General features: G+C 41.9%; 4 protein-coding genes across 7 annotated transcripts; 2 read left to right on the forward strand and 2 right to left on the reverse strand.

The window, feature by feature from the left end:
* The first annotated feature begins 9,867 nt into the window (after nucleotides 1-9,867).
* LOC311356993 (uncharacterized protein) lies at nucleotides 9,868-23,788 on the forward strand. The gene is made up of 4 exons (XM_084476866.1): nucleotides 9,868-10,028; nucleotides 18,771-22,817; nucleotides 22,969-23,028; nucleotides 23,422-23,788. Exons 2-4 carry the CDS (start codon nucleotides 18,824-18,826, stop codon nucleotides 23,553-23,555), a joined length of 4,188 nt encoding a protein of 1,395 aa, XP_084332992.1. The 5' UTR covers nucleotides 9,868-10,028; nucleotides 18,771-18,823; the 3' UTR covers nucleotides 23,556-23,788.
* Nucleotides 23,789-27,607: 3,819 nt separating this feature from the next.
* On the forward strand, nucleotides 27,608-34,099 carry LOC311356956 (protein AMN1 homolog). 4 transcript variants are annotated; one of them, XM_084476822.1, is made up of 7 exons: nucleotides 27,608-27,687; nucleotides 28,534-28,666; nucleotides 29,885-30,014; nucleotides 31,769-31,986; nucleotides 32,653-32,709; nucleotides 32,786-32,897; nucleotides 33,966-34,099. In XM_084476822.1, the coding sequence occupies exons 1-7, from the start codon at nucleotides 27,662-27,664 to the stop codon at nucleotides 34,034-34,036; spliced, it is 747 nt and encodes a 248-aa protein (XP_084332948.1). In that variant the 5' UTR covers nucleotides 27,608-27,661; the 3' UTR covers nucleotides 34,037-34,099. The 4 variants fall into 4 exon arrangements, with proteins under 4 accessions (XP_084332948.1, XP_084332949.1, XP_084332950.1 ...); XM_084476823.1 differs by lacking the exon at nucleotides 33,966-34,099 and adding an exon at nucleotides 33,019-33,133; XM_084476824.1 differs by lacking the exon at nucleotides 32,653-32,709 and having other exon boundaries at nucleotides 32,795-32,897.
* A 341-nt stretch (nucleotides 34,100-34,440) lies between these two features.
* On the reverse strand, nucleotides 34,441-35,681 carry etfbkmt (electron transfer flavoprotein subunit beta lysine methyltransferase; the record flags this gene model as incomplete). Its single annotated transcript, XM_084476820.1, has 3 exons — nucleotides 35,293-35,681; nucleotides 35,031-35,161; nucleotides 34,441-34,799 (listed from the first exon to the last, which is right to left on the reverse strand). Exons 1-3 carry the CDS (start codon nucleotides 35,583-35,585, stop codon nucleotides 34,441-34,443), a joined length of 783 nt encoding a protein of 260 aa, XP_084332946.1. The 5' UTR covers nucleotides 35,586-35,681.
* A 14,960-nt stretch (nucleotides 35,682-50,641) lies between these two features.
* LOC311357178 (carbohydrate sulfotransferase 1) lies at nucleotides 50,642-57,920 on the reverse strand. The gene is made up of 3 exons (XM_084477074.1): nucleotides 57,819-57,920; nucleotides 54,878-55,048; nucleotides 50,642-52,305 (listed from the first exon to the last, which is right to left on the reverse strand). Exons 2-3 carry the CDS (start codon nucleotides 55,014-55,016, stop codon nucleotides 51,179-51,181), a joined length of 1,266 nt encoding a protein of 421 aa, XP_084333200.1. The 5' UTR covers nucleotides 55,017-55,048; nucleotides 57,819-57,920; the 3' UTR covers nucleotides 50,642-51,178.
* Nucleotides 57,921-60,948: the final 3,028 nt, after the last annotated feature.

Below are 60,948 nucleotides of genomic sequence, written 5' to 3' on the forward strand. Positions count from 1 at the left end.
GGATTCAGATAAAAACAGACCTATGCGGTTTCGTGGTTTTCGTTAGGATTCGTGTGGACACCTGAAACGCGAACTATGACGTCATCGCCCCCCCCACCAGCTGAGGACGTTAGAGTTACGTTGATTTTTTAATTTACTTATTTGAGTTGTATTATTTTTGTAGCCTTACATACATGGGTTTATATTCAAACAAGAGAAACAAGTTCCAGAGCCAGAGGAGGAGCCAGATGCAGACACGCCCGGAGCCGATCAACTACCCCAGGACAGACCTGGAACAGCCAGGAATCAGGTACTAGAGAAAGCGTGAAAGAGTTACAGGAAAGGCTAGCCCTGAGACATTTGGGACTAGTTAGCAAGTAATGGGAAAAATCAGCTTTCACATTCTGTGTCTGTGTCTGCTGGAATGTGCCTGTTTTCATGACACCTTTCGGGGGATGGGTTCAAAGGCTGTATTTCACCCCCTAGGGGGAGGGAGACATCTGATAAAGCACGGTCGCGAACCACATTTTTTACACTTAGAGGAGCTTCAATGGATAGACTATCATCTGGTTAACAAAGGCTTTGTTTTATTGCGGGACTCCAGGAGGGTCGGCAATCCACTCTCATTTTCATGGGAATCTAAGGCCCTGTCCACACGAATACGCGGCTTCACCGAATCCGATCTTTTTCTTAATCGTTTTCAAAAAAATCTCCGTAAACACGGCATCGTTTTCAGAAATATCTGCGTCCACACGCACCCAGTGAAAACGAACCAAAACGCTTCTGGTTACTCTGCGAGGTGGATCCAAGAGCGTGTGGCGTATGTTGTTCTCCATGGCCTTTTGTTGCTCGTCGCAGTAATATAGAAGCTGAAGGTTTTGCTGTAACAGCCCTAATAGACTGAGTAGTTTCTGTAGTACGAGCACAAGCATGTAGTCCGCCATTGCTGTTGTTGTTGTTATGATGCGTCTCGTTGCGGCGGCTGAGGTTAAAGGTTAGAGAGGCGGGGCTATGACGTCATCGTTTCAGAAAAAACCCGTTTTGGCCGTCCAGACGGATGCGCTGGGGCGGTGTTTTCAAATTTTCCCACTCTGGGACCCGTTTTCAAAAAATACAGTTTTCACCCCCTGAAAACGCCGGATCCGTGTGGACGCGAGGCCAATCCGATAAAGTATTTATCCGGATTCGAAAAAAACGGCTTCGTGTGGACAGGGCCTAAGGCCCCGTCCACACGGGCGAAAACAATCCGTTTTCCTTTGATGCGTTTCAGGGATATCTCCGTAAAGACTGACTATTTGCCATCGAGCTGTAGAAACGCTCTAGTACATATTCAAGGCGACTGTGTGGCTCTGGTTCTCCACAAAAAAAAGTGGAGCACATCAAACCTGTGCGCATCAAGCCTGCGCTCGCTGTATACAAACATACAGTCGAGGAGGAGAAAGCAGTTGTTAAACCTTTTAGATTGAGCAGAAATACTTTTTAATCTACAGTTAGTAATTAAATTTACCAAGGGCCTGAAAAATAACTCCCGGGATCTCTCTTCTTCCTCTATTACTAAGTAAGTTGACCTATTCCTTGAGCGCTATTCTATCTTCCATTGAAGGAACTCACTAAATTATGAAAAAATTGGGTTGATTATAATTTTATTTCAGGACTAATATTTGGAACATTGCATTAAGCGGAAATCCATCGAAAAAGATTGATAACACACAGGCTATAATGATTAATAGTATACCGTCTATGATATTTCTAAGAAAAACCACCATTGTGGTTAGGCCTTATGCTGATGCATACATTTATTCTCCTACACACTTTTATACTATCACAACCCATGTATGCTTTAGGAATCACTTTTGAAAGAGTAACTGCAAGGACAGAACAACAGGATCTTTGGAAAGTACAGAAAGTATGAATCCTCTTGGAAACTACAGAAAGTACAAATCTTCTTAAATGATTACTAAGTGTTAGTCCATTATAATAACATGTAAGTGCTGTTAGTTGTATTATAATAACAGTCATGTGCTATAAGTGCTGTTAGTTGCTAGTTATTTGATTATATGGAAAGTACAAAAGATTGCAAGATTTGCCTTCGTCGGCAAATCTTCTTTCCACCCTCATGTTTATCCCTTACTTTACTTTGTCTTAATCGGCCCATGTATGTGTATATGTATATATGTATGTGTGTGTGTATGTGTGCGGGTGCGTGTGTGTGTGTGTGTGTGTGTGTGTGTGTGTGTGTGTGCAGGGGCGTAGCACCAAATTCTAGCCTAATAATGGCTTAGTATTAATTTTATATTAGGTTGCTTTAAATCAGTAGCCTGCTGTTGCAATATTAGCCTACGGTACACTTTATTTATCCTTTACCTTAATAACCAAGCCCTCATCATTTGAAAGTGTAGCCGATTGTATGCTTTTTGTGCTCACCTTTCTTAGAAAATAAGTTAGTCAGAACCTGACTTCCTCAATTTTGTCTTCCTTCCCTGTCTTTCTTCACCTTTCTCTTCTGAGAGCCAGACTTCATTTAACTGTGGCTGTGACATATTGCCGCATGACATTTAGTTAGTAGTATAGTATAATAGTATTTATGTTATTAAACTATTTGAGCAACAATCAAAAAATACCCTACCCCCCCCCGCCCCCCAGCCTGTCCCACTTACACCCAGTCCCTCGGCCCTGTGTGTGTGTGTGTGTATGTGTGTGTGTGAATACAATGTTTTAGGGCTACAACTGCTAAGGGGAGCTTAAGTGTGAGTATGGAAGAAAATTTACCCCTACATTTCATGGTAACATATACTTTTTTATCAGGCCTATATGCTATACAAATATAACAATGGTGGAGAAAAGCTTAAGAAGACAAGATAGAAGACAAGATAGATAAAACTATTAGAATAAGATTAACATACTATATACATGTAACTGTCCGTTTGTAGGTGACTTGTGCATTCAAAAATAAATATGACTATAAATGTGCCAATGTGCAGGGTTCCTGAGGTAATGAAAAATGAAATAAATAACAAGGTTTAAACAACAATCAGTCCTGAGGTGTGGGGTTTAGTCCTTAATCAAGTCGAGAAAAAAGAGGTGTCGGGAGCGGGGGGTTGAGGTGTTGTAAAGTCTGATAGCTGATGGGATGAAAGAGCCCCCCAAGCGCTTTGAGGCACGTGGCTGAATGAGTCTGTGGCTGAATGTGCTCCTGAGTTGCCTCAGCTCGCGTAGAGAGGGTGAGAGGGATTGTCCATGATCGCCTGCAGCCTTCCTCTCATCCTCCTCTCTGTCACAGCCTCCACACAGTCCAGCTTCATCCCCACCACAGAGCGCGCTTTCCTCACCAGCTTATTCAGCTTGCTGGCACCTCCGCTCCCGATGCCTCCTCCCCAGCACACTGCAGCAAAGAAAGTGGCACTGGCTACCACAGACTGGTAGAACATCCGTAGCAGCCTAGTGCACACATTGAAAGACCTGAGAAAGAACTTCCTCAACCTCAATGAGAGCAAGACTGAGACCATTGTTTTTGGCAAAACCTCTCCAGCCTTCTCCACCGATGCCCTGGGCCCTCTCGTCTCTAACATCAGGCCTTCTGTCAGAAATCTGGGCGTGATTTTTGACAGTGCCTTCAAGTTTGAGCAGCAGGTCAGCCCTGTAGTTAGAAAAAGCTTTTTCCACCTGAGAACCCTAGCCAAGACCAGTGACGGACTGGACGGTCTGGCATTTGGGCAGATGCCAGAAGGGCCGCGGCCTCTCGTGGGCCGTTTGGGCCGGCCAATCACGGAGCGGCATGCTTGTTGGGATCACGCGGCCCTTCCGTCACGACGGCGGCCCCACATTATCTATTCACCTCCCCCCCCCCCCGTCATCAACCCTGTACCCCCCCCCCCCCCCCCCCCCCCCCGTCAACAATCCTTTTTTTTTTTTTTTGTACTTTATTTTTAAAGTCACCACGTGTCTGTACATTTACATGTACACATAAAAGAAGGTCACGAGACATAGACAACATAACAGTCACGTCATACACATGGAAAAAGAAGAAGAAACAGAAAAAAAAAAAAATAAGAGAAAAAAAAAACAACAACATATAACATCAACAATCACATAGACAGGCACTCAGAAAATAAATAATAAATAAACATTAAAAGAAAAAAAAGAAAAAAAATATATATATTACAACGAGCAGGATAATCACAGTTACAACAACAAAATTATGATGATTAAATCAATTGTAGTAGGTTGACCACTTGGCCCATCTTGTCTCATATAGTCTGAGGTTACCCCTCATTCTATATGTTACATACTCCATTTGATGTACCTGTTGAATGGTGTCCCTCCATTTTTCTATTGTTGGCTGGGTTTTCTGAAGCCAGTTTCTGGTGATTTGTTTTAGAGCAGTTATACGCAGCACCCTGAGCAAATAGTCGTCATTTTCCTCATGGGGTGTATCTATGGTCCTTCCCAATAGCATATACTCCATATTTAATTGTACCGCACATCTTAAAATATGACTGATTTCTTTCTGTACCTTTTCCCAGAATATTTGCAAAATGGGACATGACCAGAATATATGTTGAACATTAGCGTATGGTTCGCCACATTCCCTCCAGCAGCTTGCTGATATTTTATTATTATATTTAGCTTGCTGCACTGGTGTTATGAAATATCGTGATTGTATTTTCCATGCATATTCCCTCCAATACGGCGATACAGTTGTTGTGTGAACATTCTGATTCATTTCCTTCCAACTCTCCTCTGATAGGTCTATATTCAATTCTTCTTCCCATTTCAGTTTTGCCTTTGTATCTTGATATTTACAGTTATTTTCAAAAATAGTATATACAGCCGAGATTTGATGTGGGACTTTAATTTTATCATAATTCTTTATCAAAAATTGTACCAGTGGATGTAAGTCTCTACTGGTCTTATTTTTTATTTCACTATTTTGGATATAACTTCTTATTTGTAAATATCGGAAGAAGTGGGAATGCGGCAAACGATACGCTTTACTTAAAGATTCAAATTGTATTATTCCCTTCTCATTTAAACACTGCCCAAAAATGGTCAGTCCCTTTTGTGCCCAGATGTCGAAGGCATCATCCGTTTTGTTAGGCATGAATTCAGGGTCTTCTTTTATCTCTCTCAGAGCCAGTAAGTCTTTCTTTACTTCAACAACATTTTTAATTCTAGCCCAAATTTCTAGAGTGTTTCTAATTGATATATTATCTTTTACTGGTACTTTTCGTTGGTATTCTGTACAGAAAAGAATCGTTTTTATTGAACCATGACACATAAACATCTCTATTGATCTCCACTTTGCCTCTGAGTTGTCATTTAACCAGGTACGTATGTGCTTCATTTGCGCTGCCATATAGTAATGCTTCAAGTTTGGGAGGGCAAGTCCCCCCCTCTCTTTGGGCATTTTCAAAGTCTTCATCTTAACTCTAGGTTTCTTATCATCCCATATAAATTTACCAATCATTGTATCCCAGATTTTGAAAGTGTTCACACATATATATAGTGGTATTGTTTGAAATAAAAATAAGAAACGAGGGAGTACATTCATTCTGATTGCATCTATTCTTCTACCCAAAGACCATATAGCTAATTTCCACCTATGCAGATCCTGTCTAACATGTGCTTCCAAGTCTTTGTAATTCAGCTGATACAGTAATTTATTATTCTCTGGTAGCACAGTTCCTAGGTACTTTATTCTATCCCTGTCCCACTGCCATGGGTAGTTACTCTTCACCTCTCTACTTACTGGGGCTCCCGTCAACAATCCTGCCCGCGACCAACACCCCCCCGTCAACAATCCTGTCCGCGACCAACCCCCCCCCCTCAAAATCCTGTCCGTGAACAACCCCCCCCCCCCCCCTTCAACAATTACACCCGCGGCCTGTTATAATGTGCAAATGCCAGGGCCGTTTTTTGATCCCAGTCCGTCACTGGCCAAGACCAAAGCCTACCTGCCCCAGAGAGACCTAGAGAGAGTCATCCATGCCTTCATAACATCACAACTGGACTACTGCAATGCTCTATACACCGGCATTGATCATTCACAACTCTGCCGCCTGCAGTTAGTTCAAAACTCAGCCGCCCGACTCCTCACCTGTACAAAGAAGCGCGATCACATCACCCCGGTCCTCGCATTGCTCCACTGGCTCCCCATCCGCTACCGCATTGATTTCAAACTTCTTCTGACTGTCTACAAATCCCTCCATGGTCTGGCCCCCACCTACCCCTCTGATATTCTCCACCACCACATCCCATCTAGAGCACTACGGTCAGCTGACCAACTATTGTTGGAAGTGCCCAGGACCAGGCTAAAAACCAGGGGGGACAGAGCCTTTGCAGTAGCAGCTCCCAGACTCTGGAACTGCCTCCCCCTACACAGCCCAGCAGCCCAGTCTCTTAATATTTTAAAATCCCAGTTAAAGACCCACCATTTTTCACTGGCCTACGATTAGTGTTTCCTTTTTTCAAGTGCCAGCCAATAGTGTCCCCTAATTACCTTTAAAAAAAAAATATTTTTGCTTTATTGTAACTCCTAAAGTCATTGTCTTTTAACCCTTCCTTTTCTTTTCTTTCTTTTTTTTGCCTTAGGTCATTTTCTATGTGTATTTGCACTTAAGCACTTTCTGTGAAGCACTTTGGTTGCAGCTCAGCCGTATGTAAATGTGCTATATAAATAAAATTTTACTTGACTTGACTTGACTGAGCCTCCTCAGGAAGAACAGCCTGCTCTGTCCCTTCCTGTAGAGGGCCTCCGTGTTGTCTGACCAGTCCAGTTTATTGTTTAGATGCCCCCCAAGGAACTTGTAGGTGTCCACCATCTCCACCTGTCCGTGAGGTAGTTAGTAATCCATGCCACCATGTCAGGATCCACCTGCATCGCTTGGAGCTTCTCAGCCAGCCGGACTGGCTGGACGGTGTCGAAAGCACTGGAGAAGTCGAAGAACATGATCCTCACCATGCTTTGCGGCCTCTCCAGGTGTGTGTAAGCTCTGTGAAGCAGGCAGATGATGGCATCCTCTACGCCGATGTCAGTCTGGTACGCAAACTGCAGTGGGTCCAGGCAGTCCCGCACCAAGAGGTGAAGTCACCACTCCTCTCTAACTGTGGCCTGGAGTGGTACCAGAAAGTCTGGTGATTAACTTAATTGTGACAAAGAGGTCAAGAATCAGGGTGAACTGAGGTTAGCCTGTGGTAGATAAACCGCATTAAACACTATAACTTAAAGACCGGGTAAACCAAATTCAGTATTTTTCTTCTTATCATATTAATTAGGCCTTAAATGTGTCCCTCAAAACATGTAAAAAATATTTTTCCCATTCATCATTTCCTTGAGGAGCTAGGCCTCAGAGAATGTTCTGTGTGCAGGTTTAAAATGGGCGGGTCTACATCGAGGACCGCGTTACGTAAAGCGGTCTTACTCACATAAACCCGCCCCCTGCTGCCCTCTAGGTATAAATACATTAACCGCGCACTAGCATTCTGTGGTTTCACCCGTCTATGGTTTTACCGCTCACGAGTCTGATTTGAATTGTCAGTTTGCAGCTAGCTTGCCCGTTGGACCTCTCCGGTGATGGGCGTGGTTTCCTGGCCTGCAGCGCACACGCCCCCACCGTCCTGAGCCAGGGATTACTGCTCATTTTTCATCAACTTTGAAGCATAATTTTATATACTTCGCGATTTTTTTAGTCCTTCAAATTTGGCAGGGTGGTTAATAATATATTTTCCTGTGGTATTATAAACTCAAAACCCATAATTATTTTTGGTTTACCCGGTCTTTAAATAAGAGAGTTAGAGGAGACCGGAGCAAGAATGACAAAAGACTTTATTTTTACTCGCGAACAAGTAAGAGCAAAGCCGAGTTGGTTTGACAAAGAACTGGAGAGCTAGTCACGGGCCCCTCCTTATATCTCCCTTTCTGTCCATCGAGGATGTTGTTCTTTACGATATCGATATCTCCCACACACACCATGTTTAACTAGTCTCACGATCAGTTGTTTTTCTAGTTTCCCTCCTGGCCCGCATCCTGTCTCCCAGGAATTCTTGTGAATGATCCATCAACAGTTTTTCGACACAGGAATGGGGTGTCCGGTTTGTCTTTTCCCCTAGACTAGCATCTGGTCACCTGATCCTTGACCTCTATGTCAGTGGGTAAACACAGATAAGTTAATCGACAGACCTTATGGCACCCCTTCAGGCCCTCTGTTAGGGAGGAGTGGGGACTTGTCTTCTTAAGCTTTTCTTCACCATTATTATATTTATATAGCATATAGGCCAGATGAAAAATATATGTTAGCATAATAATGTACGGTAAATTTTCTTCCATAAGCCTAGGGGCAAAGACGAGCTGGACATTCCATTTGGTGCCGTAAAACTGTTGCTGACTCATTCCCAAAAATTCCAGGAGTGGAACTAGAAAGATAACAGATTGTGAACTAGTTAGACATTGTGTGTGCAGGGGATCCATAAATAACAACATTCTTGATGGACAGAAAGGGAGATATAAGGAGGGGCCCGTGACCAGCTCTCCAGTTCTTTGTCAAACCAACTCTGCTTTGTTCTTACTTGTTCACGAGTAAAAATAAAGTATTTTATCACTCTTGCTCCGGTCTCCTCGAACTTTTTTTGTGTTAAATGTGGTTTATCCACCACATGAGTTTCTGTGTTGTTTGCTGGTACCGTTTGGTGTAGACCAATAAATGAGAATGGAAATGTGTTCTCTCTCTGTCCTCCCCCCTTTCTCACTCTCCTGTATGTCCGGCTGCAAATGGGGCCATAAACTTAAGATGAGGATGTGACTTTCCCCCACATGTGCTCAGTCCTGCTCCCTCGTGGCTATGTGCGGGTAGGCCTATTCCTAGCTATTATATGTGCTCGGTCCTGCTCCCTTGTGGCTATGTGAGGATATTGCAGCTTAGTTATTATATGTGCTGAATGCGTCACAATATATGATATAGTGACATTAAGGCGAAAGTGGTTGGTAACATGCATCACAATCTTTTTACATCGAAATTATATACAGGAAATGGATCACGTTTCGCAGACCGCGTCCACCGCACCAGACAGACCACCAGGCGCCACGCACGCAAAACTACATCGTCGATGAACAGCAGATGAGAGCTTGTTTTACATCTCTGTGGCTTCTGTACTTATAATTATGCAGTGGCACAAATTGTTGCGTGAGCTTTACATAAAAGGCACGTCTTGCGTTAAGTAGCGTGGCAAAGGATTTGCATAGAGTTAAAGCAAAAAGCAAATGAATACGGAAAATAACGAAGGAAAGGGATTAAATCGTTTTTTAAAAGCCACTATTGGATCATTCAACCAGCTTTAAATGCATTGTGTTATAAACGGCGTCTAAAATGGCCCTTTAAAAGTAGTAAAACATGTTTTTGTAAATCCAACTATAAATGTTCTCCTTTAGCTATTATCTATTTAATTCTTCCCCATCCCTCATCTGTTTCAATTGATTGCTCCTTAAAAAACACATTTGTTTAAGTATAATTGTTTAATGCTTTCTTTATTAATACATTCTTTAAATTGGTTAATTTATTAAGGGTTAGGATTTAATTGTTTCCGTTGCCCAATTTGTCTTACAATACATAGGCTACGTAAGACTTATCTATTTAATAATTTTAACCCTCATCTGTTTAACAAAAAAATATATAAATTGTCATTAGTTCTTACCGTTGCAGAAGTGTCAGAAAATGATTCAGACACACGACGCACCTACAGTAATGTGGAGGATCCAGCCATGGTCGAAGTAACTCATCTTTCTAATGATAGGAGGAGTCAAGGTGGGGAGGGGAAGGAGGGGCAAAACTTAAAACTTTCTAAAACTCCAATGTGTAGCGTATTTCATTGTTTGCTTGAGACTGACGACTGACGCCATATTAAAAGAGTGTTGAACTTAGCAATGCTTTCCTCTGCAATCACAGCCCATTGAAGAGGGGAGTAACGGAATGAGAACGACTGGGAATGGAACAGATTGCACGCTTTTCCTCTTCCAGTTCCAGCGACCAAACCGACGGGACATTCTACAAGGGCATGTAAGTGTAGTGTACCATTTTTTTGTGTTCGGCTGGCATGTTTGTATTGTAGTTTTTCATATGTTGTAACCTCGCCGGAATGTGTGACTGGACATATTGTTTACTCGAGCGTGACAAAGTTTTGCAGCTGCGCAAGCGACCATGCGAAGTGCAAAGAAACAAGGATCCCTTCGTTCGAGAGGCAACTGATTCACACATGTCCTCTTTTCTCAGCAAAACAAGTCCGTCGCGGATTTAGTTCCGTCAAGCCGTCCCTCAAAATGCTATTTACGTAATATAAACTAGGAATATTATTAATAATGGGTTCGCGTTGCATCTAGGCTTTTATGTCTTCGTTTAGATATGCCTTATCAAGTATGTTGCATTTTCTAGCCTAATATATCGATACCCCACCCCTCTGTGATCCGGAGGTAGGTCCAGGCTGTTGTCTTATAACTCACTGGAACTCACTGGAAGCTTATCGGGCTCTTCTAGGGATTGATTGCCCTTTTTAGGCCACCTTAACTATTGGTGCTATTGCTTGGGTACAGGTTCTGGTATGATTCTGTCTTGGCTAATTATCCCTGCACAGATAGAGTCGTTTCTCCAGAGGTTGTCGAGACAGTTCTTGAAGGCGTTCTGCTAGAGACTACTTCTTCAGTGAGGGAGTTCCATGGGTCTACCGCTCGGTTAGCGAAGCTGTGGGCCCGTTGTGCTGTTCTGCAGTATCGTTTCTCCATTTTCCGTTTATGTCCGCGGGTTCTTCCTGGTTCAGCTAGTCTTAAAGGGTTCATGGTTTTAGATTTTCCACTTTGCCGGCAGGATCTTGAACTCAATCATGTCCCCACGGCTACGCCTGTAGAATATGGACGGCAGCTTCAGCGATCTGATCCTCTCCCCATAGGGTTGGTTCCTCCGTTGCTAGTTCTTCGCTGTACTCTCTCCAGCATGTCCATATCTTCAGCCTTGCTAGGAGACCAGACCTACACCGCATACTCGAGATGAACAGCTGGGTCAGCATCGGCTTGTCCACGTATCGGAATTACCTTCGGATTCTGTTCGCTGTGCTTGCTGTTGTCTTATGCCAGGCTCATGCATTTAGCAGTACACAGTTCCTGTTATTTTAGACTCAACAACAATGACACTCTTAAGTTAACACAAGTAAGGGTATTCAACATCGTTCATGGTTAGGTTATTGAGTCATTATCATAGTTATTGACGTTGAGTCTGCCGTGTATGAAAAGGGCTAGGCTATATAAATAAAGTTGTCTTGGCTAGGTTGAGTGTGGTTATTGTTATTACGGCGTAGTAAAGTTGGTTTTATATTGGACGTTGGATATTCGACACAAAATCTATTTAGGCTTCGATGGACGAATTTGTGTCAAACCAACTTTGATGTGTTTATACAATACAATAATAAAATGCTTTAAATCTATTATGCGGCTTCACTTTTTGACTTACCCATGTCAAAACACGGCTAACTGCCCTTCACATAACACAAAGCTTATTTTCTCCTCCAAAAAACCACCCTTTGATTTTATACTTTTTTTTATATTTTATATTTTATATTTAAATGTTAAAGGCTATAAATCTATTATGCGGCTTGACCTATTCACCTACCCATGTCAAAACACATCTGGTGAACTCAGCTAACTGTCCCACACATAACACAAAGCTTCTTTTCTCAAAAAACCCACCCTTTGATTTTATGAATATTTTTTACTCTCAAAAACTGCTATAAATCTATTATGAGGCTTGACCTTTTCACCTACCCATATCAAAACACATCTGGTGAACTCAGCTAACTGTCCTACACATAACACAAAACTTATTTTTTCCAAAAACACTTTTGATTTTATAATTTTTTTTCAATGTTAGATTTTTTGAGAAAATAAGCTTTGTGTTATGTGTGGGGCAGTTAGGTGAGTTCACCAGATGTGTTTTGATATGGGTAGGTGAAAAGGTCAAGCTGCATAATAGATTTATATCATTTAACATAAAAAAAATGGTATAAAATCAAAATATTTTTTTATTTTAACAAAATAAGCTTTGTTATGTAGGCAGGCCTTGTATTAACACATTGAAGTTGGTTTGACACAAATTTGTCCCTCATAGCCAGTGCTAAATAGATTTTTTGAATGTGTCGAATATCCAACGTCCAATATAAAACCAACTTTACCACACTGGGGCTTTCTCGTGATGGTCATTTGAGGTTGGATAGCTTTTTAGAACCAACTATCATAGTTTGTGTGTGTGTGTGTGTGTGTGTGTGTGTGTGTGTGTGTGTGTGTGTGTGTGTGTGTGTGTGTGTGTGTGTGTGTGTGTGTGTGTGTGTGTGTGTGTGTGTGTGTGTGTGTGTGTGTGTGCCCTTTGTTCAGACCCTTGGTGACAGGGTTTTTCCACACTTATTTGCATTCATATAGCATATAGGGAAGGCTAGATGATGATTATGCTTTCTTAATAATTATATTTATTTGATTACTCATTGAAATGAAGCCAATGGCAACATTTTAAACATGGACATCCTCTTGACGGCCAAATGTAACTATACTGAACCATACATGATTTCTGCTAGTCCTTCGCATTGTCTTAATTTATCAACATGGCAAAATATACTGATCCATGATTCACTTAAGTTCTATATGGGAAACCAATGTGTACCAAGGAAATTATTGACATCTCCCAAACTGACATATTGCATACATAAATATAAACAGGTATATGATTATGTAAATAGGCTAAATAAAACCATTGTTGATGATTTCGTCAAATCAACAGAAAACAACCCTTTTGTTTTCAGCCTATTATTCTAAGATTTCATCTAAAGGCATGCACAACAATTTGTATGTGAGTATTGTTATAAGTAAGTAGAATATATTTGACTATAGTTATACAGTTTTTTGAATGTGTCGAATATCCAATGTCCAATATAAAACCAACTTTACCATGCTGGGGCTTTCTCGTGATGGTCATTTGAGGTTGGATAGCTTTTTAGAACCAACTATCCAAGTTTATGTGTGTGTGTGTGTGTGTGTGTGTGTGTGTGTGTGTGTGTGTGTGTGTGTGTGTGTGTGTGTGTGTGTGTGTGTGTGTGTGTGTGTGTGTGTGTGTGTGTGTGTGTGCTCTCTTATATGAATCGGGGCATTTGGTTCTGCTGAAATAAAATATAAAGCGCTGGAGAGCTAGTGCTACAGGAAAGGCTTGCACATCAAATGCTCCATTGAACACATTCAAAATGCAATCTGTTTCTAGAAATTAATCATTAAATAATTAATGTAACCATAGGCTAACGCCAACTTGTTTGACTACTTAAAATCATGACACACTAGACCTGTATCCTAAACCTTTAAACTAAAGCGATAGCCTATGTGCTACATGGTTGTATATCTTCTTGCTCAACATCACAGGAGGCGAAAAGTAGACGACAAATATCTGTGACGTAAGCCTACAACCAAACGTGGCCGAGCTGTATAAACTTCCAGACACTTGCAGTAAAATCAGTCTGACAATTTATTCTATATATACATACAATACAATAATATGACCAAACTGTCAAAATCATTCGTTATGCAAAGCATTATCCATACAGTCGGTATGGATAATGCTTTGGTTTGCTAAAGAGGCTAATGTAGCTAACAATAACAATGATCATTTGTTATGCAAAGCATTATCCATACAGTCCATGGTATTCTCGTTTCATTTTTAGCGGCTCTGCCAACCGGGATTGGCCTTAAAAAAAAATTTGACATTTTGAGCAAGTGGATGGATTCGACTTTGCTATATATCTTCATTGATCATTTATATTAAAGCACTAGCGTATTCACTTTGGTAATAATTCATCATATTCTGATGGTCAAACAATGAATTAAATTAATTTACAATAAAATGACTATTTACTTAATATTAACTTAATAAAGTGCCTTTCAATAATCCCAAAGTGAAGCCTCGGATATTTAATTGTATGAAGCGATGAAGGAATGCACTTCTTCTCTTAATTACTATCAGATTCTCTTTGCACTGAGATAAAGCTCAGAGTAAATATCTTATCATCAAGGCTGTCTCGCATCAGCAAGTCTTGGAACAACAAGTCACTCACATGTGTAACTCATGCTGCTATTCATTTTCCCGTTTCTCATTGGCTAGTCATGTTAGCTACATTAGCCGCTTTAGCAAACCAGCTCGAAAACAAACAACACAACTTTACGGATAGCAGCATCATTTACATCTTCTGCCTCCACTGAGATTACTTCATTTACTTAGCAAACTCAAAGTAGAACCCTAATGATGTGAACCTTTCCATCTGGCTCACCTCATCCTGACCGGAATAGAAGGGGAGGTCTATATGACGAAGAAGAAAGGAGCCCACTTCATTCTAATGCTTGTTATACTTGCGTGCATGTTATGGTTAATTAGTTAATGTTAGTCAAAGTTAAACATTGCCTGCTTTATGAATATTTTCCACAATGCCCTTTTCAAAAATTGTCTAAATTCTAAATTGTTGCATACAGAGGCAGCCACAGGCGATTCGAAACAGCGCATTTCACTCAATAATAGTTGACGGCTGGCTTTGCCATTTCTAAATAATTACACTAGAATAATAGTTATTATATCTTACCTAAAACCAAAGTCTTGTCTCAATTTGCAGGCTGGAAACTGTAAAGAACCAAAATTATCCTGCCATGATCTGTAAATTGACAAACCTTCATGACCCAATTCTCAGTAGGCCTTATCTATATATCCTGAGAACAAATGCATGTGTGCATAAATGCATTTCCATTTCAGCATCACCTTCATGATCTTAAACCAGCCATTTCGAGGTGATTAAATATCAACTGCCAATGTTATTGAAAATCTAAACACTTATACTTTATATATGGACAACATAAATGCATTGCTTGCATTTTGGCAATGATAACAGGCTCATATCTCATGTTTATGTTTCCTATCATCAGTAAAATGAACACAATCTTCACTAGCCCAATTCAATGTTATAAGTACAATTATTAGAACAATAGAAACATTCAGTTCTATCAAAAGCATGCTTCTTGTTGGAAGTTTTTTTTTTACTGTTTTTTTAATAGTGCTGGGCGGTATACCGGTTCACACCGAATACCGGTGTGTATTTTTGTTATATGAATTTTTTATATACCACCATACCGGTATTTGATTGATTTGTTTGGAACGCTGTGCCGCGTGACTGATTCAGACAGGACCCATTTCAATGTTGCGTGTCTAAACACGCATGGTACGACTGCGTGCTGCATCACTTACTTGATGTTGTTTTGATTGAAGATTGGCAGGTTGTAGTGTGTGTGTGTGTGTGTGTGTGTGTGTGTGTGTGTGTGTGTGTGTGTGTGTGTGTGTGTGTGTGTGTGTGTGTGTGTGTGTGTGTGTGTGTGTGTGTGTGTGTGTGTGTGTGTGTGTGTGTGTGTGTGTGTGGTGGCGGGTTTAGGCGGGGCGAAGCGAGCAGCCACCCAGGGCGGCATTATTTCATGTCACATTGGGGGCGGCACAAGCACACAAGCAAAAAAAAAATCATATGCGACGCAAAGCGGATTTTCTATGATCTATCATGTCACTGTGTGGGGAATTTGCATATTAGCACCCCCTCCGGCTGCCCCTGCTTGCTGAGGAGGTGCCGTGCACAGAAGCTGTGTGAGAAGGGGAAAGGAGATGGGAAGAAGGGTATTGAAATCCTTATTGAAGCCTGCAGGGTTATATAATAAACATACAGAGGAACACGATCGCTGAGTTGCCCTGCCCCAACATTGCATGAGATGTTAAACTCAGCTAGAATCGCCGCCCACCACCCTCATCCAAAATTTTATGTCAACAGACTAAAAATAGTCGGAAAGCCTACAGAAACTACAATAAAACCACAATTTTTTTGGGAGCATGCTTTTGCAAGTAGTTCGCCGCCCCACCTGCCCATATGGACAATATGCGCCTGGTATAGAGCAATACTCTAATGGAATTAGTGAGCTAAAGTCAGTCACACCTTGAATTTCTTGCAATTGAGAAATATAAGTTTATCTTTCACTCATATTGTTATGATAAAACATGGCCAAATATTTTTGTTTATTGGGGGGGGGGGGGGGGGGTAATTCAATGTAGAACCGCCTGTGTGTGTGAGGTGTGTGTGATTTCAAAGTAACAAACCAACTCAAAGCCGATGCAACTATTTGTTCAAAACCAAATAAACATCAAAAACAGCGCTTCTCGCTTCAAATTCTTTATTTTCTTTTCAAAACATGGGAATTAATACGGCGCGGTACAGAGCGGTTGAAAACAATGTTGGTGTCTCCTGTGGCTGCCTTGCACACCTGCGTTATATTACTTAATTTTATGTTGGAAGTTATGTTTTAAACCCTGGCATGCATGCAAGTGTAAATGCGAGCAGCATTTCAGTGTGTATTTTTTTTTTTTACATTTTTTTAAAACTTTCTTTTTATTTAATCGTTTAGATTAGTCTACTAATAAATAGAAATAAAATGAGTCCTTAGTGGCAGAACTAGTGAACACCTGATTATGCATGGAAAAAAAATACAGTGAAACCATGAAAAATACTGTGATATAAATTTTTGGTCATACCGCCCAGCACTATTGTACAGTCAGGCTTGTGTTCAAGTGCTGATTTGATCAAACAGTGAATCAATTTGAACAGTAAACCACATAAGATAATAATTCAGCAGGAAGCAAGTTGCAGTCAAAATGAATATAGATACAAAATAGTGCCTAAGTAAGGATGATCGGTATATAAAAACGGTAAACATATAGCAAGTAAACGTACAATGTAATTACAAAAAAATTTAAGTAAATGTAGTAGGCCTATACACAGTATAAACATCAGGTCTATTCCATGTCAACTCATCAGGCACATTATGTATTTGCCTGGCTAATGTGATAGGTGGGCCTGCTTGCTTTTTAGTATTGCATTTCAGTTCGGTGTACAAGAAAGGTGTGCATATATCGGGTACAGCGTAGAACAAAAAATCTCACTGCACACTTGTGTGTATGTGGTTGTGAAAGCGATGAGTAGCAAAATTATTTAATTATTTAGGACCGGATATTAAGATGAGGTGCAAGATTTTCAGCAAGCGATTGCTGCTCAGCTGTAACAGCTGTTTCTTCAGCAGGAGGCAGTCCCAGCTCCAGCAATGACTCTGAGCTCTCAAATTCAAAGGGATTTTGAACCCACCTTCTGTCACTCAAAAGGTCAAAACTGATCAAAGTTATCAATGAGAACAACCAGGTGTGTCTGAATGGAGTCCAGTCAGATGTTTCACATCTGTCAGTGACATAATTTTCTTCCATTGTGGTGGAACATATTGGAGGCTTCTCAGCCAAATTGTTGGAATATTGGTAGCGAGAAACGCGTCAGCAGGGGGAGAGGGGCATGCTCCAGGCCCTGTCCCTTTGTCATTCATTACACCTCAGAGGGTCCTGGGCTGACCGGCGACCACCAGACACATTCCTCTGTAGTCAATGACATCAGCCTATTTCTCAGTTCACTTCGTTTTATAAGTATAAGTAAGGTTAACTTTAAGTATAAAGCATACAATAATATAAGATAAGTATTGTTACAATGAAGCCAAATGTTAAACACTTGATATGACCATTCTCTCCTTGGTCAACGAGTGTCTGCACTCTGAGGGACATTTAGGCCCCTTCCTGACGGAGACGATTTTTTTTGGTGAAACCGCATAAGTCTTTTGCGTTTGAGCTGACTGTCCAGACGGATACTTTTCTGAAACCACCTCCGAAGGTGGATTCAGATAAAAACAGACCTATGCGGTTTTGTGTTAGGATTCGAGTGAACGCCTGAAACGCAAACAATGACGTCATCGCCCCCCCACCAGCTGGGGACGTTAGAGTTGCGTTGATCATTTAATTTATTTGATTTGTATTATTTTTGTAGCTTTAAATACACCCCCTTGGTAAATTGAATTACTAACTGTACATTAAAAAGTATTTCTGCTCAATCTAAACAACTGCTTTCTCCTCCTCGACTGTATCTTTATATACAGCACGCATGTGCTTGATGCGCTCCACTTTTTTTTGTGGAGAACCAGGGTTAGCGTTTTTGCGGGCGGGCGGGATTGTTGTGTTGGATTGTGGGCGGACGGGATAGTTGACGTGACATTTGTTGCGTGTGCGTGAGAGTGGGAGATATTTATACTTAAAAATCGCGTTAAAATAAAAATACATTTAAAAAGTGGAATCAATTTGTGGCGATCGTTGTTGAATCTGTGGCGCAGCGCCACACATTGGTCTATGTATTGGAAACACTGCACAAAATATTTGTTCACCTGTCGTTCCAGTAGGAACAGTCGAGCATAACAAGTCTTTCATACATGTATACATTTTCATACATTTTCCCACACGTACCCTAATGTAAACCAACAAAGTTGAGCAATCTGAGAAATCTGTGCTCTCATCGAGCTGGATTGAGAAATCAGGCAGGATACAGTTTTGTGTGTGTGTGTGTGTGTGTGTGTGTGTGTGTGTGTGTGTGTGTGTGTGTGTGTGTGTGTGTGTGTGTGTGTGTGTGTGTGTGTGTGTGTGTGTGTGTGTGTGTGTGTGTGTGTGTGTGTGTGTGTGTGTGTGTCAGTGGACTGTTCTCAAGCTCACTGAGCACATTTCCAGTTAATTTTCCTGATTTCACACCGACATATCCTACATGAAATCATGCCAAGGACAACTGATCTTCAAGTATCAATGTTAACGCACTAATTAAATGTCCTTGCGTTCTATTTCTTCCAGAAGGATTTCGACATTCCTGGACACATGATCAATACAAGAAGCTGCAAGCCAAAATGGATACCACTCTTATGATAAATGGACAGCGAAATTATCAACTCCAGCAAAATTCACAACAGCATCAACAATTCTTGAGACAGGAAGGCTACTCAAATACTTACCCACAATATCCAGAGGTCAATGACCCACAAAGGGCTCAGTTCAATCCTGGCTATGGCCAGCAAACCTCAACAACTTATCAGCAGTTGACAACAAACCCAGGGTATAGACCCATTCAGAATAATTATGTAAATGTAAACGTAAACCAACAGACCGAATATAATTATGCACAGACAAACGTTCTCCATCAATGGCAAGTAAGCGCATGTCAAATGACCACTCAGCAAGATCCTACCTTTCCTGGGAACTGGTCAAACCAGAGACCACCAAAGATGACAGCACAGACTGAAACATTCCCATACCAAAACATGCAAAACCGTGTTTGTAATCCCAATTTAATGCCAATGAAATTGAATTACCTTCCAGAAAATGTTAAGACAACAGTGCATCATAATGGAGGAGGATACAAGGAGGCAAATACTGACTCTACATTCCGATGGCAACACACTGCCACACATGGCAAGCAAGTGGAAGCAACAAGAAAGACAGATGCAAGAAAGAACGAAAAGCAAACCCCCTATACAGCATCAACACGACTGGCTCCACCAAGTTTTATTCCGCCAAGAAAACCAATGCCTCCCCTTGAGGCAACATTCACCTCAAGTGGACAACTTCCTGTGTCGCAAACACATCTGCAACTTAAGAGTGCTGCAGGGGCGGCCCCTGTTTTCAGTAACTCTCCTGTATTCAGGGCCCCACCTCAGTATAGCAGCCACCTTTCTAGTGTAAACAATGGTCAACTACCTCTAACCTCCCATCTGGTGAATCCAAACCACCCGGGCAGAAAACAACCCCCTAGCTATGCCTGCAAAAAGGCTGTGGCTGTTGTTCAACCACTGTCTCAAAAAAACACCCAAGTAACCGCCAGAAAGAGCTGCCCTGAGAGGATTGGTCAACAGAAAGATACCCTAATAGCTGGTTGTGTTGACAACATGGAAATACACGGCAACACATTACCAAATCGATTCCAACCTTTGCCTGAAGGTGACGGTTCAGAAAAAAAGAAACTTATTTCTTCAGGTGCTGACCAAAAACACCAATCAAATGCAAACGTAGAGCCTACCTATGATGGGACAGTGACCCTGCTATCACTGCTATTAAATGGAAATGGAAAGGAGTCTGAAGCCCATAAATCAGTGACCCTGGATTCAAGCCAAGGTAAAGAAATCCAAAAAAGTGGGGTTCAGGAGTCTGAGACGGATGATGTTGGGCTGTTGAGCGTAGTTCCTGTAAAAACATGGACACATAAACAATTGACTACTTTAATTGAAATTACTCCCCAAGTTAAAATCCAACCTGATCATTCAAAAGCGGTTGTAGAGCGGTTAACAAAACACTTATGGGATAATGACATTAGAAAATTATTGAGTCTGCTCAAAACAAACTATTACAATGAGGTAATGGCTGGCGTTATCGATTATTGCAAGGTCACACAAGACCCCCCTATACTGTCACAAGTAGATAAAAAAAGCTGGCGTAGACTTAAAGAAAAGTGCACTGTACTTGAACACGGTAGTGTCCATTTTGAGTCTCCTTATGTGTCCCCGTGGTTGAATGTTAACGTACAGCTGGATGACATTGATAACGAGTTTGGCTTCCCCTCAACATTGAACTGTGAAAGCAAATGTAACGCTGAGACGAAACCAATGGAGACAAAATGTGTCATTCCTGTTGATTTTGTGAAGGAAATGGCAATTGAAAATGTGCCTCAAATGGCACCTGCTCTTGACGTTGTAGAGAAAGCTAGGTCAATTCTCCAAACCAAATGTACCCGATCCATAGTTCCTGATGACGCATTAACAGCAGACCTGAGTGATCCATTGGACCTCTTGGAAATAGAAATGATGCAGCCTGATCAGGCCAGGATTGTCTTTGAGCAACTGAAAAATGGGTCTAGTTTGATTGAGTTCCAATCCAATGAGGTTTCAACAACTGAGAAAACAAGAAGTATGGAGGAGTTCTGCTGCATCAATAGGTGGATAGAGATGATTTTAGGGACAGAACCTTCACTCGAGTGCTCCTGCAAGTCACAGTCAGAATCCAACAAGCCCTGTGAAATTTCGATGGATCCCAGTGAGGAGGAGAATATTGTTGAAGTGTCTTTGAATCCTATGAGTTCAAATTCATCTAAGGTGAGCAAAATCATTGACTGTACCAAACAATTTGAGGTGCCACAAAAAGGGAATGACAATACTCCTATTACTCCTCCTTTGACCATGGACTCTAATGAAGAAGAAATGATAAATGATATCCTGAGTAGCATTAATGGATCCATCTCAAAAACAGCTCTTGAAAAGAATTGCAATAAAGAGTTGAAACCTGCACGCACAGGAGAGACACTGAATATTGAACCAAAACAACCAAAAAATCATGATGACGATCATGCAGCTGTGTGTGATAAGCATCCCATCACAGAATCAAGTGATGACCACATGTCTACACCAAAGGCTGTACTGACTATGGAACAGAAACAATCAAACAGCGACGCACATGAATTGAAGTCTATTGGTTCACGTCTCACAACTGGTCCAACCAGGCTCTCTCCTACAGTTGAGCCAAAGGGTGATTGCTCTCCAAACCTTAAAATGAGACTCGGGCTCAGTAGAAAACGCAAAAGGACAATAGGAAAGGTAATTTCGATGGATGCCTTGGATCCCAGTGAGGAGGAGAATATTATTGAAGTGTCTTTGAATCCTATGCATTCAAATTCATCTAAGGTGAGCAAAATCATTGACTGTACCAAACAATTTGAGGTGCCACAAAAAGGGAATGACAATACTCCTATTACTCCTCCTTCAACCATGGACTCTAATGAAGAAGAAGAAATTATAAATGAAATCCTGAATAGCATTTATGGAACAATAGCTCTTGAAAATAATTGCAATAAAGAGTTGAAACCTGCACGCACAGGAGAGACACTGAATATTGAACCAAAACAACCAAAAGATCATGATGACGATCATGCAGCTGTGTGCGATAAGCATCCCATCACAGAATCAAGTGATGACCACATGTCTACACCAAAGGCTGTACTGACTATGGAACAGAAACAATCAAACAGCGACGCACATGATTTGAAGTCTATTGGTTCAAGTCTCACAACTGGTCCAACCAGGCTCTCTACTACAGTGAAGCCAAAGGGTGATTGCTCTCCAAACCTTAAAATGAGACTCGGGCTCAGTAGAAAACGCAAAAGGACAATAGGAAAGGTAATGCAACCATTTGAAGATCCAGTCAAATCTGTCCATCAGCCTGCTCTTAAAAATACCTCAAAAGATTTAATCAAGGAAAAGGTTGTTGCTGATGACTCAACCACTGCTGCAAAAAAGACTGTGAAACTTGCCTTATTTGGCACCATGGCACATAAGAGCGGTGTTTCAGGACCCCGCGGTAAGAGTCACTCTTCAAGTCAGTATTTTTCAGGGCTACCGCATCCACCTCCATCGTTCCTTACGGTGACAAGTTGTTCCGTCAGAAACAAAATTTGTGAGGAATGGAGAAACAGTTATCTACCTATAACAAGAAAAAATGAAAAACGCAAGACCGTTAAGGATATCAATCGGAATGCTACCTCGACCACCATTGCTCCTGTAGTGGCTGAACTAGACATGGAGCGGCTTCCCGCTTCTCTTGAGCAAACATTTCCCCTAGGATCTGGCAAGAAACGTGGAAGGAGGAAGTCCAATGCAAATGTCCTCACACTTGAAACAACACAAATGCCAAACAAGAGTGTGACAAAGAAACAGTTAGTTAATAGTAAAAGTAAATCTAAAAAACCAAAAGGTCCTGACATGCGGAAGAAGGAGAACAGAGGATTGAGGTTGCTTCGCCACCACTTGGGCATCAAAGCTGGACCCAGACGCCGAACGGACAAGAGAGCTTCTGTATTGGGTAAGTCACCACATGGTTATTCTACCCCTTTGGTGAATCAATGTTGATGGGGCAGTAAGGCCATCGTTTTCTTGTAAATACAAATCTATGTTGCAAAAAATAACTTATTAATTTATATACTTTCCTCTAAACAACCAATGTCTTATTTTAGAGACCTCAGACGGTGCTGCTATGGGCAATGGTTTGAAGACCACCATCCAAAAATCAATAGGTAAAGTCATTCCTATAATTTCTTATTTCTTCTCTCTGTTTGCTCAATTCAAAACATGTGGCAGTTGTAATTCTTCTGAACCCTCCTTGTCTTATTGCCGGTCACCAGTGAAACAAAAAGCTGCAATTATCTGACTTATTGTCTACTCTTGTAAATGGCAAGTGTCTGTAGTTCCAAAGCACATTGGAACTACAAAACAAGTACCAGAGATTTGACTACAATTTAGATTTCATGTATTTGGGTCTCTGGTGTTTAAGATGCAACTTTTATCGATCCCAGATGGGAAATTAAGAACAAAGAACTAAATACAGTATCAGTTTCTTTCTTTATGCATTATTTGCCTGGCTATTCCATGTACTGACCAACCCTTAATGCTGACGAATTCTCCTTCAGCTGGATGGGCTCGTATTCCAGATAAGAAGCACGGTCTTCTCACGTCCTCTAATGTCTCCCTGCAGAACAAGGCCACCTTCCAAGAGTTTCAGAAGACAAATGCCAAAAGGAGACATCTGGGATATTGTGACTGATTTGGCGTGAATAAAAGTATTTAAAAAAAAATGTGTTTGTTTCCCATGGAAATGTTAGGTATTTGTTGCTTTGAAGGACACACATTTTTTTCTGACATTGTGGACATTTCAAATTTGTATTTTTCCCATTGTTTTTTTCATCTTTTTTTGTATGCAAAATATGCAAAATTTATACATTGCATATTAATATTAAATGTATGTTCAGCACAACTGCAATAAATCCTTATTTTCTATTGTCCTATAATTTTTCTAAATATATTTATTTTATCTTATTAACCAAACCAGCTCAGAGTAATATCTGCAATCTGGAGGGACAACTTCATACAAGGAACTATATGAGGATGTATTTTATCAGTGGATCGCCCTGGAAGCACCACTGTAGGTCAGTGTCTTCAGTCATAAACAGGTCTATGGCATTTTGTATATGGTCAGGAAGAGTAAGTCATAACAAGGGAAGGTATGTGAGAATTTGACCATACTTTTATAGTAAATATAATTAGAACATACGTAACATATAGATCGATAATAATTGTATTAATCCCATGGAGGGGAAATAGATGCTAAAGTAAGGACTAACGGAACAAACCGTATACATGATAAAGTGGCCCAGTGTATAAATGCAATGTAAAAAACAAGTGGCCCAGTGATCATGTACATACACATGCATGCATACACAAAGCCGGCACAAAGGAGCGCTTGAAGAGCTCCGTCTTACACCTGGGGGAAATGAATCTGTGGCTGAAGGTGCTCCCCATCTGTCAAACTTCCTCATAGAGGGGATGGGAGGGGTTACCCAGGATGGACATGAGTTTGTCCCTCCTCTCCACCACTGCCTCCAGACTGTCCAGCTGTAGCCCAACAACAGAGATGGCCTCCCTCGTCAGCTTTTTAGTCTGTTGGTCTCTCTAGCCTTGTTGCCACCTCCGCAGCATACCCCAGCAAAGAACCAGTCTCCTGAAGATCTTCATGACATGTTTGGGAAGAATGTATTTTTATGTACTTTTATAAGTAAAATCAATCCGGTAGTAAAAGTAATGCTGTAGCAATATCTATGTATGTAAGTCATGATAGTAATAATATTTATAGGTGATTTTAATTTTTGCAATGCTGTAAGGTTAATATAGATTGATAAGATTGATTGATTGAGCTCTAAACTCATAGAACAGCCAGGCCTTAGAAGGCCCATTTGCTCTAGCAATGTGTGAAAGGCTACTTCAAGAGGACAAGGTTGTGAGTGTGGGAACTGATGGTATACAAGGTCGAATAACAACTTTGTATATGGGAGTGTTCCTGTCCAGGAATTTCCCTCTTGATAAGGAACCAGCTGCGTCTGAGGCCCGGTTCATGGACAGGTGAGAAGAACAGTAGGAGGAGACGGATTGATTGAGGTCCCGAGGAAGGAGTAACCAGCAGTATATTGTGTTTGTGATCATGCGTGGAGCCCAGACTTGGGGCCACTAACTCTCAACTAACTCTCATGGACGGACAGACTGTCGGCGCAAAACATTTTAGGCTCTGTTCTGGAGAACATTTTGATGCATTGTGTACGTTTTTCAATGGCAAAGAATAAATTCTCTTTTATCTTAGTTCACAATGTGTGCAGGACTTGCATTCTCAGGCATGAACACATGTGAGATCAGTATCACTGGCCTGTAGTTATTGAGAGTACTGGGACGTCCAATCTTAGGCATCGGAACAATGCAGGAAGTCTTCCACAGCTGGGGCACCTTCTTAAGCCTCAGAGAGAGGTTGAAGAGGTGTTGGAACACTTCTGCACACTGTCCGGCACACGCTTTAATCACCCTGGGGTTGATGTTGATGTTGTCTAGACGTGGATGGATGTGATGACCACCTAAGTGTGACCCTTCCCTAGAAGTCTTGTCGTGTCATTATTATGGTTAAACGTATGATTCTCATGAGACTCTCAGACTAGAAGCCATGAACATAACTTTCTGATCATTTAAGCAAAAATAAACCATTCCATAAAATGTTCTGGCCTCAGAGAGCAGCATGGTTCCAAATAATGAAAGTGATGGGCAAAATAGCCTAACGAGCACATCACATGACATGTACATTACGAATATAGCTAACTTTTGTTCTAACCTAACGAACACATCACATGTACATTACGAATATAGTCAGCTATTTTTTCAGGTCAAGGTCTGAGCCGAAGGCCGCATATCCCAACTATGGGAGATGTTGAAGACTCATACAATGCACCACACATTCGCAAGAACAGGAGTCAGTCTGCTGATAACATTCGGCCACAGCTCAGGGTCAAGATACCCCTCGAGAAGCCCTCACAGCTCGTTAGGAGAAAAACAGAAGACACTCATAAAGACATCAGAGCCCGGAGGCTCAAGGTCAAGCTAAACATCCAGAAACACACACACCTTGAAACGCACACACCTCGTTGGGAGGGAAAATACAGCATAAGACTGCATCACACAGGAACACCTCATGCTCTTCTGAAGCAGAACTTCCACGGAGGCGAAGCTCCAGATGACCTCAGCGCTGTTAGGGACTTAGAAATATTCAATCTCTCACGCTTTATGAATCAGTATTACCTTTGCTACTTTACTCAATAAATCCGAGGCCCTCGTGCTGACAGACTTTATTACCTCTCCGTCTCATTTTATCTGGTCAAGTAACTAGACAGACTGTTTTTCCCAACAAAAGGAATGCATGGGATGAGGTAACAACGTATGGGTGATGTATGATGATGTACAGAATGGAGCATATAGGTTGTAGTCAGAGGAAGCTATAGCTATTCTAAAAAGTTCTTTGCAAACTAACTCAGGCTTTGGTATGACTTGTTTGCAAGTCACACCAAAGCCTGCGGGCCAGGATGAGAACTAGGGAAAACTGAATAAGAATGAGTTAGCAGAAAAGAGCCATTGTGTCTGCAGAGGATCCATACTGGGAACGGATGTAAGGGTAATGACATATGGATGGACAGAATGGATAAATATATATACGGAGGAGCCCGGGAGCGGCTCTCCAGGTCTTTGTCAAACCAACTTGGCTTTCTTCTTACTTGTTCGCGAGTAATAATAAAGTCTTTGTCTTTCATGCTCCGGACTCCTCAAAATTTCTTATTTAGTTAAAGTGTTAAATGCGGTTTATCTACCACACTGCGTGGCCACCATTGATGAGGTGTGCATCCCAGGCGGGGACCGGACATGCCACTCTATTGCCACCTGTCAATAATGTATTGATTGATGAGGGTGCTTAGTGCAAATTATCAAGGCAACCTGATGCAACCAGATTTTTTAGTTTTTTCAACTTTTGACTACTATATATATACATCAGCATATATGCTGATGCATGTCATGGATAAAGGTCTTACCATTGATCCTGCTGGCACCAGAGCCGGGCCCAGAGCAAAGATATGTAAGTCTATGTAATGGGAAAGTTCTATTTTCCCATTCTGTTTCTCATTCTGTTGTGCCTTTTCCTGACCCCTTGGGGTGTGGTCAAGGGTCAAAGGCTCCAACTGAAAGGCACCACTACGTTTCCCCCTTTATGACATCTGTTGTTGTGGCAATTTTTTTAATAGATAATGTGTCTAGGATAGATGAGACTTCTTAATGCAATTTTAAATGATCAAATAATCTGAAATCTGCCATAAAATCTGCCATAAGCCATTTCCAATATAATCAAAATGCAAATAATACCACGAGTCCACCGCGAGTTATAGCGCCCCTGTGGTCACAGTGCAACAAATATTTTTGGAGACCTTCTTACTTTCGGTCTACATATGCCTATTTAATTTGACAATTCTCAGGGGTTCAGGTTTGGTATGGTTGATTTTAGAGTTTTTCCCCATAGACTTTCAATAAGACGAGACCAGACACATGATAACAATAGTGTGACTTGCTTTGCTACAACACTAATAATGACCATAATTACTTGGATGACAATACATCCAAGTATCCAGTTTTCTATATTGAAAATCATTCTTTCTCTGTTGAAAATAAATCCTTATTACCCCCAGTAGTAGGAGACAAAGCACAATCATTTAAAACAATTCAGAGACAGAAATAAAGAAGAAGAGAACCACCACTGAAGCATTTCTCTGAAATGAAAACGTTAATTTTGACGAAATGGCAGTGAATTCGCTCTTAAACATGTAAGTTGGCTACTTAAGTATTAGATCAACTATTGCAGTATATTGTATGCAAATGTCCTAATGAGAGCATTTACTTTAGCAAGACACGTCCTCTGGTCATTTGGCCAGCCCGAATCCGCAACAATGCAATGCATACCTTTCTAAATGATGCCGCCTCTTCTTATGTAGGCCTATGTATATAACGTAAACATAATTACTTAGTTGGACGATGGTTATGAATAGTCTAAATCAACACACTGATATAACAATTGCATTTAATCATTGGAACGACCGAAGTAACATAGCAAAGCAGAATGTAGAAGTGTGACATGTTCAGTGTTATTTTTCAACATCCATGGGCCGTCTGAATTTGAGTCGATAACAATTCAACATTGATTCATTGATAGGTCTAAGTTTTGTACTGTTATTTATAAAGTTGGATTTATCAGAAACTGTCAAGCCACTGATGTGTAGCCTACCGGTACTCTGTTACTACAATCGGATGCTGCCCATTTCTGTCATAACTACTCATTGCGACTCCCTGCAGCTTTCACTGATTGCTTTACGGCTATAACATTTGTTGTTATATATTGTTATATATTTGTTATAACATATCTTGTTTACGTGTGTTTATTCTGCCCAGAGGTTGTTTGTCACTGTGTGTGTAACTCTGATTTCTTCCTATGGCCATGTATTAAACAGCCTTCTGATGAGTGCTACCATTGAACTCAACACTATATTGTAGTCTATTTTTTATATTCCATCTGACCTCAATTGAACTTGAGCAATGCAAGCCAAGTGTGTGTAAACAATATGCTGCAAAGCTTTTAGTTAATGTGAATATCTTGTTCTCATCTCATTGTGTAGCTGTGCAGATTGCGTGGCAAACTCAGCCGTCCTCTACCTGAGGGAGATCCAGCCCTTGCCCTCGGGCATCAAGGACAAGCTGGTACAGATAATGTCTTTAAGAGGGAACATCAGCGATGGCAACATCAGTGAGGTTGGTCCTTCAGCTGGGCATGGAGGCAGTGTAATGGGAAAATTCCATTTTCACATTCCGTTTCTCTAAATGCCGTTTGTTGCCGCCCCCCCCCCCCCCCCCCCTGTTGATGTGTTTAGCTGTAACTGAGGCCTGTTTTCTTGACCCCCTGGGGAGGGTCGAGAAGCCAACTGCTTCGGAACGGCTATGTACCCCTTTATGACATCCTGAGGAGGTTCATCGATAGTTTTATTGGGGGGCACAGCTGCCCTTAGAATCCTGTCTGCCACTCTACAAGAAGTCCTTGCTTTTGTCAATGCATTGGACTTCTCCTTGCGAAGCTAATAGAGAAACGCAGGGCGAACTCCCATCTGAGATCTTGGATTATTGTATTGTGTATGTTTCTTTTATGATTTATTATTTAAATAAATTAGCCTAATTGTTATAAGTTCAGATGACTCTTTATTCTCTAACAGTTTAGACAGGAACGATTGACGTGGCTCAAAATTCCCACCACAGCAGTCAAACGAAAAAAAAGGCTAGCTAGAATATTATAAGTCAACCCACTCCAACCCCTGAGCTTAGCCGACCCACGTCATTAGTGTAATGGAAAATTATATGTGTACGCCATTCTCATCTTCACCATCCTGAGAGTGTGTGCTTGATAGTTTTCTGCTCCTGAAGAATGCAGAGATCCCCTCCCCTTTCACTCTTATCACCTTGAACTTTACACAATGTCATGAATTGTGGGCTGAGCTGGCAACATACTGGCGTGTAGCTCTCTAACGTGTACTCGCAGGATGGTGGAGATTACTCCTAACAACCCCTATATAATTATGCCCCAGAGAGTGAATGGGAATTATTTTGTGTGTCTTACAAATGTTTTTGTTTACCTGTTCTGCATTGGTTCAATTACACTTATTAGACTGTATTGGTGTTTAAATTTCACAACAATCACCTGTTGTGTCTGCAGTTGAATTTCTATAGCTACTCTATCAATCCAAAGAATGAAAACATGGCAGACTGCGATTTTTTACAAGGTATTGAACAGGAATAATATTTGTATGGATAGTATGGATGTCAAGTAAATTGGTCCAATAAGTATTTCTAGGGAACCCCCTATTCTAGTATGTTACTACACAATAAGCATTGCACAGCATGTTTTCATTATTCAATCCTATTCATTGTTCCTGTGTGTGTGTTGCCGTCTTCTGAAGAGAATTCTCATCCCATCTTCAGTTATTGCATCCGGGCCTACAGACACTGGATCTTCAATGCTGTCAAGTGTCAGACCTAGCTCTGGGGCGGATCTCTTGCCCTCGTCTGAAAACCATATTCCTAAACAACAGTCCAGAGATCACCTCAGAAGGTAGGCTTTACTTGATGATATCATGTATAACCATAGTAAAATGTGAGGTGTTTGTGATACATCTGGATTTTATGGTGATAATGTATTATCCTTCGATTCAGTTTCTTGAATTAGCATTTTGTTGATGTCATGGTCTGAAATATTCATGTTTGTGTTGTTATCATTAACAGCATTTAGTAGGAATTTGCATGTTCTGTTCTTTTAAATGTATTCATTTTTCTGATGTTATTATTTAAAATGTATTTCTGTGTCTGTTTGATGTAATTGATGTAATTCCATATGTGTAATAAAATTAGCAGTTCCGGCCAATATATTATTAAGAAGATTAAAAGAAAACTTCAGACCCAATTGCTCTTTAAAACAGCAAATTACAGCATGAGACATAACAGACAGACGACAGTAGATAAAACAAAACATAAGCAAAAGTGTGACTGGGAACCAATGTGACACAATGCAGTGTCACCCGGAGAGATTCTGAGATGTTTTCAAATAGACAAAGCATATATAGTTTGTTGAAGGCCAGAATACGCCCCTGGCCCCTGAAGTCTGTAAAGTCATCCTCAGGGCTGTAATGACAAAATAAGTTGATAACACATGCAGGACAGTGTGGACAGTGGAGGGTGTTCAGACAATTCAATTATTATTATTTTTTTATTTGTCCCCAGGGGGCAATTGAAGGCATATAGAGCAGCAGCATTACAAAGGACAAAGGTTAGGTGCAAACATAGAAACAAAAACAAAGTGTTGTTAGTTGACAGATAGTATACACATACAAAAAATATATATAATATATGTACAGTGTATGTTTATAAATAGAGAACTGACTCCTAAAAAGTGTAACGTATGACAGGAATATAGAGTGCAATCAAGTAATAAGGGGGGGAGTGCAAGAACAGAGTTCACGGCTTCGCCGGTCTGTGTGGGGCGGGCACGAGCCCGGTGCGGCGGGGTTCGGAGGAGGTGAGGAGGTGAACAGCCTCATGAACAAAGGATGCTTTTCTCCTCTGTGTTCTGCAGCCGGGGCAGCGAAGTCGGCGCCCTGAGGGGAGCCACTCAAAAGCGGGGTGTAGAGACAGGGACAGGGTCATAGGATATGAGACAGGGACAAAGATAAGCTGGATGATGATACATGTCACAAATCTCAACAATGGCGAAAACGACGGAAGTTGGTTGATGGTGAAGCCATGTATGGGCATTGTTTAATAACCCTAGCTTGGAGCTTATGGGATGAGAGTGAATAAGAAGTGTGTCCCAAAGCCGGAAAAGCAGTTTCTCTGCAGACCAGCTGTGGTTCTCTCTTTTTGAGTTTAAAGGTTTTATTCACTTGGGGAGGTCAGATATGTTTATACCCATGATCTCGCTAGCTTGTTTAAAAATTACTTATTTTTGAATTAGTAATTCAACCTGAGTTGAGAGACTACTCGACATATGTTAAAACTTCAAAAAATGTAATGGATTTGATAAAAATAATTGTACAAAAAGTCTTCGCCACCATGAAACTGCTGAGCACAGCAGGAAGCATTGAACACTGATTACCCTTCCAACAAACAGCATCCATGTTGTCCTGAAAATATAGCTTGTTCCCAAGTGTAATGCCAAGGTAAGTGTACTGCGCAACAGTCTCCACGCTCAAAAGCTACGCTCCGTTTAAAACTTGCTGTGTGAACACCAAGCGGCCCTGGAAGAACGTTTCCTGGTTCTCTCATTGCACGTTCACACCTCGAGTCGATCTGCATTTCTTCTTCCTATTGTAGGCATTGTTTCTCTGGCCTCCTCCTGCCCCAACCTCCAGAACGTGGACCTCAGTGACTGCGTGGGCGTGGCAGACGAAGCAGTGCAGGCCCTGGCCCAGTGCTGTAGGCGCCTGCAGGTCCTTTCTTTGAGTGGATGTCCTACTGTGGGAGACGTTGGTCTGCAGGCACTGGCGGAGAACTGCAGCCTGCTGCACACACTCTTCCTGTCTGGAACACGGGTACTCCTCTCCACAGCCCCTCATGGATCATATGGCGCATTTCCACTGGAGGGTGCGGGTTGGTTCGGTATCCCCCTGTCGCACGGAAGGGACGATTCTGTCGACCACTCAACAGTGTAGCTCAAACTTGCCGGGACCCTTTCAGGCGTCTCAGTACCCCAACAGAGGAGTACTGCAGTCCCGGTCACGGCCACTTTTGGTGATGGAAATGCGACCCGTGCCGCACCTTTTCAGACTGAACCGACCCGCACCCTGTGGTGGAAATGCGCCATAAATACTCTCTACTCTACTTAGACTATGGCCCTTCTAAGCTGTTCCACCAATAGGGCCCTTAAATCGGCCATCTACCAACGAAGATCCTAAGGTACCTCAGGTACATGTGCATTTAACCAGGTTGTGTACAAATCCTGGAGGCTTTTCATAAGCTATTCCCTCACAGACTTCACAGAACTTCTGGGTGGTAGGAAACAGCCCAGGTCTGGATAATTCCAAACTCACAGCACTTTTAAAATGAGAAGCATTATCAGCTTTTCTGGCTGACCTGTGGTTTTCATTTAATTGGCCAGGGCTGAGGCAACTTGCCCATGCAAACTGAATGGATAAGGGAAAAGGATAAGGACTGCTGAGCGTTATTTGAGTTTTATGTAAATATTTTTTATTTACTAGATTACAGATGCAGGGATCATTGGACTTGTGAAAGGACTGTGCTCCAATAACTTGTGTGTAAGTAAACATTTGCTTGTTAGTTCTTTATCATTTTTTGTCACGCCAATGTACGAATAAATTACGCGTGTTGTAGGAACTACAGGTGGCGCGATGTCCAAGCCTGACGGATGAGACGGTGAGGGCGGTCTTCAAAAACTGTCCCAAACTCAAAAGTTTTGTCTTCAATGATTGTCCTCACATCACAGGTACGTGTTCATCCACCTCTTTACCTGCAAATCCAAATCCCACGACTCGATGCCAATTGCAATGCAAGTTGACATAACAAAGGAGATGGGAAAATTATATTTTCACATTCTGTTTCTCTAGCTGGCATTTGTTGGTATGTGCCTATTTTCTTGAACCCCTGGGGAAGGTTGAGGATCAAGAGAGCCAACTGATAAGGCACGTCGTCGACCCCCTTTATGGAGGGTCATGGATAGATTACCGTCTGGTTAAACAATGCTATGGTTGTATTTGGGGTCAGAGCTGTTCTCAGCATCCTGACAACACTGTCTCCTTGCAGAGCTATTGGAGACAGTATGGATGATTGTATGATGATTGTATGTTTGTAATGGGTGTTGTATGATTGTTTTATGTAATTGTACCTTTTATCACTCAATTAAATTAGCCTAATTGTTAAAAGTTTGGATGAATCTTTATTCTCTAATAGTTTAGACAATTTCATTAATACACAGGATTAGATGTTATAATCCCTTGTGCCAAAATCCAAGGAAAACACATATTCAGAAGCCCCGGCCCAAACTAACCTTGCAAGCCCGCTCGACTAAGCTACCAAACAATGGTGAAAAACACAAGACAAATGGCCCATCTAACAGCAGTATGCAGTATGCAGCATGTCATTGGGGTTATCAAGTGGGCACCCTTTCACCGATGTTTCGTTAGGTTAGGCCCATGACACCTCCTGAGGGCTTATTCTCTAGTAGTGTAGACATGATGTGTAGACATGAGACAGATTGATGTGGTCCAAATTCCCACCACAACTTTGTAAATGTTCTGTGTTCTATAGCCATCAAAAGCCCATTCAACTTTTCAAGGCCGAGGGGATAAACCTAGGGGGAGGACCTCTTTGGCCCAAGACAGAAAGGCTCTAGTGTTTTTAGTTTAGAACACAAAATGGGCTTTTCTTTGACTATCATTAAATGCTTCAGTTAAGAAATGTATTGCCTGTAAAAAAAAAAGAAGAAAGAAACAATTTATTACTTTATTAGTACAGATATACAATGACCATTATTTATTGGCTCTTCCCTATTCAGGTCAGATTTGGCTACCACTGGACGACACTGGTCAACACAACATTCAAAATCTGACTTGGACTGTGTATTAGAAACATAAGTATTACCCTACTACAGAAAATATAGTGGTGTTGAAAGTTTCCATGTGTTTTATTGGAGATGTTACTTTATATTGACACATTGTACTGACATGGACTGTTTTTTTCTTTCAATTATATGCATTCTTTGCTACTGATCAAAACTTGTTCATAGTAATAAGTAAAGTATTGTGATGAAAGAGGCTGAGGATACAGTTCAGTGTGGCTACCTCCTGATGCTTTTTCAAAACTGCAGTGGGATTGGTTTAGTTTAATAATTTAATAAAAATATATATTTATATTAAAGAAACATTGTATTATGTTATAAATCCTTTTATGGGAGTTATGAGAATGAAAACACATTTCACAAATTAAAAACACTCACATTCGGATGTTTGCATGTATTAGGTATGCAAATCCTAAATTGTTGACAATTTAGGATGATAGCGCCAAACAGTACTACATGTCAGTCCATAGTTCTCCATTTGCACCGATTTAGGGAGCTCAAACTCAGCTATTTGCTGTAGGAGTCTTTTAATGCCGTGCTCCTCAAAAGAGGCTCTCCCAGGGTCTCCTATAAGGACTGTGGTTCCGTGGGTGTTTATGCAGCTGTCCAACCACTGGTGAAGTCTATCAGCGAGGGCCTCATCGTAGAACATGTCTCCCAACAAAATGAGGTCATAGTGCTTGGGTTGTGAGCCAATCATGTTGTCAGTCAAACATTCAACTGGCCCAATACCATTCAGTTCACAGTTTATGATGGTGGCAATGGCAGAAACTTGGAAAAAAGAAAAAGAAAAGCATGCAAGTCAGCATTGGCTATTATTGATTGAATTTTATTTCAAATATGTAAAATAAAAACAAATTGTCATACTGAAAATCATGTTACAAAAAATAGAAAGCATAATTAGATACATAAATGACAAACACTTGCAGATTAGAATAACCTGTTCGAAATGGAGTGGGAAGAAGTTGACACTTTTTTAGGCTCAGTGTTTGAATGCCTTACCATTGTCAATGTCGTTAGCTACTACGTGAGAAGCTCCACAAAGGCTTGCAGCAATGGCTGAAGCTCCACAACCACTTCCCAGATCCAGTACCCTCTTGTCTTCAACAACTCCTGGGTTGTTCAGCAAATATCTGTAAGTCAACAATCCAACATATTTTGAGAGACAGAGATCAACCATAGACCATATATACACGTGTGTTACTGGTCATATGTTTTATCCTAATGCAAATGAAACAATACTACGTTGTAGTCAAATTCATACCTAGCAAGAGCTTGTCCCCCGGGCCAATATATCGCCCAGTAGGGTTCAGGGAGAGGCCACAGTTCTGGGTTTGCATGCCAGAATCTGCAGTTCGGCGTTAACAATCTCAACCTGATCTCTGGTGTCAAGGTGTCCTCTCCAACAATCTCTGTATTCTCCACGATAAACCTCCTGATGTCACCCGGGACCAAGCTACTTGACAATCGTTGTTTATTACGGCAGCAGGACACTTTTTCTGCTAGTTTTGTGGTTTGCAACATTCCACAAAGGTTTCTGATATGATATAGCTTCATTTTATATAAATGTACTAAACAACGAAGGCCAAATATTTACACATTAGAAAATATAGAGCAGCAAACACTGTTGAACGAAGCCCACAGATCACACATGAAACAAGCCTGCTGAGATACACGGATGGTAATACAATCGGACATGGACTCCGACAGCCATACGCCTCCCCGTTCTGGAGGCACGCTGATGGTTCCGAGATGAAAGGTTCCTAGATGAAAAGTGTCGTCCACTTTTTCCTGGACGACGTTTCGACCTTATAGCTTTCATGACATTTTGATACACTGTGAATCCTTTTTTCAGAAAATATGTTATATATTCTAAGAAATCGAAATCTTCTAAAATGTTGCAACACGTCGGCATTATTTCGTATAGGCCTTTGATTTAATTTAAAAAAAACAGCATGCAAGTGGACAGTTAATTTAACAGTCCATAGCCATATGTTCCATATATTAGCTCATAATGTAACGGTTCATAGTAACGGTAACATACAGTTCATGCGTGTCATAATTTTCTACATGTCACTCTTTCATGTTTGCTCTGAGAAATGCAATATATTATTATATTATAATATTTGAACAAATAATACTTTCCCAATAATGCCCTTTTCTGGAACCTGGCCTAAAATCTATGGCCCAATATACAAAGAGCTTTGTCAAGATTCTGACAAAGCCCAAATATTTATTCAAAGCCTCTAAGATGAACACAATGAAATATAAACTAGGTCTCCTTCCATGACTCCATGACTTCCATGTTTTGATTCAGCCAACATGTTGGGAGAAATAATATAATTTAATTTTCTTGCCAGTGGCCAAATGCTTTGCACTTCAAAGACCAATTCTGTACTGGTACTAAAAGTGTGATGCATCTGTTCTCAGAGATTACAGTGTGAATAAAAGGCATGTCCTTGATCCTTTATTGCATTGCTAAATTCCTGGGAGTCCACATCACAGAGGATCTGATATGGTCAACACACATTGACACACTGGGGAGAGGCAAGGCAGCGCCTATACTACCTCAGGCAGCTGACGAAATTCAGAGTCTCCCTGGGGATCCCCAGAACCTTCTACTCTGGAGCTGTGGAGATCATTCTGACAGGCAACATCGCTGCCTGGTTTGGCAATAGCACTGCCCAGGACAGGAGGGCTCTGCAGAGAGTATGGGAGAAATGTACTCAAACAACATTTAATGATAATATGTAATTGTTATTATGCCCATACGCTATATGAATATAATAAGTGTGGAGAAAAGATTGAGTAGACATGTCACCGCTCTCCTCTAAGTACGACCTGAAATAACGCAAGTATGACTGCTGACCTAATTATGCCACCAGTATGTCGGTCAAGATCGAGGTGAACTAAGGAATGAACGAAGTTCAACCCCAAGATTGACACGCTTTATGTGTGTCCTTAGGCATATTGCTTGTTCCATATGTGGTGAGACGCAAGATTGAGAGGTGGACTAGGAGTAACTGGATTAGAACTAGTTTGTAAAGACAGAGTTACTGTGTGTGCAGAAGATCTCCATATATAGGCCTACGTGTAAGGGAACAGATGTATGGGTAATGAATGAATGGCATATGGATGATCTATGGACAGAATGGATAAGGAGGAGCCCGGGTGTGGCTCTCCAGTTCTTTGTCAAACCAACTCTGCTTTGTTCTTACTTGCTTGCGAGTAATAATAAAGTCTTTCAGTCTTTCATGCTCCGGACTTCTCAAACTCTCTTGCGGTTTATCTACCGCAAGAGTTGTACGGCTGGCTGAACACACTACGGGAACTACTCCCCCCCCCCCCCCCCCCCCCAGCAGAACTTATATACACCAGGAGGTGCAGAACCATGAAGGATTCCCATCCCCCCAATAACAGACTGTTTGATGTGCTGCTATCAGGCACTCCTGATTTCCCAAGGCCATCAGGACTGTAAACACTGATCTTAACAGGGCTCCCAACCAAGTCACACATGCTGTCCAACTCATGCACACACGCAGACATATAGATATAAATAGACTATCTCAAATGTAATTATTTTTATTCTATTTACTGTACAGAATACCTCTGTTAATTGTTTTTTGCACATTTTTTAATTTGAAACTTTTACAGATTTGTTATTCTATAGGGCTAATTGTTATTTTATTTCTTATTTTTATTCTATTTGTCACCTTTTAATATTTAATATTTTGAATGTTGCTCGTTAAGTTTTGCATTGCTCTGGTGATGAAATTGTCAGCAACATGAAACCCTGGCCAAGTAACTGAAGGATAACATACACCATTTAGTTTGTCAATCAGAAACCAAAAGCGCATTGTGTTGGGAAAATCAGTCTGTCTAGTTACTTGACCAGAGAAAATGAGACGGAGAGGTAATAAAGTCTGTCAGCACGAGGGCCTCGGATTTATTAAGTCAAGTGGTAAAAGTGATACAGGTTCATAAAGCGTGAGAGATCGAATATTTCTAAGTCCCTATCAGTGCTGAGGTCGTCTGGAGCTTCGCCTCCGTGGAAGTTCTGCTTCAGAAGAGTGTGAGATGATCTGTGTGGTATGGTCTTATGCTATGTTTTTCCTCCTAACGAGGTGTGTGTGCTTAGGGTAGGTGTTTGTGTGTGTCTCTGAGTGCTCATCTTGACCGTGAGCCTCTGGGCACTGATATAATTCATGAGTGTCTTCTGTGCCTCTAACCAGGTGCGAGGGGTTCCCGAGGGGTATCTTGACCCAGAGTTGTGGGCACTATATTATCAGCAGACTGGCTCTTGGCTTTGCGAATGTGTGGTGCATTGTCTGAGTTTCTAACATCTCTTCATGTTGTGGCATCCGGCCTCTGGTTCGGGCCTTGACCTGGAGGATGGCTAGTTATTCATGTGTTGGTTCAAACAAGGGTTAACTGTGTAATGTATATGTCTTGTGGTGTGTTTCTTGATATACGGGTTAACCGTGTAATGTATATGTCTTGTGGTGTGTTTCTTGATATACGGGTTAACCGTGTAATGTATATGTCTTGTGGTGTGTTTCTTGATATACACATCATGTGCTGTGCTCATCGTGGTGTCATCCGGCCTCCGGTTTGGGCCTTGACCTGGAGGATGGCCGGTTACTCATGTGTTGGTTCAAACAGGGGTTAACTTATGTGATGTATATGTCTTGTGGCGTGTTCATATCATGTGCTGTGCTCATTAGGTTGTTTTGCCCATCAATTGCACATACATTTTCTTCTAAATGTTGGACAACCTCTTTGACAATTTCCACACACCAATTTATGTGTGTGAGCTATAACATAACTCCATTGTTTAATTTCCCTTCCGCCCTGGCACAAATTGTTTTCCTAGCAAGCCCTCTGAGCAGAGATTTGGGCGTTTTCTTATTTTTCCTTATCATCTGATAGATGCCTTTGGGAATGGTGACATATACAACTCAACTTGGGCCTGTGAGGCCCATTTGAAAAGGTTATTCTAGTGAAAAGCTATACAATTAAATATAAAGCCTTATTGTTTGCAATAATTATTCAGTCTAGCAGTTTTAGCAGTTATACCTTTCAATACCATGTCCGCAAAACTAAATTGGGCGCTGCTAGTGGCTTTGCAGTTATGTGCTTAAGTCTGGTGCTTCTCAGTTGCACATAATTTTCCACTGTCTGTGTTATATCAACCATTATCTTCTCCCTCTGCTTCCCCATTGACAAAGATAACCATCTTCCAAATTAGGCTTATCATCGCCGATTTCTAGCACTGTAATAGAATGAGCTCATTGTGTCCTTCTCAGTTCGGAAATTATTCAGTTTTCCCAGAATAAGCCCTTTTGGAAATATGGAATGTACCACAGCAGCAGTTTTTATCCCAAGGGTGAGAAAAGTGGTAAAATGTTCTACACTCTATATTGAGTCCAACATTATGTTAAAATTGAGCGCATAAAGTCAAGACAAATGTTTGAAGGTGGATTCGACATCGGTTTTGTTAAGAAAGGGTTCAACCCACCCCGTGCCGTATTTGTTTTATGTCCGTGGATGACAAGGTCCTGACCTGGGATCGCCTCCAGTCTGATTCTGCCGTTTCCCCAGCTGTGGAGGGAAGGTGCGACGAGATGGGCCATTAGCGAGCTTTGACATGAGAATAATGGTCGCTGCTCCTGCAGACACGCAAATATAATGCAAACCACTCCGCTCCGGTACTTATCTGAGACAGACACAGCTTTGCATATGTAAATTCGATCTTTGCACATCAGCCCGAATAGAAATCTGATAAATCCAGAAGCAAAATGTGTATAGAAACATTATTTGATTAAATATCATTATGATTAAATATTATAATGCAAATAAGATTTTATATATATATGAGCTGTTGATACAAATGTATACAAAAAAAACACACTTTACTTTATTAAAAACATTTTCAGGATAAGAAAGAAAAGCTTGAGGTCTGTTAATAAAGAGTGTGTTCCCAGACCCCCCCCCCCCCCTCTTTTTAATTTTTTTTATTTTGGGCCTTCTGTCAGAGAGTAGTCATAGGATTTTGTTGTTTATGGGGAGCCTCGAGCTAAAACAGGCGTAGAAATGTCTTTCTGGTTGTAACTCATTAAGTGTGGGATGGGGTTAGTCCTTTTCCTGGGCTGGGGGGGTTCCAGAGACCCACACTCTAATAAATGCTTACCAGGCAGCCTAGCCAGCCTCTATGCTTCTGACTGATGTTGCTACACATTTTGAAAATGATGTTCAGAAGGTGCCAGTTCTTACCTCAGTGCTGACTCACTGAGTGCGTGTCCATCCATTTTATCCGACCAGCATTCAGTGGTGACGGGGACAACTTCAGTGTCTCTGATGGGTTGAATTCTGCCATGAAACCACCCTTGGGTGTCAGTCAGACCCATGAAAAAAAAAGTATTTACAGCTAGAGAGGAGCACAACATTGCATAATGTCAAACACAAGGGCATGCTGAGGGCTTGTGTTCCACATATTCCTGCTCTAAATCACAGCTGCATTGCCTCCAGTTGACTGGGCTAATGTGAGGCTACAGAAAACCTGCTATACGGTTCTTGACCAGCGGGTGGTGATGCCAACTCGGGGACTTATTCAAAGACCAGGCTAGACCCTGAATATTTTTTTTCTGTGTTTAAAAGTGTCTGCCTACATCAATGTCAAAATTATAAAAACACAGAAGCTGAAAATTAGGCTTGTGTATTCAATTCTGGAGAAAAAAATTAACATTAAAGCCATAAGATAATGGATTATTCAATATTGTTTTGTGTGTGTGTGTGTGTGTGTGTGTGTGTGTGTGTGTGAGAGTGTCATAGAAAATAAAGTCTTATTCATCTTCATTACCTTGTCACTAGTTAATCTAAACAACCTTCTAAACTACTTTTTACCATGCAATTTGCTCAACATGGTACCACAGGGGAATGTCCATTCTCTGCAAGACACCTACCATAAAGATGTCGGCTCCTAAATCTCTGTTTAGAGTAGTCATAGGCATGGGGAGTCTCAAGCTAAAACAGGCGTAGAAATGTCTTTCTGGTTGTAACTCATTAAGTGTGGGATAGGGTTAGTCCTTTTCCTGGGCTGGGGGGGTTCCAGAGACCCACACTCTAATAAATGCTTACCAGGCAGCCTAGCCAGCCTCTATGCTTCTGACTGATGTTGCTATACATTTTGAAATCCCATGATGTTGGAAGGCGCCAGTGCTTACGTCAGTGCTGACTCACTGAGTGAGCGTGAGTGAGCGTGAGCGTGAGTTTTATCCGTCCAACATTCAGTGGTGACGGGGACAACTTCAGTGTCTCTGATGGGTTGAATCCTGCCATGAAACCACCCTTGGGTGTCATTCAGACCCATAAAAGCAGTGTGAGGAAAAAAAAAAGTATTTAGTATCTGCTTTAAATCACAGCTGCATTGTCTCCAGTTGACTGGGCTGATGGGAGGAAACAGCAAACCTGCCCTACACCACAAAAAACATACTTAGGCTTGTGTATTCAACTGCTGAGAAAACATTGATATCAAATCCATCAGCTTGTGGCCTATTCTATATTGGTTTGTGTCTGCACGCATGCGTGTGCATGATGCAAATAAAATCTGTCTATCATGCAATTTGCTCTAGGTTGAACTCCTTTCTGTCCTCAACGGACCACATTGAGCATTTTCTTTGAGATTGCAAACAAGGCCCTTGACTCATCCAGTTTATTGTTTAAAATGCTTTATTTTCTTAATATCATGACCACTACCTTTTGATTCCTTAAATACCTGGCGTGAGTAACAGTAAATAGTTAATAGTCTAGTGTATGCTCAGGACAGCTGTGATTAGGTCCTATGAACATATCCTGCATCGACGAGGAGTGAGAATGTCAGAAACACTTTTAACTTCAACAATGTTCCCGGGAGTCTCTGGGGAACGCTGAGATCGCTCCCACACAAGAAACGGAGCATTCCCGGCCCGAGCGCCGTCGCCAACTAGGTGTTTCCAAGGCTTTTATTGGTGCTAATTAATCTGCAATCTGGAAGAAACCCTGAAGCCATTGCCACTATAATCTCGACGGTGAACATCTAACTCACTGAAGGAAGAAAAGGTAATTACAAAGAGCCTTTGAAGTATAACTTTGGAGTCTGACTGAACGGAAACTCTGCCTACATTGGGTCGATAGGATTCTCATGGAACAGAGGTGGATGGGACTTCCGATCAATGAGTTCTCACACTCCATCAGCAGAGATTAGCTGCTCCTTTTAGGGAGATGCTCGGGTCAAGACTTGAATTATTGAACGGCTAATTAGAGCCTTTTTTGTTGTCCTGGACACCATCTGTCCTGCAAAGAAACATCATTTGGAGAACGTTCGATTTTTTAAGTAAAAAGATAACTTGGCCCTAAACAAGCATGTTTTGCATACAACTTCCCCTGGCTCAGTTCATTGTATTTATTTGTCACACAAATTATTCTAGAGCACCTAGGTAACACAAAGGTGCACTGATAACATATTAAATGTATTTACCATATACTTAAAGCTGTACATATACATATACTCAAAGCAGTTATTTATTAGTAGTCCATAGGAAGATCCTCGACTGCTTTGTAATCACCCAATCGTCTGTTTGTGCATCAGTGGAAACACCCTCCTCTCTCTTGAACTGAACCAATACTCAAGCTCAACCTTCCGGCCATAATGTTATCCCCCCCAAAGCCACGGGAGTCCATGTGTGATGCATGACCGTCTGTCTCACATGTCACCATACGCATGCATGCATGCACTCCAAACACACACACACACACACACACACACACACACACACACACACACACACACACCTGGAGCTAGCAGACATGTACGTTGCGCGTGGAATCACACCAGTAGGGGACACAGGTGACCCCTTTCATCACAAACCCATCTGATTACATTTATGAAATTCAATGGCGCTACGCTCACACTCTGACACAGACAGATGGACCTGTTGTCAGGGCGGGAGGACTGTCATTTGTTAGCATCAGCAGACGTGTCAGCCCGGGGGCTACTGATGTGGCCAGAGTGCTGTGACTAGAAACCAACAATAAAAGAGAACAACAGGATGGATAGAGGGAGAAAGACCGAGAGAGAGGGAGAGCGGGGGGGATGGGGAGAGGGAGAGGGGGGGAGAGAGAAAGGGGGTGCGCAGGGGTGGAGGGGGAGACGGGGGGGGGGGGGGGGAGAGGGGGAGAGAGAGAGGGCAAGTGGGGGGAGGGGGAGAGGGGGGGAGAGAGAGAGCGCATTTTGGAAAAAAACATGTTGGTTCAGTGGTATCTTGTCTTATCTAACAAAAACATTAAGAAAGCTCATCTGCGAAGACAAAAAAATTAACATTAGCTAATGCAGTTATAAGCATATTATATATATAATATATATATATATATATATAATATAGTTTATTTCAAGGGTAAGGGTAAGGGTTAACATTTACCCTAACCTTAAGGAATAATACTGAATAGGCCTACCTAAACATGAACACCATTTCCTTAGTAAACATGAACACCATTAGTAAATAATTACAAGAACATTAGTTAACTGAAAATTAACAAGTTAAGTTAATTGTTAGTTAATGCTTACTGCATTAACCAATTTTAATTAATGGTTAAATAATATGCCATTGTTGTAAAGCAAAGCATTTTAAGCAAGTCAATTGATGAACCTATGTTTGTGACATCAGCAAATAAGACATAATAAAACCAAACTGGAGAATAGAGACAAAAATACAAATTTCATTCAGGATCTCAAGGTCTTCGGAAAACTTCTGGTTACAGTTGATTCATTTTTAGTCATCGAGGCTGTGAAGATATCCCACACACATTTTTAGTTGCACTTACACGGTCGGCGTGACCTTAGACAATGGCGGGGGGGCTGGGGTGCCCAACATTTGGTTGTTATCAGCCTGTGGCCATGACATGGCGATGGTACTGTTAAGGCTTAGTTATGGTCCCACGCATAATTTGCTGAACACAAGGTTGCCTACGTCAAAACATGGCACCTTATGTTCATGGCCGGATTCCACGATACCATAGGCACGTCTAGCTAAATACGCAGAACAACACCAAGATATCATCATCATCATCACATCACCAGATATGGCAGACAACTCTCAGTCCAAACTGTGAAAAAACACAGCTGAGCTCCTTCTAGCGGAGGAGCCACCTGTATAAATACGCACACACACCCTAGATTGGTGGACAATTGGAGTGGCTCATTGTGTGAGTGGTTTGAATCTCCCTGTGCACATACTTAGACCTAGTGTAGCCGCTTGTCAGACTGTGCTTTCTATGAATAAACGGTAACCTCAACTGAATCCTCATCCTTGAAAAGATCATGGCAAGGGTTACGCTTTTGTGTTTGTAATAATTCTCTTGCAATTTGTTTTACAGATAGAAAGTAACCTAAAGTAACCTTTAAGCACAGTTTCAGTCACTGTGCTTTAAGTCACATTTGAGGAATTGTGTGTGGGATATTCAGCTGTAGGGCGTTTTGATGCTTAAATCTGGGTATGAGACGAACAAGACTGAGATCATCTTGGCCGAGGTGCATTTCTGTTTGGTTCAGGGTATAACAATAAATTGTAAAAGTTGGGTGTACTGTGAAATACAAAGAAAGAAAAAAGAAGAAGAGTGTCGAATGTGGTCCATGTATTCAGGAATCATATTCTGTGAAATAAAATGAAATAAGTACTTAAGGTGGAATGACCTTGTTGGAGCCAAAGAATGAAAGTGTGTTAATTTAGTCGAAGATTCTTCAGCTGGTGCTCTCCCCATAGGGATCAGCAATGACACATTTTGGCTACTTAAGCAAGGGAACCCCTTGATGATGTCCTCAGCATTCACCAGGTTAACACAGTGCATGCTTTCCTGTAGGACACGAGCTGAACATTTTACACCTGCTATCTATCATAGTGTCAGCCTAGCATTTACCACTAAAAACATACATGATCACTCATTCATCCTCAAGTACCACTAGATAATGAAGAAGCAGTCAACTACCGTTGGTAACCCAATGCCATCTTAAAAAAAGTGATTGTTCAAGTCAAGTAGTAAGTAAGCTTAGTTACGACTCCTCCACTTGGTGATCGAAAGCAAACTGAATGGATAGACAGAAAAGGCTGTGTTGAATAAAACCCAACACTTTAACAAACTAAGAGAGGTCGAGTAACCCAAAGTTTATTATTTATTTAACTTTAGTTCTTAGAAGTATTACTTCTGTTTACTTGCACATAAGTAATAACCAAACCTTAGTGTTATCTATCTTGCCAGTACCATGGCTACCTGCATAGCAATGCTGGCTTCTCTGGAAGCTAAGCAGGGCTGGTCCTGGTGCATCCTGGAGAGCCAGTAGGGGGAGCTCATCCCTCTGGCCTATGTTATATCCCCAGCGCCCTAGGCCAGAGTCTTTCGGATGAGACGTTAAGCTGAGGTCCTGTCACTAAAGATCCCATGGCACTCATTGCAATAGTAGGGGAGCTAATGCTGACGTGTTGGCCTCATTCCCAACCCGGCTCTTGTAGTAACACGGACCCCCTAATCATCACCCGCTCTCTAATTGGAGAGTTGCATCATTCTGCGACTCTCCACTGTGACAGTCCCCCACCCCCCCCCCCCCCCCCCCCCCCACACACACACACACACACACACACACACACACATACTCACTATGTAAAGCGCTTTGGGTCCCTAGAAAAAGCACTATATTAATGCAATTAATTATAAATTTTCTAGCCACCCCATCTGTTAAATAATTTGATTTAGTTCCCCTTTGCTGTTAACCATTTGCCTGGGGTGAACCGGTCACAAGATAGCAGTGACCCCCTTATCTTCAGAGAACACATGCAACTCTGTCCTTTATGTCAACATTTCCCTCACATGATGTAAGGAAAATTCCATCGCTTTGTGGGGGTGCAACTGTTTAAAGGTTGTGTGAAACTGTATTCTGGGCTCACTCTGCTAGAGAGGAGACTGGTGTATACATACATTAAATAGGTATAAACTATTGTGTGCTTTTTTGCTTTTAGAAGTCTCACTTGTCCTAGACTTAATATCTCATAAAGAAATTGCCAAGACAGATGCTACTTGTTTGACCAGGCTCAAACCTGGCGTCCAGGACCTTGTTATAGTGGTAGAAAGTGTGTGTTCTTAAAAAAATCTACATAGAAAGTAAATTGAAAATATGTTTGTGATAACCTGCAGATGAGGACACACAGTGGCAGAGAAGGCATTGCCGATTTCTAAGTATATACAACCCTGTCCTTGCCACAGACAGACAGACAGACAGACAGACAGACTGACAGTGGCTGGTACTCTTCCTTCCATGGCCTGGTTGTGTTTGGCTGAGTTTGCCCTTGTGACAAGCCGATTAGGCATGTCACAAGATGCAACGTGACCAAGAGACCCAGCTGGGTGCTCTCCAGCTCACAGCCTACCCCCGGGAGAGGACAGATCTTGAGTAGGGCAGACCACTGACTGGCCCCTGACGACCACCTCACAGGGCAGCTGGGAGGGGCGTACTCGTGTGAACTCTAGATCCCATCATGCACTGGGGAACGCTGCGTAATACAGACAGAGTTTAGGCCATCTGAATTCTGAAATAAAGCTTTCCGGATACTCAGAGCCTACCTGTGTTGTCTGTCATTCATACGTGATAACAATTAGACTATTTTGGTTATATTCATCAGTATTCACACAGTCTTGTTGCTTTTGTCTTGAAGAATGAAGGAATAATTAGTGTGTGTGCTTTAGACCAATCTTTACCCTTCATGGCGTGATGACATCATGACCAGAACTTTCACTTTCAGTCAAAGATATTCTTGATTTCTAATTCAAATCAACTTTTATCCAATAAGATATTTGTTTTATTTTAAATGAATATCTATATGGTTAGTAGTTAATACTTATCACCAAATAAATATAATTGACGTAAGGAACTTTAAACAGCAATACATACATAAAAACATGGACACTTTTCACTTGTGGTGAAAGACCAGATAAGAGAACACTAGATAAAACAAATGCAGGTGTTACAGCAGCAACCAGTTCATAGAAAAGTAACAGAAGAGACAAAGACGAATAAGAATAAGAGTGGAATCTTAGAAATATAAACATAAACTGTATGCTCTAAATAATTCTGATAGAATAAACAAAACAATACAATATATATATTTTGATTAACTAAACAATATTATGTAAATGTTCAAATGGATATAGGTCAATGTGCAATAGATGCAAACACGACCCCTGCAATATAAGCCGGTTCAAGGGGATGTGACACCATACAAGTTGTGTACTCCACACTGTTCTGACCTGGCTATTCTCCCCGGCCCACACTAAATGGCCATGTAGGTTCAACTTTGGACAAAAAGAGGAATGTCTCAAGTGCCAGTGTGGCACTTGAGACATTAAAAGCCAAGAAGAGATCAATTTGATTCTCAGTGGTGTTGCCAGGACCAGAGTCTGCCTACTAGTCCTATAGACTATTTGCTTCCTGCTGGATTCAGGGCAGTAGCATCCAATAGAGCATTTAAACCAACTGTTCAAAAGATTATAATCTTTATGTTTTTATAGATTTATTTCTCAATATTTTTCAGCAATAATTATGCATTAAAACAAAAAGTAATCTAAAAGCTTGATAGACAAATCGTGCCCTGTGGGTAAAGATCAGACATTACTCATTATTAAAGCTTCTTATACATTGGTAGAGAAATATATTTAAAATAATAACTAACTATTAAAATAAAACATCTACCATATAAAGGTTAAAAATAGCCTCTCATTAAACATAATCACTATTCAAGATTAAACTCCCTAATGCAGACTACCTAGGACTGTAATATTCTGAATTACCTAGAGCAATATCACAGCAATTCATAAAATACTATTAACTTTACTGACTGAGTTTTCCACCCAAAAGGCCCATCACGGATTAGGCCAATTATGCATTTAATTATTGCTATAATATATACTCATGATTTAGACAGGGCTGACGGTTAATACAAAACTCTTAATCCAATAACAGGGGCGTATGCAATTTTTATATGGGTGGCTGTTGTTGACCTGCACAAGAGGAAAGCTTTTAGCATATTCACTCTGACATAAAACACTTGACTGCGTGGTTAAAATCCACTGCTGTCTGTGTAAACAAAATTATGTGATCGTGCTGACGGGGCCAAGTCTAGCATAGCGGACTTCCTTCTCCTTTGAGGAGCTCTATTCAACTCTGAGTACCACATGCTGATGTGTGCTGCTCTCCGTGACAAGCCTTCTCTGAGAAGCTATAGGTTTTAGTTGATTTTAATGGCAGAACATTTGTCTACTAGTGCAGTCTTTAAACTCTCCCACTCCAGAATGCTATGCACATCATTTATCCCATTGTAAATGGCACGCAGGCATCTTATTGTTTCATATTTATATGTCTCAGGTGTAAATGTCAATATGTGGCCTACAGGGACGTAGAGGAAGGAGAAAGAGATTTGGGAAAGGGTAGAGATGACTGATGAACTATGCTAGTCTATTAGTTAGATGTAGAGCGCAGGACTGCTAGTGCCATGGAGGCTTTTGTGTGGGTATTTGTTTGTGTGGGTATATTTATGTGTGTGTGTATCACTTAATGATTAGTTTGTGTGCGTTTGTGCGTTTGTGTGTGTGTGTGTGTGTGTGTGTGTGCGCGTGTGTGCTTGTGCACGTGCGTGTGTGTGTGTGTGTGTGTGTGTGTGTGTGTGAGTGCATGTACAGGGTACTGAGTGCATTTAGGAAAATAACAGTGTTTGAGTGATGAGTGTGACAGAGGCTGATGCCTGCCCAGGGCCCATATGGCTCCAGTAATAAAGACGCTGAGGCTCAGAGGGCTTTCATTCTGCCCTAAACGTTGCCTAATCGCTCCCTCAATGGCATACTCTGCTCCTGTTGTGGCAATTGAAAAATGGTAAGTGTTAGCTGTATGGAGACAAGGGGATATCAAGCTCCCAAGGTTAGTTTTTTTTTGTTATTTTTTGATCATGTATCTGAAGTACACATAGCGTTTTTCTCTGGACTACATTGAGTACCGGTTGATTAATAGGAAATGCACCAACAAAGAAAAAAATATAGTCATATAATAAAGTATAAAAAAAAATGAATGTGTTGCAAGCACTGATGTGTATGTGGATGTGCTCACTCCTTGATCATAATATAAGATAAGATAAGATAGTCCTTTATTAATCCCCCTTAGGAGAAATTCACAAGTGACCAGCAGTACAGTGGGAAAAGAGAGTGCAAAACAAGAGTATATATACAAATAAATTTACCAATTGAAATAAAATATAATAAAAAACTATTTGACTAAGATAAGATAAACATCTCTCTTGGGTGTTTTTCAAAAGGTGTATGTTGTTATTTTCTGTACATTTTATTTGTCATCTTTATGAACCACCATAACATACTTTTGTATATTATCCATACTACTTTGCAGACTGTTTTACAATTGGTTGAATGAAAGCTTTATTAATGTAACTTGAATATTTGTAACTCTTTTTGTGCTCTGTATGAACTGAAATGGTTGAGTAAGCTTTTGATTTACACAATATTACAGGATGTCAGAGATGGCTCTAATGATATTAGACAGGGTCAAAGTAGATGCCTGGGGGTCAATAAGGAACATTGTGCATTCATTGCCACTGTTCTGTGCTTGACTTGTTATTGTTATGATTTCTCTGAATGAGAGAGAAGATTATCATCTCATCATCATTCTGGACATGTATCATCTGACACACACACACACACACACACACACACGCACGCTCATATCCATTATCCATTCATCATCATCTACCCACCCATCCCCACCCTTCACCCGATGCACACTATGTTGCCTTTCACATTCCCCTCATACCACTGCCGTTGTGTCTGGCTCTCGTCGGCAGGGTGGAGGGAGACGGAACGCCGCAGCCGGGATGGGACGTAGAGAGCTTGGTAATCAGCTGACGGCTGACTCAGGCCCTTCGCAGCTTTCCGTGTCAGGGCAGGGATGGAGCAGCGCAGGAAGAACATCTCCCTGGGTGTCATAAAGCCTCGCCTGATGTGCGGCCGGTATAGCCGTGCAGATTAAGTTCAAAGAAAGACAGCCCCTCTCTTCTCCTCGCATCTTAAATCCTCCTCCTATTCAGCAGGATCTGTAGATCCATTGTTGATATAATCCCCATGCGGCATAGCCATGTCCCCAGTGTCAGCAGATACAGCTGTGGGAAGTCTGGGGGGTGGAAAAATCATTATCAGAGGGGAAATTCTATTTTTTTTTAGGTTAGCAGGCAGGGCCAGACGAAGAACATATTTATTTCCTCATTTTGGTGCACAATGCTTCAGCCCAAGCATTGATGTTCCCGGTTCCCAGGGGACTCCATGCTTTGGAGAGTTGCAGCACTGGCCGCTGTATGGGCTGAAAATCACCCTTAATCAATAGCAATACAATGGTGCTAAAATTATTTTTCTGCAGACGCTACTTCCAGTGTTCTTATGAGAGAGACTAAACTCCAAAATGCGCTGGCATCTTGAGATGGAACGTAAACAAACAAAGATAACTAATGGAAAAAAAATGGCTGAAGGAATTTTTGGCCTCCAATGTTCACTTCTCTATAGAGATGAACGTATAAATAATTTATTTAGAAAATCTTGAAAATACAAAATCTGAATTGTGACATGGGCAAGACCTGTAAACTACAATACATAATGTGACAGCACAGTCCAAAAAAAAGTAAATGTGGATTTTCCAAGCACTACATTTTGCAAAGCACTACAATAAATCAGTGCCTTCATCTCCCATTGGAGTTGGACATAAGTGTCAAGAAAGGGTCAGAAAAATAACAACAAGAGAGGAGGCGGATTGGAGCAGTGTTTCTGTAAGTTTCGTTATTGTAGGTTCTCTAGGTTGGCATGTTAACAAACAAATATATAAGTATGAAACAAATACAGTGTCCTCGTTTAACCTGATTTCCAGATGTTCAGAAGAAGGGCAGTGGGATCTAGCTGGCCCGACCAGTTTCTTTCTACTGATCGCTACCACCATGACCTAAAATACCCAACCATGTGCATGTATCATGAGCAACTAAACAGCAAGAATCCACAAATAAATACAGTTTTTGATAATGTCAATCTCATAGGGGAGGTTGGGAAGTTCTGGCTTCCACTAAGCTATAGGACATGTTTCTGAGCTGCACCAACGAGTGGGCCTGTTTATAACCCAGCAGAGCCAGGGTGTCGTTACACAGGCTCTGCAAGGTCTTCACAATGTCATAGTCCAGACGAAGCCTCCAGCTCTCGGCCGTGGCTCTGGAGTCCCGGGTGGTGGAGTATCTGAAGTTCCACTCGGACGGAGCACACGCGTCCCTGTTGGTGTTCTGTGAGATCCACGACCACACCCTGCTGTCCTTCTGCAGCCCCACGAACCTGTAGATCTCCGAGGCCTTGTCCTCGGGGTTGAAAGCCAGGTCCTCGTAGCGAACCAGCAGGTAGCGCCCCCGCAGCCAGGCGGGCCTCCGCAGCCCCGTCTCCACGGAGGCCGCCATGTCCTTGCAGGTGCTCGTGATCTGGGTCAGGTCCACGTAGCGCGGCTGTCGCCGGGTGGCGTTCCAGATCTTCCAGGCGCGGAACTGATCCGAGAAGGCCATCATGCGCGAGGCCAGGATGGCCCTGGGGTCTCGCACCAGGTGGATGACCTTCAGGTCCAGACGGGGGTCCTCGATCAAGGTGCGCAGGTCTCCGATCTCGGGGACCCGCACCGTCTTGATGGCCACGTGTCCCTTGGACAGGCACGACGCGGAGGCCAGGGTGAGGTTCAGCGCCCCGCAGTCCTTGGGGCACCAGGTTTCGTCCGGCAGCCCGTCGGCCACCGCCTCGCTCTTGGCCGGGCACACGGGGGGCGTGCAGAGGGCGTGGCTGGAGCTGCGTCGGAAGAAGGCGCCGGTGACGTGCTCCTGGGGCTCGGGGCGGATGTAGTTCTCCATGAAGCGGAGGTCGCAGGTGTAGAGGTTCAGGAGCAGGTCCCTGTAGGCGCCCAGGAGAGCTCGGCGATCCAACGTCCGGCGCTGCCTGCTGCTGGTGTTGGAGAAGGCCTGCTGGACATGGTAGAGAGGCTCAAACACGTAGAAGACCCCGGGGTGCTGGTTGAGGAGCTGGCCGGTGAAGGACGAACCGCTGCGCGTGGTCGCGAACAGGAGGATGTGTTTCTGGGGCGAGTCGACGGGCAGCCAGGTGTCTTCACACAAGGCTTTCCACCTTGAGTCTAAAGAAGAGGCAGAAACAAATACAAAGGGTGGAAAGAAACAGACTTTGGCATGGCATTGATCTGCTTTTGATATTTCTCAATGAAACATGAGACATCGGGGGGGGGAACCTTCACAGATGTTTCCAGGGGCAGACAAGGTTCTGTTGCTGATCATTTTTCAAACTAAGGTCAGGTTTCTTACAATAAGGAGTTTGTTCTAACCACAGGGGTTGTTGCGGAATGTTTTAATCTCTATATACGGCATTTCAGAATGTTAGTAAACAATAGCCGTAACGACACTTCCGGGTGGCAGAACGAGCGGCTACCACTGACCTGAAGCCATCCAGCTGGCTGTAAACACAAATAATAATAATAAATAATAATAAATAAATAACAATAAAGACTATGTCACACAGTCAACAAAACATTGTTGTTGATCTGAAGTTGAAACGATGACGAAAACTATATAAATATAATATAATATATTATATATATATATATATATATATATATATATATATATTAATGAGACGTCCTGTAGCACCCCGCAAGAAGAAAATCATTAATTCAAGCCATTTACTCTGTTTTCTCGATCGTGGAAGGGTTTGTTTACTAGTGGTGCCAACGGAGAACGCATCGTCTTTTGCCACCCGGAAGAACATAGTGTGACGTCATGGTGAATTGCCGTATAGTTAGATATGGTTCTGCCGCATTCTGTTTTCATCCCCCTCCCTGCCAGAGCTCTGACCCCCACTGTTAGTTGATGACACCTTCACCCTGCCCTCACGCCCCTCCCTACCAGATCCTTTTCTCAGACCCCCACTTTTAGTTGATCAGACAGTAATTATGTTTCATCCTGAGGTTCCCCTCCCTGCCTCACAATCTGTCTCTATCCCTCCAATACTCTTAAGGAGTTGATCCAACAATTGATGTGTATTCACCCTCATCCTGTTCTCATCCTCCTCCCTGCCAGACTTCTGTCTCTAACCCCCTATGGTTCTTAAAGCAATTGATCAACGAAGGGGTTGGTATTAGCATCAAACTGCCCTTCTTGTCTAACAGTCCAAACAAAGATCCCCCTCAGACAGACCGATGGCGGGCCCATCTTGCCCAGCTATCACACCCCGTCGATTGTTCAACCTAGAGAGGGTGTAGGCGGTTTGTGATTGGCTCAATTCGAATAACGTTAACCCAATAGAAAAAAAAAAAAAAGTATGTTAACAGGTAGTGGTGGGAGGTAGCCTTCCTTGTCATGTGTTTATATATACTGAGTTTTGTGATGAATTAAAGAGAACAACAATGGGAGAGCACGCAGGATGAATAATAGAATAAAATAAAAGTGGAAATTGGACTGTGGTGGTTGTTTTGGGTATCCTGCGTGCCCACCAATAAAAGCTTTGAAAGAGAAGTATTGACTCTGCTGTCTGTTTGGAAGAAACAGACTTGGATACTGCACCTTGATTTGATCTATAGTATATCTCACCCTTTCCAGCACGGTGATTGTGTATACACAGGGTATTTCTCAATGGTGCAATAGAACTCTAACTTTGATATTTCCTTTTCAGCACCAATCATAAAATCCCTTTGCGTCTAGAAATGTTTTTTTCTAGGGAGTAGTAGTATGATATTCTCCTAGTCGTCAACAGAGTATATTTTCCACATCGTTCCAGTCGAGAGAGCTAGCTTCTGTCCATCATGATTTGGCCATCTTTGATGATTTTCACATTCCCATAATTGAATAAATATTTAACAAAGAATACACATTATATTCTTTCAATTATTTAAATTGGTGTCCCAAAATAAAATAAACAAAGCAAAGCAGAGTTTCAACGATTGTATGAATAAAATATTGCCTAACTGACCCATAACTTAAGGATGAAAAGACATAAACAACCCGACAGAGTCAATACTGCTTAAATATTTCAGATTGTAAGCCTGCATGTGGAAGTGGCTTGTCTGACGGCGGTAACCTAGGGGATTAGGAAATGGTGAATCTCTAAATGTAACACTGATTGCCAATGTGTAATTACTACTGATGAAGAGATGATTGCAAACAGGGTGTTATTTTTGTCCACAGACGCTCAGTGCTTGCGATCCAGGGTAGCCCTGTAGAAGCGGCTTAATGGAGATAAATTGGAAGATAATAGGGAAATAAATCAAAGATATTGCAAATCTAGATCCTTCCCACTTCACATTGTAATGGGAGTCCCCCAGCTTCCCCCAGAGTCCCCCCCTTGCTGTGTGATTTGAACTTCTCGGGGGGGTCAGTCTATATGCAGTGCCTCAACGTTTGAATCACTTCAATAACACCATATGGTTTAGTGAAAGCTTTTTCATTTGTTTTCTCTGACTGCTATAACATGTTTCCTAATTCTAAGTGGTGAACCGCATCCCTTAAATTCTACCAAAACACATTGCCATTTTTTAAAGCACACAAACATCAAATTGGATACATAGATGGTGCCACACGGCTTCATTCAACCCCTTCATATAACACACAGAGTGCATACATTCCCCAGCCATGGGTCGCCCCATTGGGGGAACTGAACCCCTCACGCTGGCAGCGTTTAAGGCCACGATCGCTCATTACCTCTGGGCTGTCTGGCGTGGCAGTTGAATGATCCCTGGCAGGGTCCGGGGAGAGTGTCGCTCAGGGTTCGGATGGCCGTGTACTGGACCCCCAGGGATGCGCACACCAGCAGCAGCACAGTCTTCCAGGAGCACTCCATCCTCCCATCTCCTCTGGCGCCGCACCGTCACACTAACCGCAGCGGGCAGGCGAGAAGAAAGGGACAGATGTTGGGAAGGGGAACTGCAATGTTCTGCCTCGCCCTATCACCAGCCACCCAGGCTCGTGCCGTCGGGCCACTGGCCATTACAAGACGAGTGCCCTGACGTCTCGGGAGCGCTAGCTGCTCCCACGAGGCAGGTGTTTTTTTGCCTAAGTGCATCTTTTTCTGAGTGATACTAGAATAGTGTCTCACCCCGACCTGTGTTTTTCCAGGCAGCCTAAGAGTCGAACAACTTGCTCTCGCATCTGTCAATTCAAACACTTTGCGACTGTCGTTTATTTTATTTAGGGGACTGGGACTGCGTAAATATTTCAGCACTTGATACACAGAGGCCTGCCATGGTCCTGAGTCTGGAAACAGATACAGAGCAAAGAGCTCTCTTCTCCTTATGTGGCTACGACGTTAATAGCCAGGAACTAGGTAATTACCTATATGCCTTTTAGCCTAGTAGCAGTTTGATTGAAATAACTACAGCTGACTCCAGCTTCATAGGAATAGAAGTTTCCTTAATGGATTCACCAAAGCCTCTTTGCCCATTGGGCTTAAAAGAGGAACAAGAGATGGGATTTTCCAAATGGGTTGTGGAGAAATGCCCTTGTCCATTTATCCCTACAGAGTGAAATGATGGTGGGTAATCACATGACTTCCCTGGGCATCTCAGCATCCCTCAAAATGGCACCATAGCCTATCATCATCAAAGCCAAAGGTAAGTATCCATTCATTTTCTGTCACTGCCTCACTCAATCCATCTCTCTCTCTCTCTCTCTCTCTCTCTGTCTCTCTCTGATGTTTATGCGTTATTGGCTGATTCATATTACCTGTTTTGATGTTCCATTGATCATAAACAGGGCAAAACAAATCAAAGTCACTTTTGCTTTGAGTGTTAGGGTAAAACAATGCAATGATGAACAAAAGTTGGGACAAATCTGTTGTGAAAACGACCAGATACAGAGAGGAGAGAGAGAGAGAGAGAGAGAGAGAGAGAGAGAGAGAGAGAGAGAGAGAGAGAGAGAGAGACAGAGAGAGAGAGAGAGAGAGAGAGAGAGAGAGAGAGAGAGAGAGAGAGAGAGAGAGAGAGAGAGAGAGAGAGAGAGAGAGACAAAGACCCAAGGCAGAAAACACAAGCATGGATGATTGCCAATAATAAGAAACTTTTGCTAAGCAGCTTATATATTCGACACTCAGACAAATCAAATCAAAACCTATTAAATTGTCAAATTTACTTTCCTCCTCTCCCCTCCACATGACTGAAGAGCTGAATCCTCGCCCCTCACCACAACAGGTTGTGGGCGAGCCTCCTTAGCCACATAGCCTAAGCTCCCCTGTGCTTTCTTCCCCTGTCCTCATGAGACAAAAGACAGAGGACAACTGTACGGATTAAAGGAACATGATTCACCAGTCTCCCTTTCCCCCTCACTCATATAGTTTACCCCCCACCCCCCAGCCCCCGCTCTCTCCCTCTCTCTTCCACTCCTAGCCCATTTTCAGAGTACGAGTGTTAAAGTGAAACATGTTTTGGTTTTTTACACAGCGTCTCATAACCCTAGCTGTGAAAGCCGCAGAGACGACGTCAACAGATATTATACCAGAGGCGCTCTGGTTGGCACCTCCTGAATGCAGTCAGTGCATAGGGTGCTTGCCACCGCCGGGGTGAAATACCTAGACGCTAAAGTGATAGAGATAATGGTATTTGTGAATGGTGCCGGGAGGGAAATTGCCTCTGTGGGAAATACAGCCAACAAACAGAGTTAGTGCGGGAAGTAAGTGATGAGGCTAGAGCTGCTGGGATGCAGGTGATACAGGTGATGGAGGAACGTGACAGCGCAAGATATGATTCTATTACATCGCCTCTCTGTGATTGAACTTGGCTAAGTAGGATGAATACTGTCAATCTATGTGTCTGTGTCTGCCTATATCTATCTATCTATCTATCTATCTATCTATCTATCTATCTATCTATCTATCTATCTATCTATCTATCTATCTATCTATCTCTCTTTCTACCTCTCTCTCTCTCCTCTCTCTCTCTCTCTCTCTCTCTCACACACACACACACACACACATACACACACGTACATATGTACCACATACACGCACGCACGCACACGCACGCACGCACGCACGCACGCACACACACACACACACACACACACACACACACACACACACACACACACACACACACACACACACACACACACACACACACTTGCAGAACAGCTGATCGAGCACAGCATTGCAGAGAGCAGGAGATTCATCTGAGCCAGGATACACACGCTCATCCGTGACACCCGTGACCGAGAGGAATACATGCTAGATGATTTCCCAGGAACAAAAGGTTTTGATGAAGTGGTTGAAATAATTACAATCTTAGTGTCAAAGATCATATCTATTTTTTTGGAAAATAGTATCCAAAGCAAACATTTCAATATAACTACACATATGGCTACTAGACACCCTATGTGACCTATAGTAAAATCAACAAAATAGAAACGTAACAATGGCTACTTAACAAATAATAAGGTAGGATGCTATTTTGGATCTGAGCGCATTGTAAGCATCACCCAACTCCAGCAAAGTGCTCTTTTTCTACTTTATTTTAAGTTTCACGACCCCTATAGCATTGAATATCCCACCTACTTCACCTGAATAACAGAATCGACCGCGAATTTGGTGGGATTGCCAAAAGGATATAGGCGCGCAGAAACGCACAACGCAGACACGGCGTCCAGACCTTACCATTAACACGCGAGAGTTGAAGTTCCTCGGAGATTCAGGTCAAATGTGTCGTACAGCTTTCAGAGAATCGTTCCGAGGCAGTAGGGGTCCTCCCGTCTGTCGCCAGTTGGTTGTGTCCAACGCGGGAGTGAAATGAACAGCACACAGCACACGCAGCGCGGGAAGTGCGAGGCTGGAGATGTGTGAGCGCGTGACCACAACGCCCCCCTCCCATGCATTCCTCAAAGCTTCAGACGAGCCTCCTTCAGTTGCAAAAACCGTTACCTCAAAATGTCTCTATATTGTGCTCCTCTTCAGTAACACAAAGTAAGTTCAATAAAATAATGATTCATGCTACTGAATACAGTTGCCTGTATTTTTGGTTGTAAAATGATTTTTTCTGCAAAGCACACTCACACACTAGCCTACTAGTTAGGAGCAGGGTTCTCCTTTCAATGACTCGACGGGGATGACGGAATACCATCACGATTATCAGTAATGCTCTTTCTCTACCATTGTTATCCCCTCCACAGTGTGATGGTTGGGGAAGTATCTTATAAACGTCTCAAATTGGGCAACTGCAATGAACTACATGTCAGAAGATCAGAAGACCTACACACAAGCATGCACACTGACTCAAACACACACACACACACACACACACACACACACACACACACACACACACACACACACACACACACACACACACACACACACACACACACACACACACACACACACACACACACACACACACACACACAGCCTTTCCTGTATTAACAGTATAGACCCCTATTCTTTCTTTCATCCCAGTGAGGATGACAGATATCATCTACCACAAACAGGGTTCCCCCTGCAGAGCTGGTCGTGTAAGGGGGTTATTCTAGGGTCAGACTTTACCAGTGACAGCTCCATTACTCCTGGGATAGGGTCAATTCTGTTAACAGTGCTTCAGATTTATACCCCAGTGTGACAAAGTCACATTGGCTGCAGTGTGGCTCCCTGGGGACACAGCTGGGAGATAGGCGATACAAGACCAGCACCTTTATTTTATTTTTTAGATTCCTGCTGCATCTCAACATGGAGTATGTGGGCTGCCCTCTTGCATTTGAAACAGTGTCTTATACTGATGGAGGATTGGATGAAATGATAGCTCAACTTTGGTCGGTTATACACATCGATTTTGGAGGTCAATGTTTTTTTATCTACTTGCATAATACATACATGCACATAATCTTTGCATGTTGCTGTCCCTCATTGTTGTTATCCATTACACTGTTGTATGGTAAGGTTCCAATTACAGTATCCAAGCAACAATGAAGCCTGTTATGTTCACCTTACCATTTTTTCTCAATTAATGTTCATCTTACAAGCAAACATTACTTTAGTAAGAATCCAGAAGACAAAACTCCTCTGCAATAGGCACCATTAATCCAGCCAGTGTGTCTGAGGAATCAAAAGATGAGGAGGAACAGAGGGCAAATTATCTTCTGGCCATATTGTCCTCACACTGGTCCACTTTGTCAACACAATATATAAGAATATATATATAAGAATATCATAACAATAATATTACTAATAAAATTTATAATGATACTACTCACAGAACTTTATAATTAATAGTACTTGAATATGAAAGCACTTCCAAATCCTAACTATAGTGTCTTCCAGATACAACATATCTGTAAGGCATCAGGCCACCTGTGTGGTAATGGCCATTGACCTTACATTAGTCTGTGGCTGATGATAGGGTGAGGACCGAAATCTGTCCTTTTCTTCTCGGTGCGGTTAATGTGACGGTGTGCTATTGGCCTTTTCTCCTATAGTGGCCACATAGCTTCCATATTGTTTCTGAACACTAGCTTGGTGAGCGAACTGAATGCAGGATTTCACTTTCAGCCCCCCCAGCCAGTTAGTACTGAGAATCAAAATGGCCACTAGGTGAATAAGAACAATGGAAACACATCAGAGGAGACTAGACAGGGGCTAGACATTGTGTTCAAATCGAATGACAAGTGCATGGAAAAATAAATACAGAAAGGTATTGAAGGAATACATTAGACTTTAATTTTATAAAAAAAAGGCCCTTTCGATCCCAAGCTTCAAGGCTGGTAACACAAGACTAGTTATTCAACAACAGAACTAAGACATCCACCATCTCTGGTTCTGTTTCGAAAGTATGGCCCACAAGGCTTATTCAACCCACCTGAACAACCTGGGGCTGTACGTTGTACAAAGCTTGATATACAGACCTCCAAATAATTGACAGTTACTGTAGCATGAATACAAAGATGACAGAACAGAGCAGAACATTAATACTGAAGAATCAGCAAAACATAAAAATGTGTCTGTACCATTGGCTTTTCCACAGGTCGGTAATTGACACCACTGCTGCATCGGCACGTGGGAAATTCCAGTGGTATCATTTATTTGAATAATCTGCAGTTTTAATGTAATTCTCTGGGTCTATCACAGCAACACCGAGGTATACAAGATCAGCATCATGGCATCCCGCAGATCAGGGACATTAAGGGTATTTTATGTTGCATAGCTACAGAGACAAGACGGCGTCCAGAGAACTGTGTGTGTACCATAAATAGCAGGCTTCCAGCTCCCCCTGAACAGCATTGATCCTGCACTCCGAGCTGTAGCCTCACTCCCACACACTATGAGGCTTGGTTTCATCAGTGACGTTTTTTTTCTTTTTTAGAGATGAACTGAATGTTCACTAAATATTCCTTTTAAGTTTCGCACTGCCCACTCTTAAAATATGGCCCGGCATTATATACACAGGATGGACACTCACACAAAGAAATCATTGATTCTACAGCTCCTTGAGGCCATTTCTAACTATAACTATCTCCCAGCACGATTCACACAAACATGGAGCCACCGTCTGTGTCTCTTTGTCATTTCATTTTGATCGACATGATTATCTTGTGGAGCAACGAAGCTATTTCCAAAATCCATCTGTTATTTGTGAATATTGTTACCCTCATAAAAAATAGCTGTTACACTTTAGAATAAGGGTACATTAATTAACCATCCATTAATTACAATTGTTAATGCAGTAATAAGCATTAACTAACAGTTAATAAACAGTAAACTCACGGTATAGTATCGTTTACAAAAGGCATCATTTACAAAA

This window comes from Micromesistius poutassou (assembly GCF_964030765.1).
Source record: "Micromesistius poutassou genome assembly, chromosome: 13".
Lineage (NCBI taxonomy): Eukaryota > Metazoa > Chordata > Actinopteri > Gadiformes > Gadidae > Micromesistius > Micromesistius poutassou.

What these genes read in the sequence shown, in the direction of transcription:
- LOC311356993 (XM_084476866.1), top strand. Translation starts at nt 18,824, where the DNA reads ATGGATACCACTCTTATGATAAATGGACAGCGAAATTATCAACTCCAG. An exon ending in CAAGAGAGCTTCTGTATTGG is followed by an intron (nt 22,818 to 22,968) that starts GTAAGTCACCAC and finishes GTCTTATTTTAG; the next exon opens with AGACCTCAGACGGTGCTGCT. An exon ending in CACCATCCAAAAATCAATAG is followed by an intron (nt 23,029 to 23,421) that starts GTAAAGTCATTC and finishes ATTCTCCTTCAG; the next exon opens with CTGGATGGGCTCGTATTCCA.
- LOC311356956 (XM_084476821.1), top strand. Translation starts at nt 27,662, where the DNA reads ATGGCAGTGAATTCGCTCTTAAACAT. An exon ending in GCGATGGCAACATCAGTGAG is followed by an intron (nt 28,667 to 29,884) that starts GTTGGTCCTTCA and finishes TCCCATCTTCAG; the next exon opens with TTATTGCATCCGGGCCTACA. An exon ending in TCCAGAGATCACCTCAGAAG is followed by an intron (nt 30,015 to 31,768) that starts GTAGGCTTTACT and finishes TTCCTATTGTAG; the next exon opens with GCATTGTTTCTCTGGCCTCC.
- LOC311357178 (XM_084477074.1), bottom strand. Translation starts at nt 55,016, where the DNA reads ATGGAGTGCTCCTGGAAGACTGTGCTGCTGCTGGTGTGCGCATCCCTG. An exon ending in CCACGCCAGACAGCCCAGAG is followed by an intron (nt 52,306 to 54,877) that starts GTAATGAGCGAT and finishes CCTCTTCTTTAG; the next exon opens with ACTCAAGGTGGAAAGCCTTG.